At 31.6% G+C, this 72,089-nt stretch overlaps 4 protein-coding genes across 5 annotated transcripts; all 4 read right to left on the bottom strand.

Moving 5' to 3' along the window:
* Positions 1-18,416: 18,416 nt before the first annotated feature.
* LOC132715227 (tyrosine-protein kinase transmembrane receptor Ror2-like) lies at positions 18,417-21,865 on the bottom strand. Its single transcript, XM_060698218.1, has 3 exons — positions 21,473-21,865; positions 20,379-20,546; positions 18,417-19,447 (listed from the first exon to the last, which is right to left on the bottom strand). Exons 1-3 carry the CDS (start codon positions 21,783-21,785, stop codon positions 19,197-19,199), a joined length of 732 nt encoding a protein of 243 aa, XP_060554201.1. The 5' UTR covers positions 21,786-21,865; the 3' UTR covers positions 18,417-19,196.
* A 9,511-nt stretch (positions 21,866-31,376) lies between these two features.
* Positions 31,377-38,923, bottom strand: LOC132715228 (tyrosine-protein kinase transmembrane receptor Ror2-like). Its single transcript, XM_060698220.1, has 3 exons — positions 38,716-38,923; positions 37,568-37,735; positions 31,377-32,813 (listed from the first exon to the last, which is right to left on the bottom strand). The coding sequence occupies exons 1-3, from the start codon at positions 38,858-38,860 to the stop codon at positions 32,566-32,568; spliced, it is 561 nt and encodes a 186-aa protein (XP_060554203.1). The 5' UTR covers positions 38,861-38,923; the 3' UTR covers positions 31,377-32,565.
* A 3,425-nt stretch (positions 38,924-42,348) lies between these two features.
* On the bottom strand, positions 42,349-45,504 carry LOC132715229 (uncharacterized). Its single transcript, XM_060698221.1, has 3 exons — positions 45,160-45,504; positions 44,223-44,390; positions 42,349-43,131 (listed from the first exon to the last, which is right to left on the bottom strand). The coding sequence occupies exons 1-3, from the start codon at positions 45,464-45,466 to the stop codon at positions 42,998-43,000; spliced, it is 609 nt and encodes a 202-aa protein (XP_060554204.1). The 5' UTR covers positions 45,467-45,504; the 3' UTR covers positions 42,349-42,997.
* A 15,313-nt stretch (positions 45,505-60,817) lies between these two features.
* On the bottom strand, positions 60,818-71,016 carry LOC132715222 (baculoviral IAP repeat-containing protein 3-like). Of its 2 annotated transcripts, none has more exons than XM_060698213.1 (7): positions 70,955-71,016; positions 64,622-65,815; positions 64,146-64,319; positions 62,993-63,129; positions 62,525-62,570; positions 62,091-62,222; positions 60,818-61,485 (listed from the first exon to the last, which is right to left on the bottom strand). In XM_060698213.1, the coding sequence occupies exons 2-7, from the start codon at positions 65,430-65,432 to the stop codon at positions 60,953-60,955; spliced, it is 1,833 nt and encodes a 610-aa protein (XP_060554196.1). In that variant the 5' UTR covers positions 65,433-65,815; positions 70,955-71,016; the 3' UTR covers positions 60,818-60,952. The 2 variants fall into 2 exon arrangements, with proteins under 2 accessions (XP_060554196.1, XP_060554195.1); XM_060698212.1 differs by having other exon boundaries at positions 62,091-62,225.
* Between the last annotated feature and the right edge of the window lie 1,073 nt (positions 71,017-72,089).

Genomic DNA, 72,089 nt, shown 5'->3' on the forward strand with positions numbered 1-72,089 from the left:
CTAGTGCTGTGTGTGTTTTTTTCTCTAACTCTCAAAATGTTGTACACGACGAACGAAGTATAGAAAATAGAAGAAAAGAACTTTGTATTAAAAAATCAACACTGTATAATTAGAACTTTAAACCTCTATTACTTTTTAAAGCGCATTATGCCCCATTTATTTACGTTTTGTTACCTAAGTCTTTTATACATATGGGTAGAACATGACAATAGGATAGAATAGATATTTGACTTTTATCTAACTAGATTTTTATGTCATATACCAAAAATTACAAAAGCATTTGAATTTTCTTCGACATTAGCAATATTTACGTATTACTAAGTCATTTATATACTTTGCAGGCAAACCGATAAATTACATAATAAGTGTAGGATGTTTGTTATAGAATATAATATATCTCTAAATCATTCATTACAGACATTTTACAAATAAAATGTGAGTGAACTATTAGCCACAATGACAATGGACATAACGTGATTTATAGTTTTTTTTTCAAACGCATTCCTGTTGTTAAGGTGTTACACGTGAATGATATACAGAATATACAGAAGCATGTTTTTATTTAAGACAAAATTCTAAAATCTTCGTTCACTAAACATTTGTATAACATTTTGTTTAAATTCACACCACCCTTTCACAATTACACCAGGGAGTAAACTGTTTGAGGTTTTTATCACGTACAATTTAGAATTGAGTATATGAAGTTAAAAGAGGAGACAATTGTATATAAAATCAATATCAAACAAATCATGCTTAAGTTGGAAAGTATTTGGCTACCGCTTTCTTAATTTTTAGTTCATTCATTGAACGTGTCTGTTGCTGTTTGTTCATATGTTGATCTTCGGTTGAACTCTATGGAAACATTTTACCAAATACTGGAAACGCAGCATTTAATCTCGTTACGCTGTGCGCTGATTAAAATGAACCGCAAATCTTTTTGTGCGGAAATGTCACAATTTTTCAGAAAAAAATATAATATTTCGTGACTGTTGACGCTGTTAGCTATAGCGTGGGTTCAGACACATGTCTTTTCTGTTAGAAATCAGTCATTCGTTTTCGCATTCTAGCAAAACAATATTGCAAGAAAAGCATTTTCACTTGATTTTAGTGACGTGTGCCACATCAAAGGTCACTAAATAGCATCCGTTGATAATGAATCTTCACAAACATTGACTAGCAACATAAAAACAAAGGTTATATTAAATACAAAATAATGGCAGAATAGTTTTATATTTAATGAGTTACAGGGGGAAAATATTCTGGTAGCAAACATATGGGACCAATGAACGATATAAATGGCTGAAATTCTAAAAGAAAGTCACAGTTAAGGTTTGCCAAGCTCTTAATATGCTTTAGTGTGTATTTTAGTATATTCAATATTAAATATCCACTGTAAGTTTTTTACGGCATAAATGCCAACATCGGGATGATTTCAAGTATAATGCACACGTCAATTTAACCGGTATAGGGCATAGGGGGGTATACACTGAACACTATTTAGAAACAATTCAATGGCTCCTATTTCATAAAATAGCCCATTTTTTGACTTCCATAAAGGGACGGGTTTGTTTTTTTAATTTTGTCTCCCGTTTATTTTGTCTCCCGTTTGGAATTATGATGGACAACAATTGTGTCGATAAGTGCTCATATTCGCAATTTTTAATTTCCAACAAAATGGAACAATTGGTGTGTTCATGGTTGGCAGATGGAGGAATTATCTACTGAACACGAGCGTTCGGCTTGAAATGTCCAGTCTGCAATTTTGAAAGAAAGGAAATACAACCGCCCGGCCTGGTAATGTGTATTTAATCAGGATTACAAACACAAATATAAAACCTTAATTTATAATCATTTTGTTTTCTTCTTATTTTTAGCTTATGACTATATTAGCTGACTGTTGCTCTACGCAGTCAGGGAAATTTTTTTAAATAAGGCGTGGCATTTAGATAATAATAATTATAATAATAATAATAATAATTTGGATAATGAAAATATCTAAGTTAAACATTTAAAAAATAAATGTCAATGAAAAGTAATGAAAAGCTAATTTTTATTGTTGGTCATAATGGTCCGTATATCATTTTAACCTTAGTATGGTTTATACGCTTATCTCAACATTTTGCTATTACGACGGGTTTCGACGGTCCCGGTAACTTCGAGATAACGACAGTCGATTGTACATCTACATGAATCTTTAAGACAGTGTCTTAGATTAATTTGTATGCCGCGCAAAGTGATTACTTAAACATGTAAATGAATTAATCTATCCTTGATTAGATTCAGATCTAGAATCCATCGAATGGTACTTAAGTGATATTTGGCTATTATAGCACAAGAATTCTGTGAAATAAAGATATATTACAAACATCGTAGATTTGTGAAAAAAAATGATATTGTGCCGAAATAATAATAAAAGTAAATTCCCCTCATATTAAATAGCTATTATGCCTATCCCAACGTTAAATTTCGCTGTTAAAATTCCTTAGGTAGTTTTAAAATATTTATAAAAGTTACTATTGTGTCTCATTCGATTAACCACCGATGAACGATGGTTATGCATGAAAGAGAATAATAAATCATCCGGATTGTATGTCTTATTAAAACAGTCACATAGCTAAACACGTATGTACCTAAAAATGTACATAAAATTTTTTAATCAGTATTTGCTTTATCGATACCATATTAAGAATTTGTTACGTTGTACTTATTCACTTAATGAATGCAAATCTACCGCTTTATATTCATGCCTACTCGAACTTTAAGCATTGATCAAAGGCACATTATATCTCAGAAGAGAATAATATGTCTTACTACATTTAAACAATGGTTAAAGAGCATATTATATGCTTTTCACATTAAGCCATGTGTCGTATGCCGTATAAAAGTAGCATGTGTCATATCCTTGCAAAATTTTCTCGTTTCTTTGTTTGTTCATTTCGAAAAAGCAAAAACACGTTGACGACAAAGAATGTGTCGGCTGTTTCGATGCGAAAATAACAGTCAAAATGACATGAACAAAATCAGCCTACATGTGATTATGCACAAAAGTCTAGATATCTTCAGAGATTAAAAGCTTAATTAATATCAAATTACGTTGGATTTTGTTCATACCTGTGAATTTGTCAATAATAGAAATATACCTGACCGATTTATTTGTTATTCTACAATATGTAATGATCAAGTTGTTTACATTATTGATGTATGTTAATTATTTTATTATACGCCTGTCATAACAGCATATCAATCACTTGTTTTCAGTTAGCTATTTATTGAGAAAAGTCATTAACCGCAATTCCGTTTATATTCCCTGACTCATTTTACATAATGTATGTAGTGAAAAGAAAATGAATGATTTTGATTATTCATTTAGGCCAGATAAAAATCTTGAAGCGTATTTGAATCCTCTTTCACGGAGAGCCGTTCGGGTTGATGTGTTTTTGGAAGCTATCCAGTAGCATATGGAACGTTTGTCGTTCTATTAACCTAACAGATAATTTCTGGAATCATGCATTAATGTATATTGGTTACCTTAGAACTTTCTACAGCTGGTTATTTTTTTGTTATGTTGCAATAAGCACACATCTTTGTAATGTTAATAAATCTATTTTTTCATAATTAGTGATAATCTGTGGAAAACATTGCTCGTTGATAGTCTTTGTGATTCTCATAAAATCAGATGTTTGGTCAATTTATTAAACCTGAAAGTTTAATATGAAATACAGCAGCGGTGAGGGGGCAGGTAGTTTGAATTCATCAACCCCTAGTGTTTCTACATTGACTGGCTCTTAGGAAACGTATATTATAACCATACTGTTAAAGGTGACGGTCGAATACTACTGATAAGCCGGTACAAGGAGTCATGATAATTCTTGCATCTTAATTGTCTCTCATAAATAAATTCAATTGTGTGTACATCTTTGTTAGTTTAATTAAGTCAACCGCACACATATCGATCTTCCTATTTAAAAATTGCATTTATTTAAACGCTGTTTTTCTCAAGTCGGTCAGTCGATTGGTTGATTACATGATATGTTTGATATTGCAGATTCAACAAGCTTTTGTTTTTCCAAGATTTACATTTTTACTGCAGACCAAAAGCTTTCCCATTATTGTCAAAACAAGAAACCAATGGATGCCGTTCACTAAACATTATTTTTCTGGAAATGTAGGAATTTGAAAGGGACAAACACAGTGGGACTCCACTGAGGTTTCAAAGCCTAAAAACATAACATTTGAATTTCTTACATAAATGATCTGGGACACTTTAAACAGAAATATATGCAAAGATAGTTAATAAATATAGTTTGAAACAAATTGAAAAACGTATCTTTATGCTTTTCTTAGCCCGATTTGAGTGACGCTTTTCGTTTCGGGTCATTTTTTTATGATTTGAATAATTATTCTGGAAAAACGAATTGCGCAAATTATCTGAAATTTTGCACATAGATTATAAGTCTAAACCTTCTTCAAATGGTACATTAACCTAAAAAGTTATTTCCAATCCCATTATGTAAAAAAACCTCGATGGAGTCCTTTTAACATTTTAAATTGGTCATTACGCAAATGTCGATATTGAATATTCTTGCATAGATCTTTCGTCCATTAAACAATTTAATTGATATCACACAACGTTTGAATGTTACAAATGAAACAAAGTTTCAACAAAAAATTGTTGTTAAGTAAAGTTGTTGTTTTGTTGCTTAGGTTTTGTTGTTTATTGACTTTTATGCCGATTTGAAATATTTGTTGATATATATTGGTGGTCGGTCTACCTTTCTAGTCACTAGTGAATGATACCGCATTGTTATTGTTTGAGCAAATGTTTGTGCATTGTATGTGGTCTTTTATGTTCATCTGTCTACTCTACAGAAGAGAAATTCAATCTATTTTATACTTCTTTCAAAACTTTCATAACAACGTAAACCAAAACAAACAAAGACACAATCAAACTAAAATGTTTTATTCAAATCAAAGGAGAAATATTAAACCTCTTTCAAAACAACGTAAACAAAACCAAACAAAGACTTAATCAACATACACTTTTTCTAATAAAAAAGGAGCTTTTTCTATTTCTTAGCTATTTATTTTGAACTGCCTTAACTTAGCATTGACTTCTTGAAACAAATACTGTGCCTGTAATTTGTCCAATCAACCGCCAAAAGGCTGTGTGTGACAAAAGGCATGGATATTTATAATGTAACTTTTTAAAGGCTGATACAATATCAGAAACAGATAAACAAAAATACTTTCTTGACTTACTTCACACTGATGTTATACATTTATATATTTTAGACTTTATTTACTTATCAATCAGTTGGTAAATTAAGGAAACTTTAAGGTTAAACATTAAAAGTGTTGCCTATCAGCATTTCGGTATTCCACAACCGGTCATTACTGTTCCAGTTTCTGTGACTGCATAACACAACAAGTGACCCCATTTGAGAGTCGGGCTGCGGCAGTAGTTTTCGGCTTCAGAAAACGACGTCTCTGGTAACAGATCAAGTTTTATTTCATTTCTGTAAACGTTGTCATCCCATCTTTCGCAAGTAATGCCAGTTTTTGTTATGTTTCGTTTTCCTTTATAGCTTTTTACGCGTGTGATAAAGCAATCTGTAATGAAAATTCAATAAATGATATTTTGTCATCTAGATTGCTTTCCATCTGCACCGGAAATATATTTTGTTTCAGATTAAGACACAAAAAACATATAATTTTACTATTGTAAATATTATTACTTGGAATGATATTGAGCATGTTTCATGTAAAATATTGCACATGTTTCTTAAACATATTGTATCTAAAATAACAAATAAATCAAGAGAAGGAGAGAAAACAGGTTAAAAATCAGGATGTTTTGAAAAGTGGTTTATACAAGGATCTACCGGTTATTGTGTTTAAGTTATAAATTTAGGCAACGCTTTTTCTGCATGATTAAACATGATTATCAATAAGGCAAGTAACTTTAGCAGGCTCTATAAAAACATATCTTCATTGATTGCTTTTTTTCTTAATGGATTTAATGAATTAAGTTTTCGTTCGATAAACATAAATCCATATGTTAATTTTTTTTAAATAACCAATTTTTTTTAAATAAACTAATCATTAATATTTCCGTAAAAATAAACATTACGTTTTCTATTAAAATAAAAATGAATTTAGAAAAGAAAATCCTCAAAACATTGCATTAATTTAATATAGTCTGTCTGTATTTCATGACAATAGTTATATACATGTTTTGTTTGCCACGAAATTAGTTTTCAGTTTGAGAAGAAGGTAGAAGTCAGATGGGGCCAAATCCGGAGAATATGGGGGAGGGGAAGAGTGTCAAAGCCGCAATTAGTTGCTGCAGCCATCGCAACTTGGGATGTGTGAGTGGCGAATTGTTGTGCAGGAGCAGAACGCCTGAGCCAGTTTGCCCGTCCCTTGACGCTCGTTTTCTTGACGCAGACGTTTTAATTCGTCTGCACAGTACGTACCGTTTATGGCACGACCTTGCTCACGATAGTCAATCATGATTATCTTTTGACTATCCCAAAAAATTAAAGCCATCATCTTCCCTGCTGATGGCACCCTCTTGAATCTTTTTAGAGGGGTGAGCCAGGGTGCTTCCACTGCATGCTCTGTCTTTTTGAATTCTGGAGCGAAGTGACGAACCCATGTTTCATCCTGAGTTACTATCCAGTATATAGAATCAGGTTCATCCTCGTAGCGAGACAAAATATATTTTGAAATGTCAAGTCTGGTCCGTTTCTGGTCGTCAGTCTACTGTCTGGGACTCACAGCGTAAACCTTTGACATGCCATAGACACAAGTCAGAATTGCCAGAACTGAATCAAAGCTTATACCCACTCCCCTAGCAATGCTTCGCAGGTTTCGCCTTCTGTCGCACATGACCAGATCGTGCACAGCTTCAGCAGTTTCATCGTTGGTGGCCTCGTTTGGCCGCCGAGCCGCTCATCATCTCCAATGCTCTCCCTGTCCCTCTTAATTCACTAGCCATTTTCCCACAGTGCTATAGGAAGGGGATTCCTTCCCAAGTGTATCCATGAAGTCTTCATGGATTTCCTTTGTGTACAGAGGTACTTAATGACGGTTCTGATTTCAACTTTCTCCATTTGGTCTAAATACCACACCCCATTACTGATCAAAGTGTGTTTTATGTTACTTAATCTGTGTAAAACCGCGTGTAACTCAGTAATCTTCAATAAGATATCGGTATTGACGTATCGCGTGTAAAAATCAATGAAGTGTCTAGAAGAATATCGGGCTGAGAACTTATTTATTATACCTCGTATATTAAGCACTAATATTACAAGAAAACAAGGAATTCCATTCTCTTGTAATGATCGCACACATCCGATATAAAACAGTTATAAGATATAGATATCCTAGATATTTATGATTTAATTTTGTCTTTTTTATTTCTGTTTTAGTAATGGTATTATAACAAGTTGTCCAAAGCATACTTTAAAGACGTACTTTGATTGCTTTCTATTCACCCTCCTTCTCCCTTATAAAAATAGCATCAACAATAATAATTATAATACATTGATAATGATTTGTTTTGTTTCTACGCTGAGGAAGATATCAATCTGCTTGCTTAAATGCATAAGGCAAGTGACACTCATTCATTATCATTTTATACTTAAATAATGTAATAGCTTTAATTTATAGATCTTGTGTCTATATCAAAGGAAGAAAATAACATGCTTTCATCTAGCAATTTTGGCGACAACACCCTAAAAAGGCTCGGTAGATCCTCGTCCTATTTGTGTGGCTTTGCCTGATAAATTGTACCATATCAGTCAATAGCATTCATTCAGTATAAGAACGTGTAGTCTATAGCCATCCAAGCCAGAGACCGGGTAATCTAAGGATTAAATACTTTGCATTTCATGGTGAATTTGGGGTAATGTTAAATAATTTTGTTCTCTACTGAAAAAAAGTACAAAAATTAACAAAATTGACATTACCGTATTCTTCACAAAATGAGGTCTCCCAGTTACCATTGAATGTGCACATTATTTCGTCAGGCCTGGCCCCGAATCTAGGATCACAATTTACAGTTGCTCTGTCCATAAAGTTTGTTCCGGATTTCAGAGAGATGTTCGCGTAAGCAATAGACGGTGGAATCCCACAATCTATGATCAAGTAAAAATAAAATATTCTCAGAAAGTAGTAATATTACACAACATTATTCAAGGTCAATGGCATGACTTTTTCATTATATATTTAGCAGTGTCATTTGTGAATACCTTATCTATTTTAAGTTAATTTATATTAAGGAACTTAATCAAAGCTATTTTTTTTAATCATCTAAATTTTTTAATTGTTTAAGACAGAAAAAATGTGACTTGTAAAATAACTTTACAAATTCTGTCAATATTGCGCTTCTTCTTTCACAATTTTATGAAATATGAGTTATATTAAAACTTTCGCAAGTTCAAGAAAAATCGTTTTTGTCTTTCATAAATAAAAATGGCACAGACATACCACGCATATATTACGTTCATGTCCGTTAAAAAATCTCTCACATCTTTTATTAGCTTTAATGTGGGTTTTTCAAACACCTTAATTCACAAAAATACAAACTTCGGGGCATCGGTGTTTGAGTGGTTAAGGTCATTGACTTTAAACCATTTGCCCCTCACCGTTGTATAATCGAATCTGTATAAATATTTTACAAAAAAACTTATAAAATTAAAATTATTTTATAAAAACTTTAAGTTTCAAGCACTCTTTCAATAACTCTTAAAGAAAACGAATGTGCAATATTAGTACTAAATAGACATACAAAGTCGACTTAGATACAGAAAAAAAGCCTTCAATTACATTTATACATATTTCTAAAATTGTACTTATTCAAAATACATAAACGTCAATCTTGTCACTTATAACAATTAAAAAAGGAGAATTTGACATTCAACGGAGACACAAAATGATGGAATGAAATGCATGCAGAAGTTCAATTATATAACTAAAATATGATTAAATTCAGGTATGATAATCAACTTTACTCTGTTTCATGGATTCGGTAATTTAAAACATAAATGAACTAAGAAGATATGATAATTACTTTAATATTTACCTCTCCTTGTATAATGCAAAGACCCGTCTTCAATTTCCAGTTCTGTCTCTAAAAATACATACAGCCGTCGCATCTCCTTTTCTCTGGTTGGTAAAATATGTCAACACATGACGACGAATCTTTACAATACAAAAAACAACGTGTATTGCTGTGAACATTGCCAATACTAAAAACGCGTTTCAAATCAGGACAAGTGTATCCATCAAACACTCTATTCCTTCTTAAATCAAAGAATTCTGTAGAGTACAGCAGGCAAACCGACATACCAAGTGCGAAAAAGGAGAGAGCATTAGCCTAAGCCGTGTTCCTCATATTGCATGCGCCTCACGATTCTGCCACAATCAGTTATCTTTTAATATCATTTCTTGACTAATAATATATATGTGCCATATGTTGCGGTTGAGATCAACCGGGACTAACACGCCCATTGGGCGGTATTTCCTGTGTATATAAAATTATTCATCAACAAAATATTGCTCGATTGACCACTAATTCGGTTTGAAAGTAATGAGAATATGACAACTTCACCTTTTAGTATTTGAATGTTTCTCTGAACTTCAAAAGATTTCAAATGTTAATAATTCTGATTTTACCGATTGTCATTATTTACCTGTATATGAAAGAGATTATTATGTGTGAAAAAAGCGCACAGTTGGTTTTGTCATGCTCTGAATGTGTGATCTCTTTGATACTTCATTAATTTTATTTATTCATAATTATGAATTTTAACTGCTATGGGCAACTAAGAAAATATAGCCGTAATATCTATCTGATTCCCCTTAGATAAATTGCTCCAGTTAATAACATGGCGTCAAATTTGAAGTAATTTTAATCTCATTACTCCCTTTGGATCTCGAACTTAAAACATAGATTGTATAAAATATTAATTTTGAGGAATTGCGGTATGTCAACAAACCACACCCAATGGCAAACATAAAACATGAGTAATGAGTTATAAGTTATAAATTTTTAACATTAATATCTATTTAATTTATTTTGAAATAGTTTTTTGTCCATTACGATAACTAATTGGATTTGTTAATGCCAATATTTTTTCACCATTCTAATATATTTATTTAAAATTGGTTAAGCGGGTCATGTGGTTATAATTTATATCTTTATTCAAGTTATGACAATGCTATACTTTTTGACATTTTGTTACTATAAATAACTCTTTCTATCTTTTAAAAAAAAAGGAACAAGGACTCTTGTATTGATGACTTTTATTAACTTCTGCCTCATGTTTTTCTTAACATTGTAAACTGTCTAAACATGACATGTCACATAAATAGTCATTTGAATATTCAAAAAGGTTTTACGTCAATATTATAGTTGTGGAAAAAAAACACTAAACGATCCTGTATGTTGTAATTGAGGTTGTTTACCACACTTAGATTAAATAATATATGTGTATAATTATGCTTATAAAACAATTTTCAAACATCGAAGAATGTGTAAAATATATACTGCAAATATTTGTACATATTATATGTAATCATTAAAATATATGCATTCATTTCTTATTGAAAGATTTGATTTAGTCTTTAGTCTTAGAAAATATTTTTTATTATCTTTAATACTTAATTCAGGCAAGATCTTGTACGTGAGTAGAACAATCAATCTTCCTGAAGCTACATTGTCAATTTTAAAACATTTTAAATAATAATCCAATTCTTTAGCAGTATAATAAAATATACAATACAATACAATATATTTACTGCTTCAAAGGCCACCAGCCCAAAACAAAACATTATTTCCAAGTAATTTGTTTACATATGTACATAACAGTGTTAATGTGGTATGGTTACAGTACAAATATTTAGTCAAATACAGAAATATATCATCAAAAACTGCAATTTAAATAAAGAAAAAAATTTCAATCAAGTTTGTCTGGAAGAGAAATTGCAATTGAGAATGGATTTGATACACTTTCAACATTTTAACCTTATCCGAAATAAAAAGTAAGCGCAAAGTCAAATGTATACATTCAAAAATTCTAAATCAACAATATATTTAATGAAGAATTAAATCATATTGCATTTATTTAATAGTTTGAACACGTTTGTTTACTATAGTAATTGTTATCGGCGACCTTATCCATTATTTACCGTGTGCGCACAATATTCTTTGAAATTTTATAAAAACTGCTTTGTTATAATAAACAAGAGCGATCAGTGATCACATGCGTCGCCTCATGATGGCCAATTTCATGTTGGGACAAGTTTTGTGACAGACGGACAGACAGACGGACAGTGCACAACTAGGTTTGGTACTGATCATTCCTGTAAAGTTTGGATAAAATTGCACCAGTAGTTTATGAGGAGTAGTCCGGACAAGCTTTTGTGTATCTGGCAACAAACAGAAAAAAACACCTTTTTATCAAAGGACCATAACTCGGCCAAAAATCATTCAACCAAAAAACCCGTACAATACGCGCCAGGACTTGAGCTACAGATCAATCCTGTAAAAGTTCATTGAAATTGCATTAGTGGTATAAGATAAGTAGTCCGGACAAACTTTAAAAATAAAAACTATTAAAGGGCCATAACTCTAATAAAAATCATTGAACTGGACAATGCTGACAATATACACAATTAGACTTGGTACTGATCATTCATGTAAAGTTTGGATGAAATTCCACAAGTAGTTTATGAGGAGTAGTCCGGACAAGCTTTTGTGTATCTGGCAACACACAGAAAAAAACACCTTTTTATCAAAGGGCCACAACTCGACCAAAAATCATTCAACCGGAAAACAAACCCGTGCAATATGCGCAAGGACTTGAGCTACAGATCAATCCTGTAAAGTTTCATTGGAATTGCATTAGTGGTATAAGAGAAGTAGTCCGGACACACTTTAAAAATAAAAATTATTAAAGGGCCATAACTCTGACAAAAATCATTTAACCGGAAAATTCTGACAATATGCACAACTAGACTTGGTACTGATCATTCCTGTAAAGTTTGGATGAAATTGCACAAGTAGTTTATGAGGAGTAGTCCGGACAAGTATTGTGACGGACGGACAGACGGACGTTCTAACAGGAGAGTAATTATGTGGCTACTCTATTGTTCACTCTATTGTTCTTTTTAGCCACACAAAAGAAAATAGCCACATAAAAGCATAACGGAATGAATGACATCAAAGAGAAAGAACAGTTACCTATTGTCCCTCTAGCCACATAATTACTCTCCTGTGAGTGCGGACAGTCAGACGGACGGCAGACAAAAATCATTAAACCGGAAAATTCTGACAATATGTACAACTAGACTTGGTACTGATCATTCCTGTAAAGTTTGGATGAAATTGCACAAGTAGTTTATGAGGAGTAGTCCGGACAAGTATTGTGACGGACGGACAGACAGACGGACAGACAGACCGACAGACAGACGACGGAGAAGTGATCCCTATATGTCGCCACTACTCCGTAGAGGCGACACAAAAAGAACACAAAACGGTGTGGTGTTGATAATCTTATAAATATTTTCGATACTAAATTTTGCACAAACTGCCTAAAAATAGAAAAAAAGAACCTTTTGATCAATGATTCGTGATTCCACAATACACCTTTAAGATATACACTATTTTTGATTTCAATTCACATCGTAGATTGCATAAAAAATGAACATGAAATTTAAAATATAACTACGAAAGACCGGTGAACAATTCAAATTCACAAATTTCCGATTTCATCTCCATGCATTCACAATGTAATCTTTGTGTTTCACGTTTTCAGCATATGGGATTCATAAATTCACGATTTCAACTTAACGAATAAACAATAATTTAAACTTCACAAATTCAACTTTTGCGAAATCACGTTTTTAACTTTACAATTTCAACTTCGCGAAATCACAATTTCAACTTTTTTAATGCAGAGTTTCACCACAACTACCTGAATTAAAGATTTCATCGTCACGAAATTCAAATCGTGTATTCACAAAGCTCAAATTGAGAAGTTCAAAACGTGAATTCATGAAGTTAAATTCGTAAACATGATCATCATGATGATTATCATCACGATCAATATTTTCATTATTATTTGTATCTTCATAAAACATTGCTTTAAATGATAATCGGCCCTGAATGAATGATATCAAGCTAAATGTTTTGTGATGACACAACTGTTCTTGCTTTATCTTTCATATCATAAACACAAATGTGGTTCATATATTGATATATCTCTGTTTGATAAAGGGGAATATTTGGTCGTTCATCTAATATGGATATGAACCTGGGTATACGTTTATACGTTGAAATTGTCCCGTAATATTCTTAGAAATCTATTAATATCACAAAAATGTTTAATGTAAATATATTTATAAAGCATGGCTATTAGTTGCCAATTTGCAGCATTGTCATGCTATGCTATTAATTAACATTCATTATCTTCATTATCTACCCTTTTTATTCTCATTTTATTTTTACAATAGTCTTTGATTATGTAAATCCTTTGGGCGTAATAGAAATTACAAAACCTTATGACAATTGGATGGTCATTCATAATTAAAACATAATGGCCCTTTTTTCAACTGGGGAATTGGTTTAATTACTTATTGTAAAGGCTAACTAGGTGGATGTATTAAAATTATTATCCGAATCGAAAGGGATAATCCTGGCGACATAAGTGTTGTCTTCCGTGACATGATCAATTAAACAATTGTCTGGGAACATTAGGCAATGCAAAATGTTAAACATCTCATCTCAAGTTTTCCTGTTCTTTCTTCTTTAAAGATTCGTTCACAATATGCTGATTAAGAATTATATTGATAGACCTCTGCAAGGGGTCATGATAGATCTTGTATTTTAATCGTCTCTCATGAATTGGTTGAATCCAACTCAGATTTTAATCACATCACCTGCATGCAAAAGGTCTGCCCATTTCAAAATCGTTTTTAGAGCCGTTTTCTTTTTACAAATAAATATATCGTTTGATTGATTACGTTAAACTTTTATAAATACATGTATCAGATCATACTTGTGTCAGATATTTCCCTAAGATTTACATTTTCTATATCAGACCAATAGCTTTCACAAAACTGCAAACAATGATTGCGTTCAGCAAAATTTATTTTATTCATAATTGTCATCCAGAAATTTACAAAATTTAATATGTACTCACTTAAGACTTTTTTATGGATACCCCTTTCCTAATAATTTTCCTTCTCTTGACACATAAATTGAGTGGCTGGTCAGGTACAAACTCGATGTCTAATAGCATTGCATAGGTCTTTTGTCCGTTATACATTTAATTTGATTAAATACTAAGTTCGAATATTACAAATTAATGACTTTTGTTTCATTATTTATTTATTTATTTTTATTTATTTATTTATTTATTTATGTGTGGCATAGTGTAGGTCATATGGCGACGTTCCAGCTTAACTGTTGGATAAAGATCTTAGGTGTCCTTCCATGCAGGCACGAACGGGCACCTGGGTAGAACAACCGTCGTTCTGTAAGCTAGCTGGATAGCTTCTTCACATGAAATAATCCAAAATCCATGTCGGAATTCGAACCCACAGCGGTGAGGGACGCGGTCACTTAGTCAGTCTACATTAGAAACACACCAGTTTTTATAGTTTTACAGTTTTATTATTAATTGTATGATTGTTAAATAATGTTTTAAATCGCACTGTCATATTACCATTTTATCATTTCTTTTGCATGTTATATTTTTTCGACTGATATTTTTTTTATTTAGAAAGCCGCATTGTAAATAAGATTTCTAAAATCTGTAAATGTCTTAAAATGTAACATTCTATAAATGAAGTATTTTTCATTGTTTAAATTATTGTTATCTAATTTATTAATTTCTAAAGATGAAACTACAAGGAATGGGAAACATCAATCACGGAACCATCAAAATTTTAGGATTGATTTTAAAATATTTTTTGTAAACAGTTACCCATTTATGTATTTGTTATCACTTTTTATATGTAACAGTAACATTAAAAATGTTAATTGAGACCACATCTGTTCAAGATGATTATTAATTTTTTTAATGTAGTTTCTGTTTTTGAAATTATGATCGCAACTGTGTTTGATGATTCAAATTAGCTGGTTCGATTTTATTTATTGTTGTGAAATTTGTTGCTTATCAGTCCGCGCATTTCTAAGTGTTTCTAAATAAGTTCGTAAATAATTATAATCGTATTAAAGCTTAATCGTTTATCTCAATATTATACTATCTCGACTTTTTTCGACTGTTCTGGCAACATTAAGAGATAACATATTAAGTCTAAATAAATTAAATAATTTCTAGGATCAATTTCGTATGCACCCCAAGTGAGCAATCTTGCAAATAAATGATTTAACCTTTTCTTGAACGAACCGATTCATTCTGAACTAGGAATGTCTCGAATAACACTAAAGTGATATTTGGCTTGTATTGTACAAAATGTCTGTGAAATAAAGATGAATTACAAAGAAGGTAGATTTGTGCAAGAAAAGATCATTGTGTCGAGAGAATAATAAAAATATATTCCCCTCAAGTTAAAAATATTATAACTCTATTTCAGTCGTTAAATTACGCTGTTGAAGGTTATTTGTGTATAAAACTATTTATAAAAGTTACTATTGTGTCTCATGCGATCAAACACGGTAAAATTTTTGAAGAATTTTCTGAAAGATCTATAAGCATGAAAGTGAATAATTATTCGTATTGTTTGTCTCATTGAATAAAACACGTTACATGGCTGAACATGTATAAGCCCATAAAATATTTGACTAAGTAAGCGATTTATCATTGTCATGTGGTGAATTTGTTTTTCCTAAATGAATGCAAAACTGTTTTTCATGTATATGCGATTTTAAGCATTAGGCCTCAGAATGGAATATTTCCCTTCTTTGAAAAAGAGCAAATTAGGTTTGTTACATTTAAATATTGGTGTAAGAACATGTCAAATGTTTTCATTTACGTCATATGCAGTATGTTGTAAAACAAATAGCATTTTGCTATATTTTCCCATGTTTCTCTCTCTTTACTTGTTCGTCTCAAAAATGCGAAAACACGAAAAAATTTACGACAAAGAATGTGTCAGCTGTTTCGAAGCATAGCATGGCAAATATCAGCCACCATATGATTTTGCACAAAACTCTAGATTTCTACAGGAATTAAAAAGATCAATCAATATGAAATTACGTGGGATTTTGTTCATGCATGTAATTTTTTTCGATGGTGGAAATATATACAGAATGATCGATTTGTCTGTAATCTATATTATGTAATGACTCAGTTGACAACATTGTGTATGTGTGGTTATGATATAATTATATGCCTGTCAATATAACATACCAATCAGTTGTTTTTCTTATAGTCTCATGTTTACATTTAGTAATATTTATAATTCATACAAATACCCCCTTTTTTGAAATTTTAGGAGATATCACTTATTTTTAGCGTTTAAACGAAAATTAGAGAAATGATTTATTATAATGACTCTTTATGTCTAGAGGGATGTATGATAAAGGCAATAAATCAATTAAAAACGTATATGCAAGAGGGGAAATGATATGTTGAAATTATGGAGTCAAACATGAAATCAGTAGCGTTGGTTGTATTTGTGTTGACAGCATAGAACATGTGTTGCAATTTATCATTCAATACTGACATTTAATATGTTTTTATCATAATTCTTCTTAATATATTTGATAAATACATAATGAACAAACACAATTCGACCATGACATTTGCGTGAAAAAAAATAGATATACAAGTTTATTGGATAAGTCACTATTCTTGAGCAATGCTTTGGAAAAAAAACGTCTTTCCGTTAGTATCATAAATGAAGCAATGAGAGTAAACCCTTTTATCGTCGATGATATGTAAGTTTTTTTTAGAATAATATAATACCTTCAGAAGTAGAGATTAATAAAAGTATAAAAGTGGGATAAGAATGTTTCAAAACGACTATAAACCCGTTCAGGTACATATTGAGGTACATTGTAATGCATCATTCTTTAAATAAGACAGAGAGCCGATCGAAATGGGTCAATATGTTTAGTAGGTTACGGAACGTTGGTAATTCTAAAGTGCACGCTTGTGAATGAATTAATGTGGGGCATTTGAGGTGTTACTACACCAGTACAGCTGGTAATTCTATTAGTTGTTATGTTTTGATGAGTTTATAACGATCATCTGTTGAAGACACCGTGCGTCGATATCATTAGTTATTGTCATAAGAACAGATGTTTTCTTATCAATCTTTAACGCATTAAACATGGATTTAAGAAGCGGGGTAAGTTGTTTGAAGTTATCGATCCCCAGTGTTGCTACAATTGCTCGGTCCTTAGGAACGTAGATAATAATAGTTTTAAAGGTGGAGATAGAACGCGATTGATTAGCTGGTCGAAGGATTCATGATAGATTTTGCATTTTAACTGTCTCTCATGCATGGTTTCAATTTTAGTGTGTACTTGTCTCATTTTAATTATTTTAGCCGCACTTAAATTGACTTCTCTATTTTAAAAGTCTCGACTGAACGCCGTATTACCTAACTCGATCAGTCGTTTGGCTGATTACATAATATTTTTGAAGCGTCCGTGGCCGAGTGTTTAAGGTCGTTGACCTGAAACCACTCACCTCTCACCGCTTTGGGTTCGAATCCCGACATGGACTGTGAATTCTTTCATGTGAGGAAGCTATTCAGCTAGCTTACGGATGTCGGTGGTTCTACTCAGGTACCCTTTCGTGACTGAAATAATGCCCAACAGGGCACCCGAGGTCTTCTACCACCAGTAAAGCTTGAATGTCGCCATATAATATATACTATGTTGGTGTGACATAAAACCCAAATAGAACGAACAGAACATAATATTTTTATTATTTTCACATTCAACTAGTGTTTGTGTTAAAAAAAACAGTTTCTACTACCGTAGACCAGTAGTTTACCCATTAATGACTGACAAAGACAATATGTAAGCCGTTCACTAAAGTTTAATTTACTAATTATTCCCCCGCCTCGGAAATTTATAAATGGATCAGCGACAAAGTGATTCATAATATTTTAAATTGGTCATAACGGTAATGTCACACGTTAAATTTCTTTGCAAAAAATTGTTGATCAATTAAATTGATTGTTTTTGTTTTTGTTGTTGCTGTTATTGTTGTTGTTTATTAATTTGGCTTCTTTTGCGATTTTAAAATACTCCTATCAGTCCACCTAGTGAATGACAAATGTCCATCAGATGAATGACAACCAATGTTAAAGCAACATTTTTGCCTGTATGCAGCCTTTTTTGCTCATCTGTTCATTGCTGAGAAATGCAATCTAGAGGCATTTATATCTTGAACCTGTGTCAAACAAAAACAAACAAGCAAAGACAAAGTCAGTAGAATGTTTTTATTCAAATCAAGGGAGAAACATATAGGTTTATCACTGATTTATTTGAGTTGTCATTACTCAAAATTATTTCGTAAAACCAATACTGTGCCTGTCATTTGTCAAAAAAATCACCAAAAGGTTGTATATCTTATTAAAACAAAATATTATTTTATCTGGCAAAATATGTAAAGGAATCATTAAATAACAGAAATACAATTGTCAATTCTCTCAGAAAAATTTGATAAAAGAATATACATGACTGCATTAAAGAATATATAAATTCCTTTAACGTCTTCATTTAATGCATATATTTTATCTAATGATTTTTCTGTTGCTATAAAATTACGTTTAAAACTGTTTACAGTTTATTCTCAATACTATGGTTTCAACTTTTGTTGATTTGAAATAACGTTCTTGAATTAATGTCGACTTTAAAATGTTACGTGACATTATTTTTAAAGTTTATTTTTATAATTCATGGAAAATTGGGATTTAAAAATGTATTGTTTATGCATTTTGATCAATGCTTTATCACATTATGTATGATAATTAATGTACTATATACAAGTCAAAAAAAAACACTATTCTGTTCTGTTCTTATTGTGACGTTGTCAAGATTGATAAAACTCAGCTATGTCGTAGCGTAGAAAGAATTAGATAAACATTTTTCTGAATAAAAGACTTGCTTGACTTTACATTAATGGTCTACAAGTGTATATCATAAGACTTATCTATTAATGAGCCAGCTGGTAAATAAAAAGTTTTTGCAATTCACTGTTGTCTTATCCACATCCCTGTATTCCACAAGTCTCCATAACCGTTCCAGTGTCTGTAGATACATAACACAGCAAGTGGCCCAATCTGAGAGTTGGGCAGCGACAGTAGTTTTCGGCTTCGGAAAACGACGCCTCTGGCATAAGATTCACCCTTATTTCATTTTTGTAACTGTTGTCATCCCACCTCTTGCATATGTTGCCATATTTTGTTATGTTTCGTTTTCCCCTGTAGCTTCTTGTGTTTTGGATATAGCAATCTGTAAATGAAATGATAATGAATAATTTATTTAACCTGATTGTCTTTCCATTTAGACTGGAGTAACTATATTTGAGCCGCGTCATGACAAAACCAACATAATGGGTTTGCGACCAGCATGGATCCAGACCAGCCTGTGCATTCGCGCAGTTTCTCAACTTGTAAAATAGTTGATAAACGAAAAGCATGGATCCTGATCAGACTGTGCGGATTCGCAGGCTGGTCTGGATCCATGCTGGTCGCACTATGTTGGTTTTGTTATGGCACGGCTCATTTATTCTTAAATAAAGATTCATAAATTATGTACTTAGTTTTGCCATATGTTTGATTATTTTTATGTCACACCTGCAAAGTATAATAGTCATATTGCAACGTTCCAGCTTTACTGTTGGAGGAAGACATCAAATATCTTTCCGTGCATTATTTCAGGCGCGACCGGGCACCTGATTAGAACTACCGACGTTCCGTAAATTATGTATTTAACTTATGTAAAAACATTAATACTTAATAACACTTAGCATCTTGTTTGCATGAAAGTGCACATAATTCTATAGCGTTACATTAAAATCATGTTTTATTCAAGATAAAATGAGGCAGAACTGCATGCTTAAACATGGTTATCAATTATTCTTGTTTTAATAAAAGACACGCATTTAAAATTGAATGCTTAATAAATAGTATACAAAACAAGTTCTCATATCATAAGGCTCGACACGAAAAACAAAATAAATGGCTGATTCTTTTTAATGTCAGACAATAACATACAATTCTTTATAAACATATGTAGTCTTTATCCGGCCAAGCCAATGTTTTGGTCCATGATTTCCTTGTATAATCTAAGCATTTAATTTAATACTATTTTGCATTTCATGGTGGATTTGGTGTAATTTTGCATACTGAAACAGTCCAGACAAGAACAAACTTGACATTACCGTATTCTTCACAAAAGGCGGTCTCCCAGATACCATTGAATGTGCACGTTATTTCGTCAGGTCTAGCACGGAATCTAGGATCACAATTTACAGTTGCTCTGTCCATAAAGTTTGTTCCGGATTTCAGAGAGATGTTCCCGTAAGCAATAGAGGACGGAATCCCACAATCTGCGATGAAACAAAAAGAAATACTCTCAGAAAGTTTATCACACAACATGGCATTATTAAGTCCCCTTCACATTTTTATCTAGCACAGTGTCACCTGCGAATACCCTTTAAATATTTGAATTTGCTAACACCTTGATCTATTTGAACTATTTCAATTATTAATAAAAATGTTTTAAATTGTTTAAGGCAGAAAATGTCAATATTGCGTTTCTTCCTTCACAATTTATGGAGTGTTACGTAAAATCGTCAAAATTTAAAGAAAAATCTATTTTGTCTTTCACAAGACAAAATGGCACAGACACACAATGCATATAATATTTATTGCGTTTATGTCGTTAAAACTTCTCTCACGTATTTTGTTTGCCGTTTATGTGGGTTTTACAGTCACGTATTGAGGAAAGGATCGATGAAAACCTGCCGTCTCATATGGATAACAATCATCTTATTTTACAAGAAAAAACATATTTCCGGATATCGATGTTCGTGTGATTGAGATAAATGACTTTGAACCATTTGCCCCTCAACGCTTTATATTCGAATCTGTATATTCGAATCACATCACACAGATTTTGGAGTCTTTAATGTGACGAAATTAACCAAACTTTATAAAAAACTTAGATTCACAGAACTACGAAAAAATTTTCGTTATTTATTAATTAAACTAATATTAAAGAAAAGCAAATTTGGATGTCCACAAAAAATAACTTTATCAATTACATTTAAATATTTAAAAAAAATGTATATTAACAATAAACTTTTCACTAAGTAGAATATAAAAAAGAAGAAAATTGACATTCAACGGGGTCACAAAATGACGGAATAAAACACATTTAGACGTTCGTTTATATAACTTAAATATAATTTTAAATTCAGTTATGACCATCATAAACATTAATGAACAAAGAAAATATGACAGGAATATTTACCTCTCCTTGTATAATGCAACGACCCGTCTGCAATTTCCAGTTCTGTCTCTAAAAAATACATACACCCGTCACACCTCCTTTTCTCTGGCTGGTAAAATATGTCAACACAAGATGACGATTTTTTACAATACAAAGCACATTGCATATCGCTGTAAACCTTGCCAACACTTAAAACGCGTTTCGAATCAGGACAAGTATAACCGTCAAACACTCTTGCCCTCCTTAAAATAAAGAATTCTGAAGAGTACAGCAAACAAACAGACATACCAAGTGCAAAAAAGGAGAGAGAATTTGCCGATGCCGAATTTCTCATTTTGCATGCGCCTCACGATTCAAACTGAATAAGTTATCTTTTAATTCTATTTTGTTATAACAAATATCGCGCATGTCCATAATTGTCAAAGTTATGCTCAGAAATATATTACATTTTAATTATGCTTTATGCGGTTGGCATTCAAATGTTTTATGTAGTTTATTAATAAACAATGAAATGGCGTGAGCAAATAGGATAGCTCACTTTTCATCAATATATCGCATTGGTTTGTGCAGTTTAGTTAATTGCCTTATAAAAGTTTGAAATTGGAGATATTTACCTTGTCATTTTCACGACAATAAATATTGATACTTTAATTAAAGTGCTAACGTAAATGATCAAACAAACATTTAGGTACATATATAATTTTACAAATAGACATAAAAGACCAAACGGAGAGCTTAGATAATTTATTAAAAACAATCCCTTGTGATTTAGCGACATTTTTTTCAACAAGGATCAAACAAATTTCCAGACAGAGACGTTATAATGAAAAAGAAGCTACGACTTGCGAAAGAACTCATCGTTTCAACCAATCTGATTACACTGTATATATATATGTGAATGTTTTTAATTACCTAAAATCTGCTACAGGACAATGATGCCCCTGCTTCCCCTGCCTGTCACAGTGCCATAGATACAAATTATTTATTGGATAATGATTGTACATTTTCCGTCATTTTGACCCTGATTTTTGTTACCATATGACCTCAAAATTTTTAAGTTTCATCTACTGATCAGGTGTAATGTCCCTATTTGGTTAAATAAACCATGGCTTATTCATTCTTAAGTAATTAATCAAAGATTTTACATGAATTATCATGGTTACCTTGATCTTCGACATATGACCTCAAACATCAATATAGGTCATTTTCTGGCCACTGGCAATGACCGTACCAAATAATATAAACCAGGGCTTATTCCTTCTCAAGTTATCGTATGGACAAGGTTAATGGACCGTTAGTACGTACATACTGATCAACTTTATCACAGGATGGACCCAAAAAGTGCCATTACTTAGTCAAAATTAATGTCTAATTCATTGGCTTCAGATATTGTCTTCCTAATATAGTCCTTAAGACATTTATCAAGTTTTAGTGAATACCATCAGTAGTTTTAAAGATTAATGTTGCTCGTAAAACTTTAATCACGAATTACCTAAGTTTAAACATTTCATATATAATATACGATTGATAAATGCTATATATACACAGTAACTCGTGGACACGACACAGAAACTCATGCCCAGGACTTAATCATCTCGTATACACTATTTATTAACTCGTGGCCACGACATAGTATCTCGTGCCCTCGACTTAATTAACTCGTGACCACGACATACACTATCCTGCTCACGACGTAATTATTTCTTTCGCAAGACTTAATAATCGTGGCAACGACACATTATCTCGTGTACACCACTTGATTATCTCGTGCGCACGACTTATTTACTCGTGGCCACAACTAAGTATCTCGTGCGCACGAGATGGATAAAAACATGAACACATGTCACGTCTGTGCCACCGTAGATATTTTTTTATTTTTTTTGATATTAAAGATATTATTATGTGTGAAAAAAAACGTACTGTTGGTTTTCATTACATGTGGTCCTCAGCGTAGACCGTGCTTATATTATGAAAGGACGTTTGAAGCCGCATCAGACGAAAGAAAAATGTTTTAAAAGCGGCTTTTTAATTTTTGATGCCATAACTAGGGATTGTCATGCTCTCGTTTCGCTGATTATTTATTAATTAATAATAATAACGAGATTTAACTTTAATAGGGAAGATATTGTATCCCCGTTATTACTTTTCAATCGATTTCCCTGAGATGAGCATTTCCAATAGACAAATTGATACATGTCAATAAACCAACCAACAAACATGGAATTTTGAGGTATGGGTTTAAAGGGAGACATAGGAAAAATTTCACTTCTTCGTTTTTATAATTTTCATTCATTATTCTGTAAATGTCCTCAGAACAAATACACTAGACAGTCACAGGAACAAAACTTTTCTCTTCATAAAAAATAAAATGGTGGTTTCCTAACTTGACCCACGTGGGTCAGGTTAGAGCGTTTAGATTTCACAATAGTGAACTGTGGAAGGGTTAAAGAACATGTCAAATGAACCACTCAGACTGGTTTAATCATACAATATCCAAAATATCTGATATTGTAAATTCAAGGGTTTGTTCAAATCCTATGACTTGTTTTAAAACTACTTGGTGATTCAGAAAGCGTCTTAATTTCATTCAACATATATAGATATATTTACACTTAAATTCTAAATATATAGAATTTATGCAGAAATTCAAGCTAGGACGTTAAACAAAATGTCATTTTAGCGTGATTTAAGTACATAAGGTCATTTAATATATTTGTCATTAATTTGCTCGAGTGTCCATTTAAAGTTGTATCTTTTGAACATATATCTTAATTTACTTTAATTACATTGCTTTAAAAGAATCGCATTTCATTTTGATCTTGTCCATTACGATAATTGATAAGATTTTGTAAATGCCAATATTTGTTTTAACTATTTTTTAAATATTTATTAAAAACACATTAAGCTTTCATGTGAGTATTATAGATTTAATATCTTTATTCAAGTTAGGAAAGTGTTATAATTTCTGTCATATTGTTACTATACATAATTTTCTTTTTCACTTTTTTTTCCTCAAAAAAAGGAACAAGAACTCTTGTATTGATGATTTTTATAAACGTCTGTCTCATGTTATTCTTAAAACTATTAACTGTCTAAACGCGACATGTCGCAAACTGTCTAAACGCGACATGTCACAAACTGTCTAAACGCGACATGTCACAAACTGTCTAAACGTGACATGTCACAAACTGTCTAAACACGACATGTCACATAAATAGCCATATGAATAATCAAAAAGGTTTGATTTATGTCAATATTACAGTTGTGGAAAAAAAAACTTAAAGATTTTGTATGTTGTAATTGAGGTTGTATACCACACTTAAATGAAATTATATATATGTATATAATTATGCTTATAAAACAATTTTCAAACATCGAAGAATATGTAAAATATGTTCTGCAAATATTTAACATATTATATGTTATCATTAAAAAATATGCATTGCATTCATTTCTTATTGAAAGAATTGACTTAGTTTTAAGTCTTAGAAAATAAATTTTTACTACCTCTCTTTATTTACATTAAATGTTGAATTTGGTAAATTAATATGTTTATACAAAATGCTTTTTAGAACTTATAAAATTGATAAATCTTAATTTGTGCATCATATTTATGAGAAAAAAAAACCATAAAATAATTAATGTGTTACAGGACCTTTAATGCTTAATTTAGGCAAGAGCTGGTACGTGAGTAGAACAACCAACCATCCTTAAGCTACCTTGTTTACTTGTTAACATTTTGATAAATAATCCAATTCTTTAGCAGAATCATAACATATAAAATACAATAAAATATCTTTATTTCTGCAAAGCAAATCATACATTACAAATAATGTGTTTACATATGTACAAGACAGTGTAAAAGTGGCATGGTTATAGTACAAATATTTAGTTTAATACAGTAATATATCGCCAACATTCACTGCAATTAAGATAGAGGAAACATTTTCTATTAAGTTTGTCTGGAAGAGAAATTGCAAGTAAGAACGAATGTGTTACATTTTCAACAGTGTAACCTAATCCGAAACAAAATGTAAGGCAAAACATGCTAAAATGTAGGTAATCGCAAAGTCAAATGTATATATTGAACTTTTTTAATAGACTAAATGTAGAATTAAATCATATTGCATTAACATTTTGAACACGTTTGCTAACAATGTATAGTGATTGTAATCGGCCACCAAAGCCATTATTTACCGTGTACAAAATATTCTTTGAAAATTTTATAAAAACTACTTTGTTATAGTAAAATAGAACACAGTTCGGTGTGGTGTTGATATATCTAATAAATCTTACATATCATTTAATTCCATCTAAAATAACAAACACACTGCCTAAAAGAACAAAAAGTAACTCGTGGCCACGAGATAGTATATCATGCTGACGACGTATTTATATCGTTCGCACGACTTAGTTACTTGTTGCCACCACAAAGTATCTCATGCACACGAGATGTTTAAAACATACATAAGCCACCTCTGTGACATTGTTGTTAAATATTTATTTTCTTGATTGATATTAAAGAGATTATTATGTTTGAAAACGTTATGTTGGGTTTTTTTTACTTAAGGTCCTCAGCGTAGACCGTTCTTATACTATGACAGGACGTCTAAATGCGGAATCAGACGAACAGAAAATGTTTAAAAAACGGCTTATTAAGTTTTTGAAGCAAGAACTTTGTTTTGTCATGCTCTGATTTCTCTGATTTCTCTGATTATTTATTAATTCATAATATAGAGATTTAGTTTCAAACTGAGAAGATATTTAACTTTAAATACTTTTCAATAAAGTCCCTTGAGATGAGCATTTCCAGTTTCATTTGCTGTACCATTGTTCTCACTGGTCTCTGACAAGCATTATAACGTATACGTTGTAACATAGAGGAGGAAACATGAGTCGCGCATACATAAAGCATCGATTCTATTCATTTCATTTTATTGTTATTGACAAATTGCGAAATGTCATCAAACCATCCTGAAAGGCTGAAACACAGGTAAAATTTGAGAAATGAGTTACAAGAGATATATTTTGAACATTAATATTAAATAATTTTGGAATATTGCATCGTCACATTTTGCAATTGATTTTATATTGTTCCCCTCGTTCTTTACCATAATTGATTAGATGTTGCAATTGCCAACATTTTGCCATTTTTTAAACTATTCTTCTAAGCTAGTCATGTGGATATAATTGATTTATTCTATGCTTTTCAGTGGATTACGGATTTATCCGAGAAAATTGTACAGTGAAAATTATCAAAATAGAATTTCACACTTTTCAATGCCGAAACTACTTTTTTAAGATTTTCCCCATGTGGAAGCTCAAATTTATTTTTACTGACAATTTTGACAAAGTCAGGCTGTTAAGAGAAAAGCAAAGCTGAAATTGATAAATAACTAAAATGTCAAAAGTAATAAAAAGAAGAAAACTAACTTCTATTCAGCAGAATTACCAATCACCAAATATCGACTCTTAAAAAATGGCGGCCGTTTACATTTAACAGAGCCAGGTCTTATATTAAATCGCAGTAAGTAACAGAAATATGAATTTATGATAAAATGAATAATATCACTGCCATTTAACGTTGATTATCCAACTTATTTATCAGCCCAGGACTTCTTGTATTTTATGAGAAATTCGACATTCACATTGTGTTTCCTCAGATGTGGTTCATATATTGATGATGTATGATATAGGGAATATTTGGCCGTTCGTCTAATATGGATATAAACCTGTGTATACGTGTAAATTTTCCTTGATATTCTTCAAAATCTATTAATATTACACATATGTATAATGTAAATATATATAAAAAGCAGGCCTATCAGTTGCCATTTTCAGCATTGCCATTACATGCTGCTATTAACCTTGGGTATCTTCATTATCTTGCATTTTTATTCGTTTGTATTTACAATTGTCTTTGATTCTGTTAATCCTTCGGGCGTTATAAAAACTACAAAACTTTATGACAATTGCAACGTCTTTCACGGTTAAAACATAATGGTCTTTCTTTAACTGGGGAATTGATTTAATTACCTATTGTAAAGGCTAACTAGGTAAAGGTATTATAATGAGTTAGAATGTTAAAAACCTCATCTCAAGTTTTTCTGTCATTACTACTTTTTAGATTCGTTCTAAAAAATTTTATCGGTAAAAGTTGAATTCTATTGATAGACCTGTTCAAAGGGTCATGATAGATCTTGCATTTTAATCGTTTCTCATGAAATGGTTGAATCCAACTCAGATTTTAATCACATCACCTGCACGCAAAAGGTTTGCCCATTTCAAAATTGTAATTAAGAGCGGTTTTTCAAATAAATATATCGTTTGGTTGATTGCGTAAAACTTTTATAAATACATGTGTCAGATCCCACTTGTGTCAGATTTTTCCCTAAGATTTACATTTTCTATAGCAGACCGACCAGTAGCTTACCCTGTATTGCAAACAAGTTTTGCCTTCAGCAAAATTTAGTTTACTCATAATTGTCATCCAGAAATTTACAAAATTTGTACTCACTTAAGACTTTTTTATGGAATCTCCTTTCCTAATAATTTTCTTCGCTTGACACATAAATTGAGTGCCGGTCAGGGACAAACTCGATGTCTTAATAGTATTGCATATGTTTTATATCCGTTATACATTTGATTTTATTAAATATTGAGTTCGAATATTACAAATTAAAGACTTTTGTTTAATTTATTTATTTATTTATTTTTCTATTTGCCTATTTCATGTTCAATCATATCTTAGCGGTTATTCAGGTCAGTTTGTTTGACTGGTTGAGTTTTACGCCATACCGGCACTGCATAGGCCATACGGCGTTCCAGCTTAACTGTTGGAGTAAGATCATAGTTGGCCCAAATCGGTGAGGGGAGCGGTCACTTAGTCGATCTACATTAGAAACCCACCAGTATATATAGGAAATACTTAATGATAGCTGATAAAACTTTGAAGAAACTTTTTTAAGGAATGAGCCACGATAAGCAAGAATTAAGTGTGGCTGTCATAAAAAAATAAACGTATTAAATGATTTTTGAGATATACAGAACAATTTAGATCAGAAAATACCACAGAGTTTGCAGCCCTTTGATATTTTTTCGATTGATATGATTTTATTTAAAAAATCGCAATGTAAATAATATTTCTTAAATCTGTAAAATTCTTAAAATGTAACCCTGATTAAATGAAGTCTTTCTCATTGTTGTTTTTAATGATCTTTAATTTATTAATTTCTAAAGACGAAACTACAAGGAAAGGGCAACATCGATCACACTACCAATAAAATTTAAGGATTGATTTTAAAATAGTTTTTGTAAACAGTTGCCCATTTATGTCTTTGTTAAACTGTTACAGTAACATAAAAATGTTAATTGAGACCACATATTCTCAAGATAATTATAAATCTTTTTGAATGTAGTTTCCGTTTTTAGATAATGATCGCAACTGTGTGTGATAATTCAAATTAGCTGGTTCGATTTTTATTATTGTCAAATTTGTTGCTAATCAGTCCTTGCATTACTTACAATAATGTTATTTTGTCAGACATTGCATCTCTTCAGACAAGTGTTTCTAAGACGGTTGGTAAATAATTGAAATCGTATTAAAGTTTAATCTTTTATCTCAATATTTCACTACATCGACCTTTTTCGACTGATCCGGCAACTCCGAGATAACGAAAGTCAACTGTACATCTATATGTATCTTTCAGATAATGTCTAAGATCAATTTCGTATGACGCCCAAAGTGAGTAATATTGCAAATAAATGAGTTAACTTTTTCTTGAACGAACAGATTCATTCTGAACTAGGAATGTCTTGCAAAACTCTACAGTGACATCTGGCTTTTATTGTACGAAATATCTGTCAAAACAAGATGAATTACAAAGAACGTAGATTTTTGCAAGAATTGATCATTGTGTCCAGAGAATATTAAAAATAAATTCCCCATTATATTAAAGCTGCATGCCTCCAGATGACCCAAAATATTTCAAGAAAATTAAACTTGGAATAAACATACTAAAACTTTAAGAAAAGTAAACAAATTAAATATTCAGGTGAAAATTTATATCTTATGTGCAATTATTACTGTATTTTGTAGTTTTTATCATCATGTTTCTACTGCGTAAGTAACGCAGTATGAGTTATTTATGCATATTTTGACCCTTTTTGGTAATTAACGTTGATTTTATATGCCGATTGTAATGTGTCAAGTACTTTCTTTGTTCATTTCACAATATTTTACCTTTAAATAAATTTTCAAAATTTTCATGAAAGTTAAGATGATTCTGGAGGCGTGCTGCTTTAAATGGATTTTTTAACTCTATCCCAGTCGTTAAATTACGTTGTTGAAGATTCTTCGTGTAGAAAAACTATTTTTAAAAGCTACTTTTATGTCTTATGCGATCAAACACGGTAAAATTTATGAAACATTTTCTGAAGCTCTTTAAGCGTGAAAGTGAATTGTTTTTTCTAATGGAATAAAGCCGTTACATGGCTGAACATGTATAAGCTCATAAAATATTTTACTGATGGTTTATCAAAATCATGTGGTGAATTTGTTTTTCTTAATAAATACAAATCTTCTGTTTGTTCATGTATATGCGAATTTCAGCATAAGGCCTTAGAATGTACTATTTCCCTTCTTTGAAAAAAGGCACATTAGTGTTATTATATTTAAACATTGGTGTCAGAGCATGTCAAATGCTTTTCACTTACGTCATATGTAGTATGTTGTATAAAAATAGCATTTTGCCACATTTTTCCATGTTTCTTGTCTCATCTTGCACGTCTCGAAAATGCGAGAAAACACGTAAGCAAAATTATACGACAAAGAATGTGTCAGTAGTTTCGAGGCAAAACAATGTCAAAATGGCATGGCAAAAATCAGCAACCATATGATAATGCAGATAAATCTAGATATCTACAGGAATTAAATTAATTAAGCTCAATCAATATGAAAGTACATGATTGGGATTTTGTATGAAGTTTTTCAATAGTGGAAAATGATCAGCATCATCAATTTGTCTGTAATCTTTATGATTTAATGATTGAGTTGATAACATTATGAATGTGTATTAATTATATAATTATATGTCTGTCATTAAACATATCAATCACTCGTTTTCCTTATAAATGTATAGTCCCATGTTTACAATTAGTATTATTTATTATATAATAATCAATACAAATATCCCCTTTTTTAGCAAACTTAGGAGACATTACGTACTTTTGGCGTTTAAACGAAAATTAAGTTAATAATTAATTATAAAGATTCTTTATGTCTAGCGGGATGTATGTTGTATTAATAAATCAATTAAAAATGTAAATGCATGCGAATGGGGAAATAATCTATTAAAAGTATGGAGTCAAACATTAAATCAGTTGCGTTGATTGTATTTGTGATGACAGCAAAGAACAACGTGTAATTTATGATCAAATGTTAAACATTTAATATATGGTTTTATCATAATTATATTTAATAAATAGATAATAACAAACAAACAAAATTTGACAAGACGTTTGCGTGAAAAATAAAAAAAATCAGATATACAAGAATATTGGTTATATGCTATTTACAATTCACTGTTGTTGAAAAATGCTGTGGAAAAAAAACGTCTTTACGTAGGTTTTATTAGAGGGTCGTTTTAATACACGTAGCAAACTTAACAAAGAGAATAGATACAATTATAGTCGGTAAAAAAATCTAGGAAACATTAATCACAACAAAATTACAAGAGAATTGCAGACTCGGTTTGATTGAGTCTGTACATGCGTTGTATGCGGTCTTTTATGCTCATCTGTCTACAGATAAGAAATGCAATTCATACATTTATATACTTCTTTCAAAACTTTCATATCTTTCAAAACAACGTAAACTTAGACAAACAAAGACACAATCAAACTAAACTGTTTTTTATTCAAAGCAAAGGAGAAAAATATAACATCTTCAAAACAAAAACAAAGCCACAATTAAAGTACTGTGAAATCATTTATATTCTTGGGCATGAAATTTAGTGGTTTTATCAAAACGAGTGTTTTTGTTGGTTCTAAAATTCATTGATTTTAATATTCTTGTGAAAAGTAATGCAAAGTAATCTTTCTCTTAATCACCGCGCTGTTTTACTTACCGCATGTAGATAACACAGCTCTTGTCAATCCTTGGCTCTGGACGTAACACAGTTACTGTCGATAATTGACTGAAACACGTTTGTATGACATGATATGCAGCTCCATTGGTCACACTGCCCCTATAATTCGCCGATGTAAACATTGTATAGTCAATTCATTATTTTAGCGACCATATTTTTCTATTGTTGTTTATACTTTAATTACGACATTAATATCGAAGTCAATTAGACTAACAATTAATAAGTGTAAACCGAGCAGTTTTATCGGTGCTAATTAATGCACTGAGTCCCCATTTTTACTCGATGATGTCACTTATTCTGGCTAAGACTGATCAAGTAGTCCCCCCTGATGTTTATATGCAACGAACATTTGTGACAGCAAACTGAAGACATACAATCGACTTATCTTCCGAATTTATTAGATATTGCAAAACTAAACTATGTATGGATTTAATCTGTCACTAACCTGATTATTAGTATACATTCTTACCACAAAAATCGGCCGAGAATGGGTCGACGCATGTTGTTTTTTATAGAACAGATATATGGTAAAAAATATTTGTTTGGATAAAATTTTGTCGGGTCTTTAATTCAAGTATTGACCTATCCACGAAAACCACGAAAATTCGTGCTCCGCGAATAATAATGATTTTTCAGTACATTTTTGTTTGTAATCAAATAAAAAAAAACACAGCTGTTTGTTTTTTTGAACTGCATTAACTTAGCAATGATTTCATGAAGCCAATGCCGTGCCTGTAATTTGTCCAAATAACCGCCTAACGGTTGTGTGTGGCATTTATATTGTAACTTTGTAAAGGTTGATAAAATATCAGCTATATTGTACCATAGAAAGAAACAGATAAACAAAAATACTTTCTTTACAAACTACACACTGATGTTATACATTCATATATTTTTAGACTTATTTATTAATCAATCAGTTGGTAAATAAAATAGAGGAAAGGTTAGACAATTTAGCGTTGTCAATCAGCATTTCGGTATTCCACAAGCTAACATAAATGTTCCAATTTCTGTGGCTGCATAACACAACAAGTGGCCCCATCTGGTAGTCGGGCAGCGGCAGTAGTTTTCGGCTTCAGAAAACGAGGTCTCTGGTATCAGATCCACATTTATTTCATTTCTGTAAATGTTGTCATCCCATCTCTCGCATGTATGGCCAGTTTCTGTTATGTTTCGTTTTCCTCTATAGAGTTTGGCGCGTGTGATAAAGCAATCTGTAATGAAATGTCAATAAATGATATTTTGTCATCTAAATTACTTTCCATCTGCATAAGATTATTTTTTCAAATTATGATATAGATTATATAGTTTTACTATTGTAAACATTATTGCTTGAAGTGATATTTAGCGTTTTATATTGTAAATATTGAACATTTTTCTATATCATTACCTGTTAATTAAATCGTTTTAATTTATAAACTGTGGCAAGGGTTCCCTGTATTCTTAAACATTGTTATCAATATGGCAAGTTATTATAGCAGACTCTATTAAAATATTTTTTTCTTAACAGATTTAATTAATTACTAATTTTTCGTTCAATAAACATAAATGTATATGTTAAATAAATCTATTTAAAGCAGCACGCCTCCAGATTCCTGCTAACTCTCTTGAAAATTTGAAAATGTATTAAAAAGTAAAATATGGTGAGGCAAACAAAGACAATACTTCAAACATTGCAAATGGCAACTACTAGTACCAAAAACATAAGTTATATTTAATAATTAATTAATATGCAAAAATAGCCCTAACTGCTTTAGCATTGCAGAAGAAATATGATAATTATAACAACAAAATCTGTCATTAGTCATACATAGCATGTAAATTTTAAATTCTTGTTTTACTGTTTTTTGAATTATATATGTAGTACATTTTGCTCAAGTTTTATATTCTTGAAATATTTGCTTCATCTGGAGACACGCAGCTTTAAATATAAAAAAAATAAACAGTACTATTTCCGTAAAAATCAACATTATGTTTTCTATTAAAATAAAAATAAATCTGGAAAAGAAACTCTTAGCATATTGCATTAATTAATTACTGTATGCCTGTAATTGTTGAAAAAATTATATACATTATTGAAACAGCTATTTTGACGTCTTTCCTTAGCTCCGACTGTACTGTAATGAAAATAGACCGAACTGCAGTAACAATACAGTGCAAGTAATTGTTCAATGTTAATGTGTTGATATAACATGTATAAGACAGAGAATCGTGCAGTCAAAGAAGCTTGTATGACCATAGCTATCTAAATAAAATTATCATTTAGGTGGACTTATTTACATGCTTTTACATTGAAATTGTATTCCTTCAACACCAAAATATATTCTTTATTTATTTGGATAAATAACATGATGTTTGATAAATACACTCGTATATTTATGGTGGCTATTCGTTGCCAAAAATCCAGCCTTGTTGATCTGAGTTGAACAGTTTGTTAATGGAAAAAATACAATTGTATTTCTTTGTATGTAAACTCCAATGTTGCATTCTTGGATTGAGTTTGCCGATTTATCATTGTAAACATGCATTTCAACAAAATACATTTTGTTAAACGACAAAGCATTAACTGTAAGTAGCAATACCAAGTGTTCGAATACACAAAACAGAAGTTACATTCTTAGCTTTACATTGTCGAACCATCATGATTCAGATCAGCATAATCCAGCTTTACACGTTTTTTCAATAGGAGATAAAATAAGCTCCGCCCATTTCCCCGCCCACTACATCATCGTAAATAAACGTATTTTCCGCTCATTTTCGGTATTTACCGTCGGCGACAAGAAGCGGCGTAGTTTCCGTTTATCATACCTTTTAGGTGTTTAGTTACTTAACATAATTCACTTGCATGATTGCCTTCAATCAACATCAGCGGACTTAAAAGGAATATAGGCATATAATTTTTAAAACGTTATAAACACCACATTTCCTGGAAAAAGATACTTGAAAAAACCCAAAAAACACCAGGTTACATACTGTCTGAGGTTAAACATTTTTCAAAGAAGTGAAAACTATTGAAAAGACTATATTTAACGACAAATAAATTTTACTGATGGTTTTCCAGTTTGCATAGGAATTAGTAACATTTACAGTTAAGCTGCTACCTTACCACTTTCAAGTTTTCAAGTCAACATCTGATAGAGATTTTGATACGACTAATTACTAATACAGACCAAATTCTGGCTGTTGTCTTTCCTAGTAGTACTATTATATTAGTAACCTTAATTCTAGCGTATGACTTGACAAGAAAAAAAACTTTTAACAATAGTAAAATTATAACCAAAGTTGTATGTACCCTTTCGTACATAACTTTTTATTTTTACCATATATTTTCCCATTTTGTTTTTCAATAAGTAAAATTTAAATGAGTCCAAATGTATGTATGTTGATTATCAATTCATGTATACCTTGTTTATTTTATCTCTTAGAAAGCCATCACTTACAAAACTTAATAAATATTCTGTGTAGTATTTCATGTACATAAAAGTAGTTCTCTGTTTTTGATCATATAGACAGCAAATCTAGACAGCAAATCTAGGTAACAGCTAATGACAGCATGTATACACATATTTTAGAGGTGCTTTTGATTCAGCACAATTCATAAAAAGACCTTAACCTGTATGCCAGCTTACAATGTACCTATATTCAACAATAAAAGGCTAAATCACATCCTATGACTCAAAATACCTCCAATTGGAGGTAAACAGAGTTGCCAGGATACATTGAATATTTATTTCAACATTAAAATGGGACAAATTCACAAGTTTTGGTTATACAACGGAATTATCGATAGTAAACTTTGCATTGTTTCGTGGTTATACACTTGGTCAAAAATATGAGTTTTTTTACAACCCAACATAGTCCTTTTAAGAAAGAAGGCACAGGCTTATTGTTCAGTTCTCTTTATTCGTGTTGCCAAAAGTGCCTTCCATGTATCGCAATCTTGTACTATTTGCCGAATGTAAAAATACATGTGCTTGAGTATTGCCGTGGCTCAGAAAACCATATCATTTATATTAAGGAATAGTGGTGTGTGTCATTATATATGTGGAACATTTCCTTATGTTATTTCACCAATTTTAGTGTTTGCATATTATTATGCTCATTATCAGTATATACGTTGTTATATTTTAACATTATATCTTAACCAATTTTGCATTATTTGAATATTCTGTTCTAGAATACGTTTTAACAAAATCAGAGGATGTTCAAAGACAAGATTGATGTACCATTTCTATATAATTTGAAATATTTTTGTACCAGCAAGAGTTACCTCTCTTTATATTCTGCTTTCGTGAAATTGGCTCCGCCTATTAATTTTCGTCTATTTCCGTGATAATTCCACATATGGAAGTTGCAAAATCGTTTACAAATGTTAATCGCGTTAGAATGTAAAAGGAAAGTGTGGTGTTGTAAACCTGAGTGTGTCAAGTTGATGCAGTTACATTCTCAACGTCATGATGCACAGCATTAAACGTATTGTGTACGTTCTATCGTTTACGTTTCTACATGTCGCAAATTTGAAGTTATACATTTATAAATACAGTTTGCAATTCATCTAAGTTGCATGTGTACAGCTTTCATTTTATCAAATCGAGATAATCAAAATGCTTAATACCAGTGCAGTATGTAACTCTCGGGTCGACAATTAGATTTTTACTAATCTGTTTAGTAGAACCGAAGTATGCATTGTCAAGTTTCATAGGCTGGATTTTTGGCAACGAATAGCCTCTATATATATTAAGCACTTATCTTAAAAGCAAAACATGGAATTCCCGTCTTTTGTAATTTCCGCACACAGTCAATATAAAACATTTATGTGATATAGATTTCCTAAAAGGATCTGAGTTTGTCTAGTTTACCGTTTTATATTAGTAATTGAAAAATAAGCAACTTGTCAAAGGCGCATTATAAAGGGTATATACATTTAATTGCTTTCTATTCCCCTTCCTTTCCCATTGTAATATGTTTCTGAGTTAATGAAGATATCAATCTACTTGCTTTTACGCATAAGGCAAATTAGCACTCATTAATTATCATTTATACTGAGACAATCGATATTATATCAATTGTGACATCAAGCATTTGCGACGCGAAAATTTGCCCGACAGCATTTATGCCTTTTAAACTATATTGCCATTCCTTTTAGAATAAGAAACCAAATTGAGATTGCATGCATTACAATAGAATACAAGAAAAGCATTGGTTAAGCTACTATTTTAATGACCTAGTCTGACCCATCAGTGTGTTTACATGCCTATCAATAAACCCATAACTCATGTTAAAATTGCAGACGAAGAATACTATGATTAAACAATTAGTAAAAATTGCCTACTTAAAGATTGCAATTAATCTTTTTAATATATTTGCATTTCATTTCCTGCAAAATTCTCCAGTTCGTTGCGACACGAATAACCGTTTCGGTAAACTAAAACTACTTCTATAAATAGATTTTCGGACTTTCACACAATGTTCAGGTCATCATTCTATTTATAGATAAAGCAATAACACTGTGTACTACAAAATGATTAATGAAATATACCGAAGAGCGGGATTAATTGACGGATAAGATAATTTCATTTGAATCTGTTTACATTGCGAAATTTTCCAGTTCGCTATTCATTTTACATATCGTGACATTTCATTTTTGACAATCAAACACTCATACCAATCGGAATGTTCGGCTATTATGGCCGACGAAAAGGCTCAAGAAGTTGCAATTGCCCTTTCGCAAAATCTTATTTCATTCCATAAGGACGTCGCGCTCCGGCGCGGACGCCAAGAAAACAAGTGTCTTATAACCTCTTATAAGGCTCGCCACGAAAGAAATAAATGGCTCATATTTTCTTATATTTGTCTGCCAAGTTTTGTTATATTAGTATTTTGCATTTCGTGGTTACTTTGGGGTAATTTTAGATAACTTATGTTCTCTACTGAAATCAAATACATACAAGAACAAACTTTACATTACCGTATTCTTCACAAAAGGTGGTTTCCCAGGTACCATTGAATGTACACGTTATTTCGTCAGGCCTGGCCTGGAATCTAGGATCACAATTAACAGTTGCTCTGTCCATAACGCTTGTTCCGGATTTCAGAGAGATGTTTCCGTAAGAAATAGACGGTGGGATCCCACAATCTGTGATCAAACAAGAAGAATATATTCTCAGAAATTTGTGTTATTACACTGCATTCTGCAAGGTCAATGGCATTATTAAGGCACCTTTGCATTTCTATCTGGCAATGTCACCTGAGAATACCGAAAAATATTTAAATTTACTAACAGCTTGATTGGAGCTATTTAAGCATCTTCATATTGAAATATTTAAAACGTTTTTTATTTGTTTAAGACAGAACAAAATGCGGCTTGTAAAATAACTTCAACAAATTCTTTCAATATTGCACTTCTTCCTTTACAACTTCATGGAAAGTTATGTTAAAACTGCACAATTTCAAGAAAAATCGATTTTGTCTTTCGCAAATCAAAATGGCACAGACATACCACGCATTTACTGCCTTCACGTCCATTAAAACGTCTCTCACATATTTGTTTAGCGTTTATGAGGATTTTACAATCACATTGGGAGGAAGATCTCTTTGAAAACTTGCCGTCTCATATGGATAGCAATCATCTTATTTTACAAAAAAAAATCGGGGCATTGGTGTTCGAGTGGTAAAGATAATTGACTTTGAACCATTTGCCCCTCATCGCTGCTGTATATTCGAATCTAAATATTCAAATCACGTCAGAGACTTTAGATTCTTTAATGTGACGTAATTATCCAACTTTTATGGAAAATAAAACTGTAAGATTAAAGCACTATTCACTTTCTCTTACCGAAGAATATTCTTTATTAAATTTTATTAATTCAATAAATATCATAGAAAAGCTAAGTCGGCTTCGATACATAAAAAGAACATATTCAATTACATAAATATTCAAAAATATACATTAACAAAACACTTCTCACTATGTAGAGTTTAAAACAAAGAAGAAAATAGTCAGCGGAGACACAAAATTATATAATAAAAAACATATATAACTTAATTATTATTTAATTCAGTTATATGTTGGTCATAAACATTAATGAACTAAGAAGATTTAGCAGGAATATTTACCTCTCCTTGTATAATGCAAAAACCCGTCTGCAATTTCCAGTTCTGTCTCTAAAAAATACATACACCCATCGCATCTCCTTTTCTCTGGTTGGTAAAAAATGTCAACACAGGACGACGATTTTTTACAATACAAAGCACATTGCATATCGCTGTAAACCTTGCCAATACTAAAAACGCGTTTCAAATCAGGGCAAGTGTAACCATCGAAAACTCTTGTCCTCCTTAAAATAAAGAATTCTGAAGAGTACAGCAGGCAAACCGACATACCAAGTGCGAAAACGGAGAGAACATTAGCCGATGCCGTGTTCCGCATATTGGCTGCGGCTCGCGCTTCTACTATAATCAGTTATCTTTTAAATTCATTTCTTTATAACCAATATCGCGCATGCTCATTACTTTCAAAGTTTAGCCCTGTAATATATGAAATTTTAATTATAGTTTAGCCGGATGGCATTCGAATGTATTATGTATTTTACTAATGAAAAATGTAATAGCGTTAGAATAAATGATAGCTCACTTTTTAACAATATATCGCATTGCTTTTTACAGTTTAATTAATTTTCTAATTAATGTTTGAAATTGGAACTATTTACCATGTCAATTTCACGACAATAAATGTTGAGACTTTAATTAAAGTGCTAACGTAATGTAACAAAAATCAAGCAAACATTTTGGTCCATACATAATTTTACAAATACACAGTAAAGACCAAAAAGGGAACTTAGATAAAAATAATCCTTTCAGATATATTGACATTTACAGGACGTTTACGGCCGCATCAGGCAGAAAAAAAAAATGTTTAAAAAGCGGCTCTTTTAATTGTTTTGAAGCCAGAACTAGGTTTTGTAATGCTCTGGTTTCTATGATTATTTACTTATTAATAATTATAACGAGATTTAACTTCAATGGAAGAAACTGAGAAGATAATCCAGTCATTACTTTTCAATCGATTCCCCTGAGATGAGCATTACCAGTTAGTAGCTGTGCAGCGTTACATTTGCTTTACCATTTTGTCTAGTGCTCTCTTGCGATCATTAATCGTTTAAGTAGTAACACGAAGGAGAAAATCGCCCATACATAAAACATCGATTTTATTAAAAAAAATTTAACGAATTGATAAATGCCAATCAACTTATCAACAAACATGGAAATTTGAGGTCTGAGTTTAAAGTTGTATCTTTTGAATATATATCTTTATTTACTTTTTAAAAACTCTTTACATTGCTTTAAAAGAATCGCATTTCAATCGATGTTCAATTGATCTTGCCCATTACGATAATTGATTAGATGTTGTAAATGCCAATATTTTTTAAACTATTTTTTTAATATTTACCGGTATCAAAAAAGGGTTAAGCTGGTCATGTGAGTATTATAGATTTAATATCCTTATTCAAATTAAGACAGTGTTATCATTTCTGTCACTTTGTAAATCTTTACATAAATCTTCCCTTTTTTCGAAAAAAAGAAAGAACAAGAACTCTTGCGATGATGACTTTTATTAAGTTATGACTCATGTTTTTCTAAGAATTGGACATTGTCTAAACATGCTACGTCACTTAAATAGTCACATAAATAATTAAAAGGTTAGACGTTAATATTACATTTTTAACTTGTAGAAAAAGCCTTAAATTACAACCATGTTTAATTTAGGTACGAATTGGTACGTTATTAGAACAGCCAACCTTCCTTAAGCTACCCTGATAACACGATGACAACATCATTAATACAAATTATTTTAAATTAGCAATTGCTCTCGGCGAACTAAGCCATTTATTACAAAGTGCAAATATTGTTTGAAAATTTTATAAAAATTGCTTTATAAAAAAACAATTCGGTGTGGTGCTGTCATACTTTATATATCTTATAGGTTATACTAAATTTTGAAAATAAATTTATCACAAACATACTCATTTGAAAATGAAATAATTTATCTTTCATTAATGATTTTCACTTTAAAGGTTTGCATTCTTTTCATTTCACTTTAAATTTACATCGTTGTTTGCATAAATAAATAAACAAGAATTCAAAATATAAATACAAAAGGCCGATAAACATGCCACATTCATGAATTTCAACATATGGGATTAACATTATTCACCATTTCTTTTTCACGAGTTTACGATTTCTGATTTTAACTTTATGAATTCATGATCTCAACTTCACGATTTCAACTTAACGAATCTACATTTGAGCTTCACAATTTCCATTAACTTTATTCACGATTTGAATTACACGATTTCACGATTCTATCTTCACGATTGCACTTCACAAATTATAGATTTCAACTTCGCGAAGTATAAATCGTGAAGTTCAGAACGTGAATTCACGAAGTTGAGTTCGAAAAGTTGATAAGCATGATCATCATCATATCATCGCTTGAATGAATAATGTTATCAGGTTTTAGGTCTTGTTACTGTTTTGTTCATTACGCAGGCCGATTATCACCTTGCGCTCGTCTTTTTGGTGTATGTTAAATTTGTATTCCATCTTACTTTCAGGATTAACTTAACTGATGAAAAAACTATTTTTGCCTCATCTTTCCTATCAAAATGACACTGTGATTTCTCCATTGTGGTTTAAATATTGATATATTACTGTATGATATTGGAAATATTTGGTCGTTCATCTAATGTGTAAAAGTTTATTTTCCCGTAATATTCTTAGAATTCTATTAATATAAGTAAAAGCCCTTTTTCAAAAAAATATATATCGATTAGTTGATTACGTAAAATATTTATAAATAAATTTACCAGAGCCCACTTGTGTCAGTTTTTCTCCAAAGATTTACATTTTCTATCGCAGACCAAATGCTTACTGCAAAAAGAATAATTGCGTCCAATAAAATGTATTTTACTAATTATTGTTATCCAAAAATTTAAAAAATTTAATATTTATTCACTTAAGGTTTTATTTAATGGATACTTCTTTCTTATAATTCTATACCTCCCTTGAACCATAATTTCAGTGGCTGGTCAGGGACAAACTCAATGTTTTATAGCATTGCATAGGTCATTTAGACATTATACATTCAATTTGATTACATACTATGTTCGAATATTACAAATAAAATGATTTGTGTGTCAGTTTTTGTTCTTTTTGATGTTTTGTGGCTTTTTTGCCTATTTTAAAACATGTTTGGTCATATCTTAGAGTTCACTTAAATTTATTTGTTTGATTGATAGAGATTTATGTCACATGGACAAAGTATAGGTAGACGACCTCGGGTGCCCTTCCATGCATTAGTTCAGGCACGAACGGGCACCTGATCAGTAGAACTGTCAAATACCGTAAGCTAGTCGGATAGCTTCATCACATGAACGAATCCAAAGTCGCTGTCGGGACTAGAACCCAAGTCGATTAGGGATGCGGTCACTTACTCGATCTGTAGGAGAATCATAATTATGCGAATTATGCATGTTTTTTAATTCTCATCTTTACATAGAAGATGACAGGTACATTCTAGATGCATTAATGGATATCTTGAACTTTTTTCAAAACAACTTTAAAAAAAACAAAGATATAATTAAAATACATTTTTTTATTCAAACCGAGGGAAAATATTTCTAAATATCTAGCAAATATTATCTAGCATTTTCTAAAATTTGTTCAATTTACTTTAAATGATGTCTTTCAAGGGATTCTACTGAGATGGGATCAAAAGCCTAAAAGCATAAAATTTGAATTTCTTACAAAGAAGAGTGCTGGGGCACTTACTACAGAAATATATGCAGAATATAATTAAGACATATATCCTGAAGTAAATAAAAGAAATCGAATTTTGTGCTATTTTAGCTCAATTTGATTGAAAAGAGCTTTGCAATTTTGCACACAATATTATTTTGAGCCCCAGCATACAGGTGAAGAAAAACTCAAGAAAGTCTCTTCAAGCTTAAAGAGTGTTTTGCTATTGTCATTGCCATTTATCAAATTATCCACCAAAAGGTTTCGGTGAAGAGAAAACATTGATATATCTTTGTTAAGGTTGATAAAACAATCCGCTATGTTGTATTGTAGAAAAATATACTAGTTAAAACACTTTCCGAATAAAAGACTTGCTTCAATCACTACATTATGGTAAAATACATCTATATAGTTTTAAACTAATTTATAATAAGTATTTTAATTAATCAATCTGTGAACAAAAGTTAAAAGGTTAGGCACTTTGCTATTGCCTCGTCAACATTTATAAATCCCACAGGATTGCAAAAACGTGTTAGGTTTTTTGCCTACAAGACACGATAAAGTGTACCATCTTGCAGTCGAAAGGCGGCAGTAGTTTGCACTAGGCTGATAACCACGCCCTTTTTGATGGATCCGAAATTTTATCAGTGTGATCAGCCCATCTCTCGCAATTATTGCCATAATAAGATATGTTTTTTCTTCCCCTGTAGGTGCTTGCCCATTTGACATAGCAATCTGTGAATGAATTGTAAATAATTGATATTTCTTCACATGATTTGTTTTACAGTTTCGAGAAACTGTATGTCGTCTTAAATGTAGACTAGATGTGCAACAATACAGTGAAACCTGTATTGCAATATATTTCAATACGGGCAATCAATATTGCAAAACATATTTCAATATGCTTAAGATGATAAAGAGAATACATTAAAACTCTTTTTTATATTTAAGAAATATTATAAGTTCAAAACACTATAAAAATTTCTTATATTCAAATTATGAAAAAAGTAATTTTCAGAACTCTAGATCTAGTATAAATCAAACATGAACATCGACGTTGAGGTCTTAGCTTGCAACATAAACATCGTCTGCAGAAATAAACAAAAAGATACTGCTAGATCTGTGAAAAATGTACACCTTCGGAAGTTATTGCTTTAGGTTTAGCTTACTTTAAAAATGTACATGCTATTACCCTTCTCTTAATTAAATTGTACCACACTATATTTTATTTCTTTCCAATCAAACTTACCCTCTATATCTATTGTAGAATATTAAAATGTAACCACAAACAATGTGACTTAACAACTGATTTTTTAAAAACATAAATAGATGTAACATTGTTGACTCAATTCTTTTAGCGCGTTGATTTCAAGGAAATTATTTGGGACCACAAACACAACACATGCCTTCGTAAGATAAAAGAAAAACTTCGTGTGTTCTATATTAAACGACATGCGGCGGCAATTCACAGATATATTTTCTTTTTATATTTTACGAATTTTAAAATAAAATTGAAATACATAAATTTCTATTTTGATCATGTGTCATGACTGAATTTAGAACAAGCTAGTCCGGCAAGACACTAGTGAAAATACGGAAAATATGTTTCACTGCAGTATAAAATAAATTCTTACAAGTGAAAATATAGAAAATAGGCATTTTTCATTTTGTCAATATTTCACAATATTTCATATATGAGTATATAATAAATATTTTTTTAAAAGCCATGATCTAAAAAGTTTTTGCTTGAAACAATATACACATGTATATGGCTTCTTTCGCATAATTTTGTCCTGTATATAAAAGGCAATACAATTTAACCATACCATGTTCCCAACAAAAAGCTGTCTCCCATTTACCATCAAATTTGCACTTTATCCTGTCAGAGTTGGCCCGGAATCTTGGGTCACAGTTAACAATAGCTGTGTCCATAAAGTGTGTTCCAGTGTTCAGAGAGATTTTTCCGTAAGCAATAGCTCCCGGTACCCCACAGTCTGTGATCAAGTGAAAAGAAAATTTTCTCAGATATAGCTAGATCATATGCGGCTTGATTTATTTTATTTATTTTTTTTTTTGGGGGGGGGGGATGGGGTCATTTTGATATAACTTTAATTTAACATTTCTTAATATTATTCATGTTATACAAATACATTGAGTTGCATTACCATTAAAGCTGCATTTAATACATTTCATAACAATAGCGAACGCCAGGTCTAATGCACCGGTGCGTGAAGCTAAAACGGTTAAAGTGTGTTTGCACAAGAAAATCTCATATATGCTCTGTTCAGGATAGCAACTGTCACTGTGACGTAACTCATACACGAGCGGTTTATAGTCTTCATTTGCATGTTAAAAGATTCGTATATAAACTTTAGTGTTACCGTTGGGGTTTCCTTTAAAGTCGTAATTTATGACCAATATTTGAATATTTAAATGAAACTGTAGAATGCTTGGTTTTTAGGTCGACGACAAAATGTTTTTACATATTTATTTAATGCAGCTTTAAATGTCGTGTCGTATATCATTCTTTGTGTTTTCCTGGCAAACAAGTACATTTGGAGAAAGTGACCTGTTCTTAAGGACGACACTCATTTTAATGCACAAAGATTTACAGGCACAATGACATAATTAACAACCATTCTGAAATGCATTTACTCAACTGAAATATATTCAAACTATTATCACTCGTTCTGCTTCTTCTATAAATCATTAAATCTTGCAAAAAAATATAAATGAACTAAATAATACGACTTAAATATTTACCTCCTCTTGTAAAATACAAAGACCCTTCTGCTGTTTCCAGTTCTGTCTGTAAAAAAAGCCTACATCCGTCGCATCTCCTTTTCTGCTTTTGGTAAAATATGTCAACATAGAAAATCGCACCTTTGCAAAACACAGCGCATTGAAGATTTGTGTAAACATTGTCAATACGAAACACGCGTTTCGAACCAGAACAAGTATAACCATCAAACAACCGGTTTCTCTTTAAAACAAAAGACGAGCACAGAAGGCAAACCGACATAAAAAGAGTGAAAACAGAGAGGGCGTGAGCCGACGCTATGTTCCTCATGATTCAAGTGCGGTACGATTCTACCTGCGTCATCCTCTTTAAATATTGTTCTGTTTCTAACAAATATTGCGCAAACTCAATATGATTATAATCTTGCTCAAAACTTTATAGTCCAATGGGATTTTAATGGATTTGTGCATTTAATAAATAAGTGTTTGAAGTTTGAATAATCTAAAAACAAAATCAACTGGTGTGTGCACTCTAATGTTTTCCTCATAATTGGTTGAAATTGTAGTTATTTACCATTTCAATTTTACTTTACGCATGTGGATATATTTTACTTTGAATTTTGGTGTAAAGGTAGACTGTTAAAGACTTATGCCATAATCAATTTCATCCATATCATAAAGTTTATACAAAGAGGCATTAAAAATTAAACAGAGCGCTTTCCTCCGTAAAGATTACCTACGAGATTGTTGTAATCTCTTATTAACTATTTAGATGCATTCTTGAACAGGAGCAAACAAAATTTCAGACTGGTTGACACATCATAACATAGAAATAGGCTTGACACAAGAGAGTTTGCGTTCGCACCATTTCTACATTTTTGCATATTTAGTTGGATTATTTATTTCATTTATAGTAAGTATCAATCTGCATGCCCCATTTACGGCTATACTTTTTATATGCAATAATGGATAAAACATTAAACGTTTTCTAAACTACAAACTTTCACTGTACATGCCAGGTTTGCGATGGTTTTCACTGATATAATTTGTTGTATTTTCTGATTGCAGATCAGGGAATACAATGCTGACATTCAATCTTAGGAACAGCGCTTCCCGACATACCTAACAACAAGTAGTTTTCAAATCAGCTTAAAACTACGATGTAAAAGAAAGAAATATTTTTTATTTTGTTACAAGTATCCAACAAATTACATCTCATTCAAAGTTTAAAAGTAAATTTGGCTTATATAGAATGTTCCATAAATTAGGCGGATGATTATTAATTTAATCAATGAAAATAATTGCTGGGCTAGTTCCCTAAAGCTTCGGATTATTGTGACCGGAATAACCCCCCCCCCCCCCCACACACACACACACCTAAATGAACATTTGTTATTTCGACTTTCTGAAAAATAAAGTAAGGATGTTGACACTAGGACAGGGACGAATTTAGGGCAGTCGACGATCGATAATCAATTCAAACTTACAAGTTAAGCACCCGATAATATAATCCGTTCCAAGTAAACCAAATGCTTTTTAGCGATGTGGATTACGCGTATTGCACAAATAAATCTAACTGTCGAGTAGTGAAATATATACACGTCGGATTGTTTGGGCGAGAAGATTTTTACTAAATTATTTACATCAGTGTTAAACAACAGGTTTAGCGTGAACAAAATACCTCATATATTAATAAGAATGGAAATTCTAAATTAAGAATCATTTGGTTTTATGCAGGCCTATTTGTATTATTTCATTGGCGTCCAGGGGTAACACCCTGGTTTAAACATATTTTATTTCATACATTTTGCACAAACAAAATTATCATACAATAAAGAATAACACAATACAATGCTGGAAAGGGATCAGAGCCGAAAGCATAAAATGCTTTTAAAGGCCTTTCTTGTAGTAGGATGTATTACTATAAATAAGACGGGTTTTGAAAATGTTTGAAATATTGAATAAGAAGAGAAAACAATAATTAATACTAGTAGACTGAAGGAAGATGAAAATAAAAAGTCAAGTTTACGACCTATGAAAGAAAAAATAACATATTGTAAGTGTTTTATCTATAAGGAGTAGAAATATGGACCTTATAGATATAATGCAATAATTGTCGTGTTAAATAATCTATTCAGTTTAAGACTTCTATAACTAATAAATAGTGGACAAGAGGAAGATCTATTCGGTAAGTAAACTGAAGGAGCAGTTGATGTAGCATAGACTATGGAAATCGTTTGCTATCTCGGATATACATTTGAACTGCCTGCAATATACTGATGTTGATGTCGTCACTTAAGTTTGTTGTTAAGTAGTGTATGGAGAGTTAATTTTTATACTACAGTAATTTGAAAGCGTTTGGTAAAGGCTGTCTGTGATAGTAATGTATTGTTTGCATTTATGAAAAAAATGCTGATTAATTTTTTTTTAAAAGATCGTGGTTAAGAGATCTACACTCTGTTCGTAGACGTCCATTTTCTTATACCTTGAAAGAAATATTTTTGACACTTTTTAATGTTTCTTTTCAAAAGACACTTGAAAGAAGACAACGAAGGGGCATTTTGTATATCATCAGGTAGTTCATCCCATTCTCTGAGAGCTGAGGGAAGAAAAGAATTATAGTATAAAGAATTTCCTGAATGTATTCCTTGTATATCGTTCGAATTTCGTAAATTATATTGCGAGGTTTCACGTACAGAAGGAGAAACCAGACTTGATAGGTAGTCAGGAGAGAGTCCATTTATCATTTTTTAACAAGAATCAATCTATTTTTCTTTCTCCTTCTGTCAAGAGGTTTCCAAGGAACCTCTCGTTGGAGCTCATGAAGGGACACAAGTTTAGTAGAAACAGAGACAATTCTTGAAGTTTCGTGTTGGATTTTATCGAGTTTATTTTTTTTATATCGAGTACAATTGATGTAAACAACATCGGCGTATTTTGGAAGTGGTCTGATATAAGACAGGTAGATTATTTTTAAAGATTTAAGATCAAGTTGAAATTTAAATTTGCGCATGATATGTATACGTTTCCAAGCTCTCTTTTACATGATTAATATGAAAATGCCATGATCTATCGTCTGAAAAGTGTAAGCCTATGTGCATGTGAGCTATCACTGAAGATATTGTCTGGTTTTGCATTGAAAGAAGTGGATGGAATGGTTAAGATGTTTACGTGAGATTAGCATGGTTTCAGATTTGGAAGGGTTAAACATGACTAGCCAATCCTGTTTATGTCAGATTGAAGAATATCAGCCGCAGAAACAGGATGGTCAACGGTCAAATACAGGCAGGTATCGTCGGCAAAAAGATTTACAGAGGACTGTAAGTCAACAACAATGTCTTTTAATATACACTAAGAAAAGCAGTGTACACAGAATAAAGCTTTAAGGTACTCCTTCGTTGATTACAGACCAATCAGATTTGGCGCCAGGAAGGACAACAGATTGACGTCTGTTCGACAGATAGTCAGAAAACCAGTCGTGGAAGGGTCCTCGAATACCGGCTCCTTTTAATTTCAGCAGGAGACCCTTTTGCCACATTTTTTCCAAGGCCTTGCTGATGTCGAAAAAGACCGTTATCAAGGGTCTTACAGAAGGAGTTTTAAAGAAAGGTTAATTGATTTACAGTAGAATCGCCGGATTTGAAACCAGATTGAAGGGGAGATATAAGGTCATTATCATGAAGAAAATTATAAATATACTTGAAAATAATGCGAAACAGCATGAGAGAAATATAGGACGATAGCTGTTAGGTAACGATGGATCGCCTTTCTAAAAAAATGGGCAAATGTTTGCATCTTTCCAAGTTAGAGGAATCTTACAAGAGCGGAGTTATTGATTAAAAAGGGAACAGAGGGGGTATTTGATTACGGACAACGTTTCATACCGTTTCATACCGTTTCTATAACGTTAAGATCCGATTGCTTATTTTATCAGGCCCAGAAGCTTTATTAGTATTAAGAGTTTTAATGGCATATTCAACATCTTGAGTAGTAATACTTATTGAAGTGAAAGTGTTCCCAGGCTGTTAGTACAATTACTCATTACCAGAACTTCTTCATCAGATTTTTCGAGAGAGGACTGATTGCAAAAAAAAATGTTGTTTAATAAGTCAGATTTTGATTTGTTGTCATATGTAAGTCTTTGAGTAACTGGGTGAGAGAGTGTCGGAATTATTTGTTTTTCAATAGGTGAAATGAATGATTAAATGAGTTTCCACCAGTCTTTCTGCGATGTGTTGTTTGATGTGAGTATGCAAGTTTCTGAATCAGGTTACGATTGGCCGTGTGAATAAGCGAGGCGATTTTATTACGTTATTGTTTGAATGAGTGCCAGTGCATAGGATTTTCAGTTCTTTTGCCTCTATGATAAAGTTTTTATATTTTCGAATTTGTTTGATTTGTGTGGTTATCCTGCATCAGTCGGTTTTACTATTATTGATTTTGTAGGTATGGACTGCTTTGAAAGGTCGAGGACTTTTCTGCTGTTCATTTATGTCGATGTTAGTCAGTTTGCATCATGCTTTGTTTAAGTGAGTTGTAGTTGCCTCGATCATATAGCCATATACAACTTTTGAAAGATCCTGATTTATGTTTAGAAAAGGAAAAAAGAGCAAATATAGGGCAGTGCTAGCGAAGATTTTGGTCTAGAACTGGTTGCCCAACACCGGGTGTTATTACTAGATGACTTCAAGAAACAAGAAAAAGATCTTAAACAGAGGCTGACGTCTCTTGATATTGTGTAGGTTCGTTAATTAGTTAATTAGGGTAACACGCTCGTTAAGCGTGTGAGAGGTATGGGTCGAGGCTAGAATCACTTGTCAAATACATTGAAATTGAGGCGCAGAAGGGTCTCTTTTTCTTTCCTTTTTTTCTCTTTAACATTATTTAGGTATCTCTTAGATCCCTTATGAAAGAAAAAAGTGTTTGATTTCAATTAATTAATTATTATAGGCAATTATTCGCTTAATAATGCCAAATTTAATAGCAAATATGATACCAGATATCTTCAAAGTTTAATAAAATAAAAAATACACGGTAAAATTACTTTTTATTCGCATGATCAACCAATATACTGTTAAGAAATAAGGCAAACTTTGATACAGCCCCTCATTGTGGTAAATTTAAGGGATATTTTGAATAAGATTTTTTATATAGTGAAATGGTCAAATAAGTGTTTAAAGTGGGTGAGGTAGGGTAACATTTTTATACATATGCTAAACATTTTGTTTAGAAACATCATTTTCTCGTGAAATTTGTTACCTGAATGTTATTACAAGGATCAATAGGAAAACATTTTCCATAATGATGATATTATAGATTATTTGAAGTTTCCTTATTTCTGAAAAAAAAGCCTTTCTAACAGCAAAGTTTTAGTTCAGAAATATATCCATGATTACTCATTAACCAAACGGTAAATTTTATTTAAATTTTGCATGCAGGTGACCTTTAAAACACATAACTGACATATGTTGTCAATCTTACAGTTCTTTATAGTACCCATTACCCATGGTCTACTTTAAGGAAGCAGCCACGATATGCAAGGATAAAGTGTGGCTGTTATAAAAAATGAACATAAATGATTTCATGATGCAATTAGAAACTCTAGTCATGCAAAATTCCGTATGTCTCAAACTCAAACTGTTATAGTAAAAAATTCAAACGCAGTCGATGCAACTCTGTGCCCTGCAAGATGAATTATAGTATATCCAGATAAACTAAATCAGGAAGATACATACAGATATACAGTTGGATTTAGATTGCAAAGATCAGAAAATACCACAGAGCAGCCCTTTGATTTTAAACATATTAAGTAGCTTTGAAATGGTTGTTTGCATACGTATTGACGGTTGCTTCCACTAATGATTTGTCTAAGCGTATTATGTATATGACTTTTTCACTTTCAATGCAAAATATTTGAAAGAATTTTAATTAATTATTGATATGTAGGTAATTTTAATGTTGGCGAAATTGCACTTTTGATTTTGTCCTGCTCTCCAATTTCCAATTTCAAATAATATTGTCTGTAACATTATACAATGTTAATGGCAAGTCTCGTGGGATTTCTTCGATACGTAATTAATCAAATCTCAACTTCAATGTGGCAACTGTAAAGATATATCTCGTAATTGATTTTAATTATTTATCTTGTTTTTGTCCTCTGGAAATATTTGTTTACAGCTAATTTGATTGTGTTATTTTTGCAACATTTTCTTTGGCTCCAATTACACTCCAGGTATCTCCAGCTACAAAGGGGAAAACTAGTACGTAGATACGCGCATACATTGATTTTAATAAAACATTAAAGCACAATCAACAATGTCAAAAAACAAAGCTGTGACAAATTGAAATATGTGTAAATAATTATATTTTAAAAAATCAAAATTAATGGTTGTGCTTTAGAATCACATTTTAATTGTTGATAATATTTTGTCCATTCCTTAAGAATATTTTATTAGATTCCGTCACTGTAGTTGTTTTTACTGTTTATTCAAAGCAGGTTGGAGGAACAACACTGGTTTTTTGTTTGATATTTTTTTTACATGACGGGGCTGAAAACATTTTTCCGAGATAAGTGTTCCGATTTATTTAGCTCTTATCCAATAACTTATCTCCAAATTTTAGCTCATCCCCCCCATCCTGTCTTTCCAGAATAATCATTTTTGTTGGAAAAAATAGCCCAAAAATGCAAAGCGTTGTAACACCTTTCTCCCAAACTCTCTCAAAATCGGCAAATAATCCCAATATAAAAATCGATTTTCAAGTTAATTCTGAATATTTGTCATTCTTTGCATGATATTTTTTTGATATTCAAATTGATTGCCTTTAGACCTTGGTCATGTTGTCGGTGGAGGTTACAATTTCGTTGATCTTTAAGTAACTTTGCCTTTTAAATTGGACGGTATAACATTTGCGATAAAGGTTTCTTACTTTTGTACAGAGTCACAGCGGAAAAGGTCAGACGCAGACAACGCATTATTACTGGTGGACGAACTATTAGAATATACCACCGTACTACATATAAGGTACAAGCTAATATCTGAGTAGAACCAACAAACTTCCATAGACTAACATTATTGGCGTCCGCGCCGAAGCGCGACGTCCCTTATGGAATGAAATCAGATTTTGTGAAAGGGCGACAGCAGCTTCTCGGGCCTTTTCGTCGGTCATAATAGCCGATCATTCCGATTGGTATGAGGATGTTTGATTATCAAAAATGAAATGTCGAGAACAATGAATAGCGAACTGGAGAATTTCGCAATGCAAACATATAAAATTGAAATTATCTTATCTGTCAATTAATCGCGCTCTTCGGTGTTTTTTTATTAATCATTTTGTATTACACACAGTGGGTCATTGTGTATTGCTGTACCTACATTTATAAATAGAATGATGACCTACACAATGGGAAATTCCGAAAATCTATTTATAGATTCTGAAGTAGTTTTAGTTTAATTAGTTCAAAGTTCATGATGAACAATGTCTTTTGTCCGCACATTCATAAACATTATGCAATTCTAGTAAAAAATAATTAAACATAGAAAAGTTTATAAGAATATCTGGGCATCAGATGTCTACTAGTTCATCTTCACTTGCTGCATTTCTTGCATGGACTCCCTTTGATGCTTTGCATCAATGCTTTTCTTGTAACATCAAATAGAATCAAAAGTTGTTCGCAAAATGGCTGTTATATTTGGTATGTAATTTGAAGTCAGCTATCTAAACCATTAGGTCACGAGGATCAAATTTTGTACGCTAATTTTATAAATATTGTTTATTTCATTTACTATAGGTGCTTAGTCAAGTAATTTGAAGTATCATGTCCCAGAAGATCAAATATTGTATAATAATTCCATAAATACAAATTTATACAATAAAATAAAACTCAATTCGGTGTGGTGGTGTCATATGTTATAAATTAAATATTCACATGATTTCCACAATAAATTTTCACAAATATGTTTATTGAAAGATAAAACAGTTAAACCTGATGAATAATCGTTCGTGATCTCACAAAGCATTATTTTTTACGAGTAACTGACATAAGATATATATTTTTTTATCTCAATCCGTAGATTGCACTTGTTACGGTTTAAACATTGATCGATGCCTACTTTATAACATATTTGCATATGTTTTGGTAGAAAGTAAACAAATTCAAATTTTTCCAAACTGTTGCAAAATGACTTTATAAACAGAAGCAGTTAGTCATTGTTTACCAATATTGAGAATTATCTACCAATAAAATAGTAAACAAATCAATTTCAAGGATGGATAACTCAACGACGAGATCGACGAAATGTTTTATACAGATGATTATGCCGAGTTTAAAGACATTTTATGAAACAATTTCAATTCTGTTTGTATGAAAACTGTAGAAAACAACCTCTAAAGAATTAAGGTATTATCAATTTAACAAAATATTAGTGTGAGTAAAGCACAGAAAAAAGCAATGCATAATAACTGTCATTAGAAAAAATTGAACATCATTGAGGGATCACTATATCTTCATTTAAAAAAACATGAAATTTACGATTTTACTATCTTAACTTTGTTAATTGACGATTTCATCTCCACGAATTTACGGTTTCATCGCCGTGAATTCACTTTTAAAAATTTAACGTTTCAAAATTGACAGTTTCATGCTTTTGAAATTTTTTAATTCACAGTTGCAAATACACGAAGTCAATTTCATGCACACTTTTCAACGTTAATAAATTTTAACTTCAAGTCTTGAATCTATGAAAAAGGTAATGAAGTAGGTATCGTGAGTTAAAGAATTTGTAAGTGTGATTCGAGAAGTTGATTATCTTATTTATAAAGTTGAATCGTTAAAATTGTCCTGTCGGTCTGTCGTTTTCACATGGTATAACTTTTTTCCGCTTAATACAATTCATTTTGTTTTATAACATCAAATTAATCACTACAATTCAATTGTACTGCATATCATTAGTTATGAAATTACTATACATTGAATGCAAAATCTTACATTTACATTTACTTCATTTCATATTAATTTATTTATACAAGTCAAACCTGAAGCGGGTCTAACGGCACACCAGGGACGAGTTCAAATGGAACTTTATTTTAAATGGCAATGAATCGAAACAAGTTTTAAAAATAAAAATATCGTTATCTGAAATTGAAATCAACGCTTATTCAACTGTATATTGCCTGCATGACATAATTGTTAACTACAAATTGATTACAATAAGATGTGAAATAAATTACCACGAGTTTTAATCATAAATTGATTGCATAGCACCTAGTCAATTCACATTTCACTATAACTGTTATTGCACTCCATGACATAACAATGACTGAATAACAAATAGTTTAACCATGAAAAAGAAAGAAAATTGTAAATAAAGCATTCGACTTGAGTTTACATTGACTAGCAATTTCTCAGAGTTTGACCAATGGGCATCAGTTGCAGTGAAGCCGAAAGCAAATTTTATTACTTTTATTACATGTTAACTTTTTTGTTGCACCAAACGACAATAGAAAAGTCGAAAATGAATAAATTCAAGATTCCTTAAATGATAAATTGTACATACGATTCTGAAAAATGTTCTTCATGTACGATGTTCTTTCCATGTAATATTGTCTTAAATCTGATTTATGTTTGTTCTTATGGTGATATTTATAAATAATGTCATAAAAAGTTTAATAATCAGTCTTCATATGACCTCTTTTCAAATTTACCCCCTTCTGAGTAACATCCATTGTTTGGCACTATCATTGCAAATTGCGTTTAACTTATTGAGAAATGTGTCCTGATTATGGCATAAGTTAGCAATCATTCCAAATAAATCATATAAAATGAAGAAAATTTAAATTGATTTGGCATAGATATTAAAGTGTTCGTTCCAAAATATTTAGTTTTAAAAATTGAATACCTCTTCAGCCGATTCTTATTGGCGTGAGCAATTTGACATGAATTGAAATCATAACACAGTTCTGTTGTTGTTGTTTTTTTCCACTGTAACAGTAATTAATTGTTGCCGTTTTGTATATGTTTTAGATTTATTAAATTGATGACGAAAAGCTAGTAGTATTGAAGTAACTGTGAGTCAGTTATTTCGGGATAGAACCAATGATTATTCAAACATACAATATGCTACAGAAATCCAGCTTTTGTTAATTCTTTAGAAATGTCAAATGTGTTTAATAATGTTTTAATAATAGATAAAGAGCTTATTAGATGTTTAACAACTGGAGAAATTTGTACCGAATGTGCAGCAATGTGTCATATAGGATGCAAAATGTAAACAAAGTAGTATTTTGAATTTCCTATAAAATACTCATACATTATGATTATACCCATTGCAAACAGAGCAAAAGAAGTAAAAGAGTCATCTATGTGACAAAGGGGATTTTTTCGGGAAACTGTAACAAAATACATGTACCAAACATAAAATATTTTTGAGAAATAAAAAATGATAGCATTATGCATAATGGGCCTTTCATAATTGATGTAATAGAAATGATATACCAATAGTAGTAAACGCAATTTACTTGTTCTCTTTCTTTCTCTCGGGACAAATGATGTTGTACTTAAAGAATACACTGATTATTACTATCATTTTGGTTTAGTGAACATTTAGACTTTAATGTAAATACTATAGATGTGTTGCACATTGCTAGCCTTACATTTTGTCTTTTTTTCAAAGAATACAACTTCTCGTGTATTTCTGCTATCAAGAATTATGTAATGAGGATCTATTTTTGAGTGGAACGATATAATAATGAGTAATAATTTATGTACCAAAGCAATAAAGGTCTCTAAGATCGCATTTTTGAGAACTCATTTGACTATTTTAACTCGGTATTTGGCAAATATTTTATATATTAGTGCAAATCAATGATACAAGTATGCCTATTGAAAAATGCGATAATGCCTTTGCAAAAAGTATCTTTAGGATCTAACTATAGAGAACATTTAATTGTGTACAATTAATTTTGTAGCATCCTTTCATTTTTCATGCAATTGTTTACTTCATTTTTATTATTAGTGTAATCGCTATGTTATGTATATACTGAACATTGATGAGACTACGTTCACACAAATTAATTTCACTTTTTACGATAAGTTATAAAATACAGATGTAATGACAAAGGTCTGAGTTGTTTGCAGAGAGATATTGACTGACAGTAAAATACAATAAGCCTATCGATGCGGAAATATGATAAGACTAGTGTTAAAAAAAAACATGCTTAAAATGATCCGTCGGTATTCCACAAGATAAAAATGACATCTTAGTAAAATTGTTATATCATTTTTTTTTTTTTTCATTTTTTTTTTTTTTTTTTTAATTATTATTATTATTTTTGAAAAGCAGTGTGTGTTATGACTCGTTAATGGAAGTATGGTTGCTTAATACTAGAGATTGGCCATTCTTTATATTTTAAATACTTAAGATTAGAACAACCTGTTATATGATATAGTGTATATCATTGAAATATGTACGACAGTATATAAGATCACTTTCGTATGCCATCCCAAGTGAGCAATCTTGCAAATAAACGACTTAACCTTTCCTTGAACGTATTCTGAACTAGGAACGCCTCGAATGGTACTTAAGTGATATTTTGGCTTTTATCGCACGGAATTTCCGTGAAATAAAACTCAATTACCAACTACGTAGATTTGTGCAAGAAATGATAATTGTGTCGGGAGAGTAATAAAACTAAATTGTCGTCAAGTTAAATAGATTTTAATTCTATCTGAAACCTTATTATGTCGCTGCCGAAGAACCTTTCGAGTTTAAAAATATTTATAAATGTTATTAATATGTCTCGTGCGATCAAAACATGTTGTAAAATTGTCTGAATGAACTTTATTCCTGAATGTACGCATTTGCCTTTACGTAAAGGATTTGGTTTAATATAGTGTTTGGAGCAGTACCTATAGACGCTTGCAGAAATCATGATCACAAAATAGACAAATATAGTTTGTTTTTTGTGCCAATTCTTACATATTTCATTCATTATTGTATATGAATCGGTGTGAAGAGGTGAATAAGACGTTTTAGAGTTCATTTCGTTGGATGGAAAGGTGAAATTTTAGCAATTAACCATTCAAGAGCCTTGTCCGGTATATATCGGAATACGGTATTAAGTGTGGTGCTCCAGTCATTTTTTTAGTCTCATTATTACGAATATCAAAGCACATACACATGTACTTATTTTTAATTTTAGCTTTTTGAAATGCGTGTCAACAGGATTGTGGTGTGCTGTTATAATGTACTAGAGCGATATCACTATGCAAATAATGCCTTTATGCATGTACATGTTTTAAGATATATATGAGCCCCGTCATGACAAAGCCAACATAATGGGTTTGCGACCAGCATGGATCCAGACCAGCCTGCGCATCCGCGCAGTCTGATCAGGATCCATGCTGTTCGCTATAAGTTTCTCTATTTGTAATAGGGTGTGTAAGCGAACAGCATGGATCCTGATCAGCGCAGGCTGGTCTGGATCCATGCTGGTTGCAAACCCATTTTGTTGGTTTTGTCGTGACGCGGCTCATATGGTTCTGACGACTATGCATGTGAAGATTTCAACCTAGGGTTATACTTCCAAACAACCGTTTATATCAACACAACTATTGATACATTATTAGTTATAAAGATCGTTGACTGGTTATATGACCCTATATAAACGGCTGTTTGTTAATATAACCCTAGCCGATCTTTATTACGAATTTATAATACAGCAAGCATCATTTTTAGAGCAAAAAAGTAAGTTTTCTTCATGAATCAACAGCAGCCGTGTATATAAAACTATATAAACGTCACGATTATCCAATGAAAATTGACATTACAAACGTGCAGTATTATAAAGAGCCTTATACACGGCTGCTGTCGATTCATGAAGAAATCTTACTTTTTTCTATAAAAATGATGCTTGCTGTATTATAAATTCGTTATAAAGATTGTTGACAGGTTATATGGCCGTGTATAAACGGCTGTTTGCAATATAACCATCGCCTATCTGCTCGGGTTATATTTACAAGTAGCCGTTTATATAAGGCTATATAAGCTGTCAACGATCTTTATAACTAATAATATAACCTGTCAAAAATCTTTTTAACTAATACATGTAATTTAATGATCATCATTGTTGGCTTGGCATCTTCAACTACGAAAATTAAAATAAGGATATATGATAATTTTGTTATCATTATTGTTGCTGCGGTGTACTTTGCAATATGTGTTTGTTTTTTGTGTGCGTGTGTGATTTTTTTTCAATAAAATGTCATCAAAAGATAAATTTTTACCACCGTCTTGTACATATATATATATATGTAACTAGATGAGTAATGCATGTCTTGTTTGACGAAAAAGCATCTTAGTTAACTATTTGCAATGTTTATCATGTTGTAAATTCCAACCGACAAAAAGAATATATCTTGGTAACGGGGGTGAAAATATAATAGCTGGTGTTCACGAATGAAATATATTTCAATCTTTTATGTAAAACAAATAAATTTTCTTTTTATTTCATGTTTTTTGAGAGATTTTAAGTATTTTTACTGATTATAGTTCTGTAAAATTTCTCTAACTTTGTTAAATTTTTAACATGAAGTAGGGTGACATCGACTTTCTTCTCCTAAAGAAGCAAAATTTACGCATGACGGCATTTATTTCTGCCTGTTATTCCATTTAGTTATGATTTTCTTTTCTTCCGCATTCAGATATAGTTCGGCTACAGTGAAAATTATATTTTATAAATTTCACTAGTGGTTTATCAGACTATAATCATCTGATATATTACAATAAAACACTGGAAAGCATGAAATAAACATAGCAGTTATCTCATGCATGGAAACTGCAAATTACACTTGTACGCATACCTTATAACTGTTCATAAATCTGTTGAGTTTTTTACTCGTTTCATGTGGGAGAGTAGCTCGAAGAATTAATAACAAAATAAGAACAAATCTCCGCTGTAAAATTTATTAACATAAGAAACCATATTTCTTCATTATCACATTTTTTTAAACCCTGTTACGTGAAACATTACACGCGACCTATAATAATTTAAAACAGTTTTAACATAATTAAACAATATAACAATTACTATTAAAATAATATCAAATGGTTTTGAAAATGTTTACAGAATCACAACCAAAGAAATAAACATATTATCATGTTTTGATTTGGAAAATTAAAGACCAGATTTTAAAAAACAATATCTGAAAGGAGTTTTCAGTTGAATATACCAAATATTAATTAAATTAATACACAAATTCAAATTCACGTAAAACAATAAAAGTCATTATTACATGACACATGTAGGATAGGTACGAGCGGATATGGGGACACAATTACAGAAATGAACACCAAAAGGTAATAAAGCAGCGGGTAATGGAACACAATTACAGAAATGTACACCAAAAGGTTATAAACCAGCGGGTAATGGAAACAATTACAGAAATGAACACCAAAAGGTTATAAACCAGCAGATAATGGAACACAATTACAGAAAAGAACACCAAAAGGTTATAAATCAGCGGGTAATGGAAACAATTATAGAAATAAACACCAAAAGGTTATAAACCAGCGGGTAACGGAAAAAATTACAGAAATGTACATCAAAAGGTTATAAACCAGCGGATAATAGAACACAACTACAGAAATGTACACCAAAAGATTATAAACCAGCGGATAATAGAACACAATTACAGAAAAGTGCACCAAAAGATTATAAACCAGCGGATAATAGAACACAATTACAGAAATGTGCACCAAAATGTTATAAACCAGCAGATAATGGAACACAATTACAGAAAAAGAACATAAAGTTGTCCTTTTATCAAACTTTTAATATTGTAACATTGGTTTTTCTTTCTCTATAAGATAAGTACATGCATATATGCATTTTCTATCACGTCAACCTTCTTTCCTTAAGTTCTTTAAGCCATGTACGTGCGCACGGTACCTTTAATATATTTACCGCACGTGACCACCGTGCAATATCGTACAGTTGGTGCACAGGTTTCACAACTGACAAGGTGTCCACATGGTAAGAAAACTATACAAACGTCATTAACATGACACTTTGTACATAAAGATTGTTGTTTTAACATATCATTTTCCTCCTTTAGCCTTTTCTGCTCCCTAAGATGTGCATCACCTGTAGTGAAAAATAAAATGTGATTAAGATTTTTATATTCGAGAAGAAAAACGTCAATAATTTTTGCCTTTTATATTCATATCTTTAAAATTATAATTTTATAATTATATAAAGTATATCGCTATGGTGTTTTCATTAAATACGTTTAAAAGTAATTAGCTATGGACCTTTGTTAAGACCTTTATTACGATACACCCCATACACAGAAATATAGAAGAAACAATGTTGCTCAAGTTAACGTAAATGGATTAAATTTAAATGTAAATGTATTAAATTTTTTGAAATTATTGTAGCAAATTTTAACAGAAAAGGCAAAAAAAGAATTATAGCAATTGTTGCAATAAAAATATATGCACAGATGAGAAACGTTTTGAGACCAAGTTGAACTTGAAAAAAAAATGAATGATTATAACTAAAACAAAATCAAAAGACCACATGTTTCAACACTTTTAAAAATAAATATATGTTATATTCTATTCTAAACAACATTGCTAGGTAATCATTGCTAGATAATTGTTTGTAAATAGATTTATTAGCAGTTAGACTTTGACAATGATTTTGTTGGGGGGGGGGGGTAAAAATCAAACTTATTTCTTGTTATTGTAGTGTAAAAATGCAAACACAAGATGAATTAAGTTAATTGTTACTTAAGATCATTAGATGGATAATTTATATTTTAAAATAAAAATTTCTTGCGGCTTGCGGGACTTGTCGTCTGCTTTGAAATTTCCCGTTTACTTCCGCCTGAAGACATAGTTGACACGTTCTGTTGTCTGCCTTGGCTTTCATCCCCATTTACATTCCCAGAACACGTTTTGTCGTCATCATTATGACGTGTCGCAGTTTCCTGTTGGTTCTCAGACGAACCATTATTAAGCAGTTTCTTGTTACCCCTGGCAACAGCACCACTAACATTTTTTAAAGGGGTGTTTTGAGGAGTTGTGCTTTCGTGTCTATTTCCTAAACCTTGTATTTCCTGTGTTGTTGTGGTAAATGTTTCATTGTTACTTTGGCGTGATTCTGCGTTTGCAGGTGCGAGAGCTTCTGCGTTTGCAGATGCGCGTGCTTCTACGTTTGCAGGTGCGCGTGCTTCAGTGTTTGCAGGTGCGCGTAATGCCGCATTCTCAGGTGCAGTATTTTCTTGAGATTCAGAGTCTTCGATCTCAAAGATTTTCTCCATTACGTTAGTAGCTGTTAAAATTCCATGTCCTAATAAAGATAGAAAAAAATGAAACCTTTTATTTTGTTAAAAAATTTCAATCGTTCAATATTTTGACATACATGAGAAATAAGCACAACTTGGGCAATTCCTTAAAGACAAAAAATTGAATTGATGTTAATCAGCGACTGAAGTGGATAATGTTATTATAAAAAATATAAATAATTATTTTCAATAGAAAACAACAAAGCTTCGATCTAGAAATTAGAAATAAGTATAATATAATAATTTTGATGTTAGTATTTCTATAAAATCATACTAACGAATTGTTCAAAACGTATTCAGTTCGGATGCATATATAAAAAGACTACCAACTACAGCTATCACACTCAATAATGTTTTTTTTTTCCCAGAAGTTCCAAATCGATTGAAAAGAACTCTCACATTGTATTTCAATCAATTATGGGTCCATATTTTAACCTAGCAAGCGTTATATTGTGTTTCATTTGGGAAAGCACGCATCTCAGATTCTTGGTGACTATTAACAAACATTGCTTGAGAAAGTTTACACTTTAATCACAGTTTGTTTTAAATTCATTAAAGTCTAAAAGGAAACAAAAAGAGAAAAAACAATCTAGACAATTTTTATGCAAACCTGTTGAGGACAGGACCATTCTGATAGCTCTTCTAATGACGTCAGGATGATAACCCATCTCCAAGACGCTTTGTGCAGCGTTTGTGTGCATCAGTCTATCTATGTCTGCAGACGCATTTCCGGAACCTCTGCCTGCTTATATGCAAAGTTTCGTTACGTTAAGTTATAGTATATGTAAGGAAGTTATGAAGGTAGATCTATTTAAAACTAAACAAAATATATTCAAACAAGGCTCAGTTTTGAATCTCGGAAAAAAGATATTGTTATATTTATTTTAATCCAAAGCATATTAAGTTGAATTTCTAGTTCTAATAACCACAAAAATTTCAATTTATCGATAAGCATTTGAAGTTATGTCCAATTCTTTTTAATTCTTGTATACGAGTATTTATACTGTATGCTTTCAAAGCGTTATTATTTCAAGAAAAAAATACCTATGCCTTCAGTTCCTTGTGTTGAAATTGTTTCATTTTCGGTTTGCTTAAAAATACAGAAATATATTGATGAAAATATCTAAATATTGTTTTATCTATTTTAGGTGCATTTTTTTAAAGAACATTGCATAGGTTGGACACTCGTGTCTGATACTTATTCGAATCGGCTTAACGTAATTCTAAAGAGAAATATTACAAGAACGTAATTTGGTGTGTTGACGTCATAAATAACGTCATAGCTATGACGTCGTATTACATAATAATGTTTCAATCTCAACATCTCAAACATAATACTACGTATATTTACACTATTATGTTCGATACCGACGTAGATCTGATCGATTATTAAAAAAAAACCTTGCATGTTTTCAATTAAAAATCACATAATTATATTCATACATCTTGAACATATTTTCATGTATTTTTAGATGGTATGAAAAGTATTAAAAATATAAATTAAACATATACGTTTTGTGAATACTGAACAGCCATCTGCACGATATTTACGAACTCTCTTCCTCTAATCTGTCGTACGTATGAACATTCATTTGACCATCTACTATGTTCTATCCACGGATCATCTTCTTCAGACCAATGACGTAATCCTGTAAAAATTATCAATATAACATAATACTATTATGAGGCAATATAAAAAATGCATTGTTTTAACTAGGTAATTATGCTTTAAGGATAATGAACCCGAATAAATAGGTAAACATCGACTTATTCCGGGCAGTAAAGTTATAAAACTACTTCCCATTAAGACCCAAAATTTTTTTGGTTCTAAAATATCACCTAATTTAAATTTTCCCAAAAAAGTGGGTACGGGTTTAAAAATTTTAAAAAATTGAGCCAAAGCGTTCCGGACTTTGGTTTAAAAAAATGAAAAGGGTACCCAAACCCGTTATTCTAAATTAAAAGAAGCAGTAAGAGTTTCTTCCTTCCATGTATTCCGAAAACAAAAATGCCCTTTTTAAAACTGTCGATATGGGAGTAAATCAAAATTTACATCAAATCATGAGATGTTTTTTCCCCCGAAATAAAACCATTTGTCCTTGACCTAATTTTTGTCTTATAAGACCAAAATTTGAAAATTTCATAGTAATTTTCCAATTAAAATAAAGTATATTTATCTTGGTTTTGTTGATTTTGTTCTTTAACAACTATTAGTTGTCTTAAAATAAAACAGCATATACCTGGACTATTCGTTGTCATAGAAACAATGTTTTAAATAATCATGATGAAAACAGTTAATGGGATATAGATATAGATTTACAGAAAAGGTAGAATGGTTTAAAATATTTAAACTCGAATGTGAAACAAGTTTATGCAATTTATATTAATCACTTCTGAGTTCATTTCCTGGAACCAATTAGTACTGGTGTCATCGTAAGAAACATGGTCGCGACTCAGTTAGGGCTCGAACCCATGATTTGCCACTAGGACAAAGACTAAGCAAGAAATGTACACAAGCACAAGCTATCAATCATCAAAATTGAAAAATCCTAGTCGAGGCTTCCTAAAAATGAATGTATTTTATATCTGCAATTCAGTAATGTATATAATACAAAATCAAAACAAAATGTAAACTTCATTGAATGGGGTATTAATTTGAACTTACCGACTCCACATTGGAAACATCGGACACAATCCCCAAAACCGGCGTAGAAGAAGCCGGCCTGTGCCAGGCGGTCTGGTGGTATGACGATGTCCCCACAATCATTGAAGCTCGACAACCGTGATGTCGTGCTGACATAATTAGGGTATTTTGGGGTCACAGACGAAGATACGTTTCCTATAAAAAAATGAAACACAGTGATAGAGATATATATAAAAAAACAACAACAAAGATACATGTATAACAATGAAAAACAACTATTTAAAGTCTATGACCAATCTATAACACAACTCAGCCTAATCAAATTAAACTTTTTCGGTCTAGGAAATTAGATACAAATGTACATGTATATATTATGAACTTTTTGTTGATGTCTGTTGTTCTTATTTTCGTTTTGTTTTTCTTTCGTTTCGTTTTTTATTTATCTATTTATTGATTTTTTATATGTATTTTTTATAATGTGACTAAAATATCACTACCTGTAGAATTATTTGAAGACTGGTTCTCAATAGTAGTTTGCGGAACATCAACAGGAAGTAGTGAAACAGACTGGTTCCCTCCTCTTGATGAAAGCACATTGCTTGCAAAAGATGAGTTTTCAGAGTTTTGATTCGTTTGAATTTGTGAACCAGTCACAACTGCAGACGACACATTCACTTCCGTTAATTCATTACGAAAATTGGTGTTAGACTGGCCTCTATTAATTGTTGTTAGGTTTGAGTGAGATTCTGCTGTAGAACTTTCAATACTTTGTCTTACTGAGACATTTACTTCAGAATTACGAATGAGGAAACTGCAGTTTGGATTTAATTCTCTATGTACTTCTAAAGGATTTTCGAATTCTGTCCAATTTCTTCTACGTCGCGCGCAACAATAGCAGACGACTTCATCTCCTTCGTTTGCGTAATAAAATCCTGCACCAGCCAATCTGGTAATATAAGGTTTGTTCCCTTTCGGGAAAGATCGAAGGGTGCAAAACCTTAACATTTCATATTTCATAGTTGTCTGTGGCGGAACTCGTTGTCCGTCTGCTATTTTGTTAATAACTGTCATCATAGGTTCAAAACTATGTGTTGTGTTTGATGAAAGTGTTGTGGTCTGTTGCTCAGATGTCGTATGTTGCTGTGATAGCGTCTGCTGAACAGAAGACTGCTGTACAAACGTCGCGTGCTGCTCAGATGACGTCTGCTCTTCATGTGAAATCTCGTTCCCAGCTTGGGTCTGGTGCTCATTTGTGCTTTGCTGCGCAGCTAAAGTAGAATTATTTAATGACGGCTGCGAAGACGACATCAGGAATTCTGATACAATAATTATATGTATTCAAGCCTCGATTTCGTCGAGAGATAACGAAAACTTTATTTCGATTTCCAGAGATAAAACTTCTTCTGACTTATTCTAGAATTTAACGTCTGCATCGATTTTCACATCTTTAGATCTATATTGGCACGGAATATAATTATGCTGGTAAATAATGCGTTTCACTCTGAAAATATTTGTCGCCAAGATTTGCAGCATAGGCAAATATCTGCAAACCTTCCAGAAAGAAAGTAATATAGTTAGGTTTAATTCGTAAAGTATGCGGATGATCTCTGTTGTTAACAAGTTGCATGCCTTTGCAGTTTTCGTCATCTAGGCCTTAGAAAACTTTTCCTTTTGTGAGGACAGATACGTTTCTATAACATAAAAGACGAAAATTATTTGATAAATCTACAAAATTGACCTTAATGATTGCACTAAACTTCATCCGTTTTAGATCTACTCTCAAGATTTTCAATAAATTATTTAATTGTCTGATCAAATTTACTTAAAACTATATCTTGATACTTATACAATAACGTAGGGATTTAACCTAAAAAAACTAAATGTTAAATCTAAAAATCTACTTCTATAGGAATCTAAATAGTCCCAGATTTATCTCTGTTAGGCCAAACTGAAACAACATTTCTCTCTAAGACAATAAGAATACTGCAAAATATTATCATAGTTGAGATCTAATCACAACCACATTTTGTAAAAATGAAAATGATGACCTTATAAATGTCTGACGTCATCAAAATCAAAGTATATTAGGATTCCCGTCATTTCGTAAGCTAGCTGCTCACATGATAGAATCAAATGTCTATAGTTCCTTGCGGGATTCGAACTCACAGCATTAAAGGGGAAGAGGTTTAAAGTCATCGACCTTAATCACTCGGGCACGGACATATGTAAAAGTAAATGGAACGAACGTGAGTGCAAAAGTTATTTTAAAACACAGCCAGCATTTTATTTGATTGAAAATTATGACAATATGCACGCCGGTATCACACATACGTTGTAGCTCAATCTCTTCTAGAGACGTAAATGACATAATCATGTACATGTATTATATATTATGTCTATATAGACCTAAATAGAATTTTATAAGACAAATTATTTCAAAGAGCTACGATGTTTGGAATAAAGAGTTGATGTGCCTTTGTTCGTACATGAACATCTAAGGGATCTTTAAATCCCAGCTCGAGAATCATAAAAGAGACAAAAAAAAACTAATGTTAAACTAAATATTGTGCTGAATGTCGAACCAGATTCAAATACCAGCTCAACATTTAAAAACAAGCCAACAAAAACGACTGTCGGGCTGAATATTGTGCTGAATGTCGAGCCAGCTTCACATTCCAGCTCGACATTTAAAAACGAGCCAACAAAAATGGCAGTCGGGCTGAATATTGTGCTGAATGTCGAGCCAGCTTCACATTCCAGCTCGACATTTAAAAACGAGCCAACAAAAATGGCAGTCGGGCTGAATATTGTGCTGAATGTCGAGCCAGCTTCACCATTCAGTTCGACATTTAAAAAACGAGCCAACAAAAATGGCAGTCGGGCTGAATATTGTGCTGAATGTCGAGCCAGCTTCAAATTCCAGCTCGTCATTTAAAAACGAGCCAACAAAAACGGCTGTCGGGCTGAATATTTAGCTGAATGTCGAGCCAGCTTCACATACCAGCTCGACATTTAAAAACGAGCCAACAAAAACGACTGTCGGGCTAAATATTGTGCTGAATGTCGAGCCAGCTTCACATTTCAGCTCTACATTTAAAATTGAGCAAACAAAAACGACTGTCGGGCTGAATATTGTGGTAAATGTCGAGCCAGCTTCACATTCCAGCTCGACATTTTAAAAACGAGCCAAATAAAAACGACTGTCGGGCTGAATATTAAGCTGAATGTCGAGCCAGGGTCACATTCCAGCTCGACATTTAAAATTGAGCCAACAAAAACGACTGTCGGGCTGAATATTGTGCTGAATGTCGAGCCAGCTTCACATTCCAGCTCAACATTTAAAAACAAGCCAACAAAAACGACTGTTGAGCTAAATATTGTGCTGAATGTCGAGCCAGCTTCACATTCCAGCTCGACATTTAAAATTGAGCCAACAAAAACGACTGTCGGGCTGAATATTGTGCTGAATGTCGAGCCAGCTTCACATTTCAGCTCGACATTTAAAAACGAGCCAACAAAAACGACTGTCGGACTGAATATTGTGCTGAACGTCGAGCCAGCGTCACATTCCAGCTCGACATTTAAAAACGAGACAACAAAAACGACTGTCGGGCTGAATATTGTGCTGAATGTCGAGCCAGCTTCACATACCAGATTGACATTTAAAAACGAGCCAACAAAACGACTGTGGGACTGAATAGTGTGCTGATTTTCGAGCCAGCTTCACATTCTAGCTCGTCATTTAAAAACAAGCCAACAAAAACGACTGTCGGGCTGAATATTGTGCTGAATGTCGAGTCTGTTTCACATTCCAGCTCGACATTTAAAAACGAGCCAACAAAAACGATTGTCGGGCTGAATATTGTGCTGAAGTCGATCCAGCTTCACATACCAGCTCGACATTTAAAAACGAGCCAACAAAAACGACTGTCGGGCTGAATATTGTGCTGAATGTCGAGCCAGCTTCACATTCCAGCTCGACATTTAAAATTGAGCCAACAAAAACGACTGTCGGGCTGAATATTGTGCTGAATGTCGAGCCAGCTTCACATTCCAGCTCGACATTTAAAAACGAGCCAACAATAACGACTGTCGGGCTGAATATTGTGCTGAATGTCAAGCCAGCTTTACACTCCAGCACGACATTCAAAAAGGAAACAAAACAAGAAATGTTGAGCTGAATTATGTGCTGAATGTCACTTAAACTTCACTTCTCATTTCAGCATGTTGAACTGAGTCTTTATTGTCGATCTTTGTGCGAACTTCAAAGACTTCCCTGATAGATAAAATAACTTGCCTTTACTCATTGTCCGCACCAGCCTCTGTATTCCCAAGGGGTGGGATATGGTCGGAGTTTATAAATGAGTGGTGCATAACAGCACTGTGATTATACACCACATATAATATATTATAAAACAATTCGCCCATATAAAAATAAAATGTATTTTAACATAGTAACTGGGACCAAAAATATACCTTACTAACGGTACCAGATAGTAATAAGAAATGTTTACCTTTCAGCGAAGGAAGAGGACGGGGTACAAAATAATGTCACGTAATCAGCCTGACTTTAATTAACCCTAATCCGCAATTCTTAATGGCTTGAAAAGCTGGTTATTTATTTATATCTAGATATAATTGATGATCTCAGATAAAGATATACATGCTGATATCAACAAACAAAATAATGTGTAAACACGACCATTATATCAAGCTGCATAAATGGATGAGATGTTAATTATTTCTATATCATGATTATTTAAAGCCCTTGTTGGTAATCCTATTTTGCATTATATGTGTTATTTTTAATGTTTTGATATATTATCTAAATGAACTTCCTTTGTTTAAACACAGTAGAAATGCATAGCACCAATAAAAAGATTTTTTACATGACATAATCAACTTGACAAGTAACAGGGAATGCAGCTTCCCATTCACAGTAAGTGCATTTTCTCTTATCTAAATTAGACATAATCCCTAGATTCCAATAAATTTTTGCAATGAAAATAATTATTTTACCCAAATATGACAAACATTTGTTAAAGAAAACTTCCGAATTAAGACCACGCTGTAAATAAAAATCCACTCTTTGACGAACCTTAAATGATAAAAGTACAACAGCGTAAACTCCGAATAAAGACCACTTGTCTAGAAAGACCATGTATGGTCTCCCCTTTGGATGGCCTTTATTTACAGGTTTGACTGTATATCTTTAATTAAGGACTTAATTATTATCATTATCGTTATCATTATCACCATTTTAAATATAATAAAAGATAACGTAACAGCGTATATAGTAAAGATTTATGTACAGTGTATACTCATACTGACATAGTTATCAGATCGTGTAAAATAGTTTCTTTAATAGCCGACTAGAAAGAAAATTGTTATGTGTTAATAGAAATAAGAACATAAAAACTAGCAAAAGGTACTTAAAGTATATATAATTACCTTAAAGGTTTAGTAATATCCTATAATAGCCCTTTAATTAGATATTTGGTAAACTACTTGTCGATTAGTATATATGTACACTTTGTCAGATTTGGTAAGGTTTTTTAGAACCCGCTATAATATTTTTCATGTTTATTACATAACTTTTAATTTAATTAAACAATAATAAATAGAAAATATTTTTCATCTCGATAATTTTACAAATTAATTAGCTTTTCAATATCTCTGATAAAGAGCCCTTTCAATATATTTAAGTTTTTCGACCAGGAATCAGAATAGTGTCCTTTAGTCTAAAACCATATGGTAAATTTTGTTTACATTTTGCATGCAAGTGGTCTTTAAAGTATGTAACAAAACTATATTGTCAATTTTTTCAGTTCCTTAAACAGCCTTTTAAAAGAAGGTTTTATGAGCGTAATACCTTAAAACAATAGTTATAATATCTTTTTAATGCAAAAACCAATACAGAAATATTGAGAGAACGCTGTTGTCTGTAAATACGAGCGAATATATAGACTTATTTATTATATACGTACGTACGTATATATACATAGTATAAATTTACATCTTTATTGATTAGAGTATGTAAATAGTAAACTGCATCATAAAGGTTGTATATAAATGGAACCTACGTCATTTGTCGGGGGAAATAGAAGTATTTTTACACTTTAACTTTCTTTTTTTTTCTCCAAATGATACTTATTTTCCAGAACTTGGGAGTTGATAAAAAGAACCCCTTAGTAATATTATACTCGTACTAGCAATAACTAGATATGCTAAAATAATACTGCGAATCTTTTCTACTTCTATCTGAATTAGAACATCTAAAAAAGAAAGTTCTTAATGACATGCGGGAGGGGTATGTTTTCTTTACCTGTTTTATGAGGACAGTGACCTTTTCCGTGCGTCCGTATAATTTACGACTGTCTTACTTGTAAATGATTGACTTATCAGTTGATATCGTGACACGTGACACATTTTAACATTAAATCGTGATATGTATCTTTTATAAACTTATGTCTAGTTATCACATATATATTATTTATGGATCAATATTTAATTGTAACTCAAGCGAAAATAAAGAGTTCAGTAATGATAATGTCGAGTATTTACGTATCTTTCCTAAATAAACATATATCATGTTTATTTTACAGGTAAGGTACAAAAAAACATATCAAACAATATTAATAACAGTATATATAACAAAAATGGTTGCATTAGTGGTAATGTTTAAATACATATCAATACCAAAAACATAATGTTTACACTTTTTTCCTTCTTTATACTATAATGAAAAAATCCTATCTTGAATTTAGTTCAAATCTTATCATTTCTGAAATGTAATAAAATGTAATAAAATGTAATAAAATGTAACACACCTGCTTGGCATTAATATTGTATCTATCTTAAAAGTGAACAATCTCCATTTTGTCAGTGGATTTCCATCTATCTATTTATAGATGTACTGTACTTTCATTTACAGACATATTTATATAGGTTTCTTTTTAATGAACGTGTAGTTGTACATTCTAGCGATCATATAAAAATTTATAACACACTCATGAACAAGTTTTAAATAATCTTAATAACAACTTTTGCATATACATATCTGTTGTCTTTTGAAACAACAATGCCTTAAGCTAAGATATAAGACACGTATTTAAAAATAAGGGTCAAAGATAAAGAGAATCCCAGTCTGCATATGCGCAATATGATGTGCAGTCAGTTCCTCCCAATTTTAATCTTCATCAATACATTATAAATGATGTATTTATATGTTTAATGAATGGATAAGCTTATCATTAAATGATATAAATTAGATAAAAAAATAAGCTATCAGTTAATTATTCTGATTTTTTAATTAATGTTATATAGGCCGGACAGACAGACAGACAGATATCTTTATTCACTCAAGCACATTTGTACAATATGAGGATTTTCTAATATAGCAAATATATAATACATTAGTTTTCCAGCAGTAAACATACATAATTTTGCACAATATATTTTTTTTCTTATAATGTAAACAATATGGTGAATTATTACAGTGTGTTTTCTGGGAATTCTAGATAATTTAACAGTTCATCTTGATAAAAAACAAGAAATAATAATAAAAACAAAAACAAAAACACACATATATAAAAAATGTACTAAGAGATTCAATCAAGTTATAGATACACCTTTATGCTAAAACTTTACGTTCAAATATAATTTTGAGATTTTCCCTTGATTAGTGTATGTCACGCTTCAATATAGATCTTGACCTTGGTGTATTTATTATTATTGTTATTATTACTGTTATTGGAAAACAGTAATAATAATAATAATAATAATAATAATAATAATAATAAATAAAATAAATATATTTTGAAAGAGTTTTGAAACGATAAGTTTGTAATTTAATTACGCTGTTTCAGGTAAAATTCAACAAGGTAGCATGATGAATTGTGGGTAAAAATGGCGGACGTGTTTTCAATTTTGGATCTATGTTGAAATATTTTTGGATTTATATTC

Source organism: Ruditapes philippinarum, unplaced genomic scaffold (assembly GCF_026571515.1).
Source record: "Ruditapes philippinarum isolate M1 unplaced genomic scaffold, ASM2657151v2 ctg1951_1_1_1_1, whole genome shotgun sequence".
Lineage (NCBI taxonomy): Eukaryota > Metazoa > Mollusca > Bivalvia > Venerida > Veneridae > Ruditapes > Ruditapes philippinarum.

Bases quoted from the DNA above. Each gene is read 5' to 3' on its own strand.
- LOC132715227 (XM_060698218.1), bottom strand. From the start codon at position 21,785: ATGAGAAATTCGGCATCGGCAAATTCTCTCTCCTTTTTTGCACTTGGT. The intron at 20,547-21,472 runs GTAAATATTCCT...GTTTCATCGCAG, and splicing joins GTTGCATTATACAAGGAGAG to ATTGTGGGATTCCGTCCTCT. The intron at 19,448-20,378 runs GTAATGTCAAGT...TTTCATTTACAG, and splicing joins CGCCTTTTGTGAAGAATACG to ATTGCTATATCCAAAACACA.
- LOC132715228 (XM_060698220.1), bottom strand. From the start codon at position 38,860: ATGCAATGTGCTTTGTATTGTAAAAAATCGTCGTCCTGTGTTGACATT. The intron at 37,736-38,715 runs GTAAATATTCCT...GTTTGATCACAG, and splicing joins TTTGCATTATACAAGGAGAG to ATTGTGGGATCCCACCGTCT. The intron at 32,814-37,567 runs GTAATGTAAAGT...ATTTCATTACAG, and splicing joins CACCTTTTGTGAAGAATACG to ATTGCTTTATCACACGCGCC.
- LOC132715229 (XM_060698221.1), bottom strand. From the start codon at position 45,466: ATGAGGAACATAGCGTCGGCTCACGCCCTCTCTGTTTTCACTCTTTTT. The intron at 44,391-45,159 runs GTAAATATTTAA...ACTTGATCACAG, and splicing joins TTTGTATTTTACAAGAGGAG to ACTGTGGGGTACCGGGAGCT. The intron at 43,132-44,222 runs GTATGGTTAAAT...ATTCATTCACAG, and splicing joins AGCTTTTTGTTGGGAACATG to ATTGCTATGTCAAATGGGCA.
- LOC132715222 (XM_060698212.1), bottom strand. From the start codon at position 65,432: ATGTCGTCTTCGCAGCCGTCATTAAATAATTCTACTTTAGCTGCGCAG. The intron at 63,130-64,145 runs GTAAGTTCAAAT...TAATTTTTACAG, and splicing joins ATGTTTCCAATGTGGAGTCG to GATTACGTCATTGGTCTGAA. The intron at 62,571-62,992 runs GTATATGTTTAA...TGTATTTTTAAG, and splicing joins CTGTTCAGTATTCACAAAAC to CAAACCGAAAATGAAACAAT.